Source organism: Ranitomeya imitator, chromosome 3, assembly GCF_032444005.1.
Source record: "Ranitomeya imitator isolate aRanImi1 chromosome 3, aRanImi1.pri, whole genome shotgun sequence".
Lineage (NCBI taxonomy): Eukaryota > Metazoa > Chordata > Amphibia > Anura > Dendrobatidae > Ranitomeya > Ranitomeya imitator.
In genome coordinates this window covers 234,174,726-234,246,814 of record NC_091284.1, presented here as the reverse complement: position 1 = coordinate 234,246,814, position 72,089 = coordinate 234,174,726, and the positions used below count along the sequence as shown (strand labels likewise).

General features: G+C 43.5%; 1 protein-coding gene across 2 annotated transcripts; it reads left to right on the top strand.

Annotated features, from left to right (window-relative positions):
* The first annotated feature begins 13,312 nt into the window (after nucleotides 1–13,312).
* Nucleotides 13,313–69,638, top strand: C3H1orf116 (chromosome 3 C1orf116 homolog). 2 transcript variants are annotated; one of them, XM_069756278.1, is made up of 4 exons: nucleotides 13,313–13,479; nucleotides 56,056–56,218; nucleotides 64,287–64,467; nucleotides 66,459–69,638. In XM_069756278.1, the coding sequence occupies exons 2-4, from the start codon at nucleotides 56,105–56,107 to the stop codon at nucleotides 68,474–68,476; spliced, it is 2,313 nt and encodes a 770-aa protein (XP_069612379.1). In that variant the 5' UTR covers nucleotides 13,313–13,479; nucleotides 56,056–56,104; the 3' UTR covers nucleotides 68,477–69,638. The 2 variants fall into 2 exon arrangements, with proteins under 2 accessions (XP_069612379.1, XP_069612380.1); XM_069756279.1 differs by lacking the exon at nucleotides 13,313–13,479 and adding an exon at nucleotides 13,623–13,745.
* Nucleotides 69,639–72,089: the final 2,451 nt, after the last annotated feature.

The window sequence follows — 72,089 nt, the reverse complement described above, 5'->3', positions numbered from 1 at the left end:
TCAAGGTGTGAGCCAGGCAAGGAATGTGTTTCAGTTGTGAAAGGGCTATGGCAGCCATAAAATTCCTTCCGTTATCACTGGCTACCTTGCCTGCCTCAAGATGTACACTGTCCAGCCATGACTGAGTGTCTTGCTGCAAGAACTGGGACAGAACTTCCGCGGTGTGTCTGTTGTCGCCCAAACACTTCATTTCCAACACAGCCTGCTGACGCTTGCCATTAGCTGTTCCATAATGGGACACCTCGTGTGCAACAGTGGCAGCTGCGGATGGAGTGGTCGTGCGACTGCGGTCTGTGGACGAGCTCTCGCTTCTGCTGGAGGATGATGAGGAGGGGGGGCGAAAGCCTACAGCCAACTGTTTCCTAGACCGTGGGCTAGGCAGAACTGTCCCAATATGACTGTCCCGTGGACCCTGCATCCACCACATTAACCCAGTGTGCCGTGATGGACACGTAATGTCCCTGGCCATGCCTACTGGTCCATGCATCTGTTGTGAGGTGCACCTTTCTACTGACAGATTGCCTGAGTGCATGGACAATGTGGTCTTTTACATGCTGGTGGAGGGCTGGGATGGCTTTTCTCGCAAAGAAGTGTTGACTGGGTAGGTCGTAGCGTGGTACTGCGTAGTCCATGAGGGCTTTGAAAGCTTTGCCTTCAACTAACCGGTAGGGCATCATCTCTAACGAGATTAGCCTAGTAATGTGGGCGTTCAAACCCTGTGTACGCGGATGAGAGGATGAGTACTTCCTTTTCCTAACGAGAGTCTCTTGTAGGGTGAGCGGACTGGAGAGCTGCATATGGTGGAAATAGGGGGGTGATGGTGGACATGGCAGAGTGAGAGAGGGTTGGTGATGGTATTCTTGCAGTTGGCCTATATACAGTGTTTCCTACCACAAACCTGGTGATTCCCTGACTGCTTTGGCCTTGCGACGAAACCTCCACATTTGCTGCAGGTGTTGTCGTAAACGGTGGGCTTACAGTGAGGGAAGGAATGTAGCGTTGCTGACTAGCTTCATTGTGAGAGGGTGCAACAATGTTACGGGACGTTTGGTAGTTAGTCCAGGCTTGCAAGTGCATGGTGGTTAAATGTCTACGCATGCAACTTGTATTTAGATTTTTCACATTCTGACCTTTGCTGAAGGTCCTTGAGCGTTTCTTACAGATGACTTTGCACTGATCATTTGGATCTTGGTTAAAAAATTGCCACACTGCACTCTTCCTACTATCGGATATCTTTTCAGGCATTGCACACTGAGCTACTTTAACCGGATGGCCACGCTGTCCTACAACTGTTTTTGGTTATGACACACGTTTTTGGCCAGATAAAAGCAGTTGCGATGTTGATGCCTGCTGCGACTCCTCCTCCTCCGCTTCAGAGTTACTGCCGGCGTCACCTTGTTCCCCCAATGGCTGCCAATCGGGGTCAACAACTGGGTCATCTATCACCTCCTCTTCTTTGTCCTGTGCACCTTCCTCTGTGTCACCGTGTAAGCCGGTGCTATAGCGTTCGGGACGGGGCACCATAGTCTCATCAGGGTCAGATTCTGGCTCAGTACACTGTGAGGGCAATGTTGTGATCTGAGTCAATGGAACAGCATAATAATCTAGCTGTGGCTGTGCATCTGTGCACTCCATGTCCGATTCATCTTGTAATGGGCATGGCCTGTTAACAATTTCCCTTTCTAACCCAGGCACAGTATGTGTAAAGAACTCCATGGAGTAACCTGTTGTGTCGCCTGACGCATCCTTCTCTGTTGTTCTGGGTGAAGGACACAAGGAAGCGACTTGTTCCTGACTGGGAGCATCCACTGACGACGCGCTGCTTTTAAATATTGCACTTTCCTAAGAGGAGGCGAAAGAGCTAGAGGCAGAGTCAGCAAGGAAAGCCAAAACTTGTTACTGCTGCTCCGGCTATAAAAGCAGTTTTCCTACTCCCAGAAAAGGGAGCGTTCGAGGCCTTGTGTAGCCAGACGATGACGCTGGCTCAGCAACTCGAGACTTAGGTGCTATATTGCTTTTCCCACGACCTCCTGATGCTTCACCACCACTGCCATCATTACCAGCTGGCAATGACCGCCCACAGCCACGACCTCTTCCACCAGACTTCCTCATTCTTGGAAAAATGTAACCAAACTAACAAACGTTATATGTTACTGTAAAACCAGTTAGAAAGTTTACGTAAACTTGTTGTGAGTTTAAATCTCCCTTTATAGCTGTGTGACACTGCTGGGAAAATCAGGCCCACTGTATTACACTACAGTTTGAGTGACAGAAAGTGGATGACAGATGCCACAAACAGGACTGACGCAGATGCACTCAGTGGCAATATAAATCTCCCTTTTTTATGTGTGGGAGACAGCAGGAAAAAAATCAGGCCCACTGTATTACACTACACAGTATGAGTGGCAGAAAGTGGATGACAGATGCCACAAACAGGACTGACGCAGATGCACTCAGTGGCAATACAAATCTCCCTTCTTTACGTGTGGGAGAATGCAGGAAAAAATCAGGCCCACTGTATTACACTACACAGTTTGAGTGGCAGAAAGTGGATGACAGATGCCACAAACAGGACTGACGCAGATGCACTCAGTGGCAATATAAATCTCCCTTTTTTATGTGTGGGAGACAGAAGGAAAAAATCAGGCCCACTGTATTACACTACAGTTTGAGTGGCAGAATGTGGATGACAGATGCCACAAACAGGACTGACGCAGGTGCACTCAGTGGCAATATAAATCTCCCTTTTTTATGTGTGCGAGAATGCAGGAAAAAATCAGGCCCACTGTATTACACTACACAGTTTAAGTGGCAGAAAGTGGATGACAGATGCCACAAACAGGACTGACGCAGATGCACTCAGTGGCAATATAAATCTCCCTTTTTTATGTGTGGGAGACAGCAGGAAAAAATCAGGCCCACTGTATTACACTACAGTTTGAGTGGCAGAATGTGGATGACAGATGCCACAAACAGGACTGACGCAGATGCACTCAGTGGCAATATAAATCTCCCTTTTTTATGTGTGGGAGAATGCAGGAAAAAATCAGGCCCACTGTATTACACTACACAGTTTGAGTGGCAGAAAGTGGATGACAGATGCCACAAACAGGACTGACGCAGATGCACTCAGTGGCAATACAAATCTCCCTTTTTTATGTGTGGGAGAATGCAGGAATAAATCAGGCCAACTGTATTGCACCACACAGTTTGAGTGGCAGAAAGTGGATGACAGATGCCACAAACAGGACTGACGCAGATGCACTCAGTGGCAATATAAATCTCCCTTTTTTATGTGTGGGAGACAGCAGGAAAAAATCAGGCCCACTGTATTGCAGTACACAGTTTGAGTGGCAGAAAGTGGATGACAGATGCCACAAACAGGACTGACACAGATGCACTTAGAAAAAATAATTGTTTTTTTGCGTTGCTATATTCTGAGACCCACAGGTGCTTCTCACAAAATTATAATAGCATCAAAAAATTAATTTATTTCAGTTATTCAATACAAAAAGTGAAACTCGTGCGTTATGTAATTACAAAGAGATTCATCTATTGTGCCAGTCATTACACTGGTTACCCATCCACTCCAGAATCCAGTACAAAACTACTACCCTCATCCACAAAGCACTCCATGGCTCAGCACCACCCTACATCTCCTCCCTGGTATCAGTCTACCACCCTACCCGTGCCCTCCGCTCCGCTAATGACCTCAGGTTAGCATCCTCAATAATCAGAACCTCCCACTCCCGTCTCCAAGACTTTACACGTGCTGCGCCGATTCTTTGGAATGCACTACCTAGGATAATACGATTAATCCCCAATCCCCACAGTTTTAAGCGTGCCCTAAAAACTCATTTGTTCAGACTGGCCTACCGCCTCAATGCATTAACCTAACGATCCCTGTGTGGCCTATATTAAAAAAAAAAAAAAAAAAAAAAATTAATTAACTGGTTCATGCAGCTTTACATGAACACCCAAGCCTTACACTATGGCTGGTCCGAATAACTATAGCAATTGTTACCATCCACCTCTCGTGTCTCCCCTTTTCCTCATAGTTTGTAAGCTTACGAGCAGGGCCCTCACTCCTCCTGGTATCTGTTTTGAACTGTATTTCTGTTATGCTGTAATGTCTATTGTATGTACAAGTCCCCTCTATAATTTGTAAAGCGCTGCGGAATATGTTGGCGCTATATAAATAAAAATTATTATTATTATTATTATTATATCTATTTCAACTGTTAATTTCTGTTAGTGTTGATGATTATGACTTGCAGCCAATGAAAACCCAAAAGTCTTTATCTAAGTAAATCAGAATACCGGTACTTTATTACACCAGCTTGAAAAATGATTTTAAAATCCGAAATGTTGGCCTACTGAAATGTTTGTTCAGTAAATACATTCAATACTTGGTCGGGGCTCCTTTTGCATCAATTACTGCATCAGTGCGGCATGGCACGAAGGCGATCAGCCTGTGGCACTGCTGAGGTGGTATGGAAGCCCAGGTTACTTTGATAGCAGCCTTCAGCTCGTCTGCATTGTTGGGTCTGATGTCTATCATCTTCCTCTTGACAATACCCCATAGATTCTCTATGGGGTTAAGGTCAGGCGAGTTTGCTGGCCAATCAAGCACAGTGATACTATTATTTTTAAACCAGGTATTGGCACTTTTGGCAGTGTGGACAGGTACCAAGTCCTACTGGAGAATTAAATTTCCATCTCCAAAAAGCTTGTCAGCATTGGGAAGCATGAAGTGCTTTAACATTTCCTGGTAGGGTAGATGGCTGTGCTGACTTTGGTCTTGGTAAAACACAGTGAATCTACAACAGCAGGTGACATGGCTCCCCAAACAATCACTGAATGTGGAAACTTCACACTAGACCTCAACCAGCTTGGATTGTGGCCTCCCCACTCTTCCTCTAGACTCTGGGACCTTAATTTCCAAATGAAATGCAAAATTTACTTTCATCTGAAAACAACACCTTGGACCACTGAGCAACAGTCCAGTTCTTTTTCTCCTTGGCCCAGGTAAGACGCTTCTGGTGTTGTCTATTGGTCATGAGTGGCTTGACACAAGGAATGCAACACTTGTAGGCCATGTCCTGGATATGTCTGTGTGTGGTGGCTCTTGAAGCAATGACTCCAGCAGCAGTCCAATCCTTGTGAATCTCCTCAAATTTTGGAATGGCCTTTTAACAATCCTTTCAAGGCTGCGGTTATCCCAGTTGATTGTGCACCTTTTTCTACCACATTTTTTTCTTACACTCAACTTTCCATTAATATGCTTGGATACAGCACTCTGTGAACAGCCAGCTTCTTTAGCAATGCCCTTTGTGGCTTACCCTCCTTGTGGAGTGTGTCAATGACATCTGTCAAGTCAGCAGTCTTCCCCATGATTGTGGAGCCTACTGAAACAGACTATGGATCCTTTGTAAACCCTTTATGATTGAATAATTTTTAAAGCTCGTGCTATAAAGTATTCTAATTTACTGAGATAATGACTTTTGGGTTTTCATTGGCTGTAAGCCATAATCATCAACATTAAAGGGAATCTGTCACCTCAATTTGCCGCTATAAACTGCAGCCACTGCCATTAGGGGCTTATCTACAGCATTATGTAATGCTGTAGATAAACCCCCAATGTAACCTGACAGATAAGAAAAACAAGTTAGATTATACTCACCCAGGGGCGGTCCGATGCGGTCGGGGTCCGATGGGCATCGCAGGTCCGGGTCCGGCGCCTCCCATCTTCATGCGATGATGTTCTGTGTTATGATCAGGTTGCCTTCGAGCAGCATGAAATGACCTTCGCTGGAGCAGTGGTAACTATACTGACCGCAAACCCTGATCCTATCACCGCAACTAGAAGTAGCCGTGGGGTGTGCCTAGCCAGACCTAGACACCTCAACACAGCCGGAGAACTAAATATCCCTAAAGATGGAAATAGGAAAACTCTCTTGCCTCAGAGTAGACCCCCAAAGGATAGACAGCCCCCCACAAATAATGACTGTGAGTAGGAGAGGAAAAGACACATGCAGACTGAAAACAGGGATAAGCAAAGGAGGCCACTTCTACCTAGAAAGGAAAGGAAAGTACAGGATACTATGCGGTCAGCATAAAACACTACAAAATATCCACAGCAGAAAAATACAAAAACTCCACACCTAACTAAAGATGTGGAGAGTATATCTGCGATTCCAGCGAATCCAAGTAGACTGAGAAAAACATCAGGCACAGTCTAGCAGGAACAAAATAGAAACAAGATAGCACAGAAAATAAACACACAGCAGTGTGACTAAAACAAAATGAAGCAAACACTTAACTTTGCTGAATTGGCAGCAAGCAGGAGAGGCCAGGCAGGACCAACACTTCCAAAGGAACAATGGACAACTGGCAGGGACTAAAGAGTCCTGCAAAGCTATATACCACAGTCAGCTTTGCAATTAGCAGATACACCTGTCCAATCCTGCAGTCCAAGCACAACTGCATTACCCTCTACAACCACCGGAAGGAGCCCAAAAGCAGAATTCACAACAGTTCTCTTCCTTGCTTCTGTCACAGTTCCTGTGCAGGCATACTGATTTGCCCTGTTGAAGGCAGCTTAAAGTACTGCAGTGTGCAGGCACTGGGCCTCTCTGACCTTTCCTGGCACCTGCGCACTGCAGTACTTTGCTCTGCCCTCAATGGGGCACAGAATTATGCCTGCGCAGGAGCCGGGACAGAAGCAAAGAAGAGGTCGTCACCGCATGAAGATGGGATGTGCCAGACCCTGACCTGCGACACCCATCGGAACCAGACCGCAGCGGGACCGCCCCTGGGTGAGTATAATCTAACTTGTTTTTCTTATCTTTCAGGATACATTAGGGGCTTATCTACAGCAATACAGAATGCTGTAGATAAGCACCTAATGGCGGTGGCTGCAGTTTATAGCTGCAAAATGAGGTGACAGATTCCCTTTAACAGAAATAATCGCTTGAAATCGATCACTCTGTTTGTAATGACTCTACATAATATATGAGTTTCACTCTTTGCATTGAAGGACAAAATAAATTAACTTTTTGACGATATTCTAATTTTGTGAGAAGCACCTGTATAACTTTTTTTTATTTCCCAGCTGATGGGACTCTATGGTGGCTTGTTTTTGCTGGAAAAGATGACGTTTTCAGCAAAACCATTTTTATCTACATAATTATTATTATTATTTATTATTATAGCGCCATTTATTCCATGGCGCTTTACATGTGAGGAGGGGTATACATAATAAAAACAGGTACAATAATCTTGAACAATACAAGTCACAACTGGTACAGGAGGAGAGAGGACCCTGCCCGCGAGGGCTCACAATCTACAAGGGATGGGTGAGGATACAGTAGGTAAGGATAGAGCTGGTCGTGCAGTGGTTTGGTCGATCGGTGATTACTGCAGGTTGTAGGCTTGCCGGAAGAGGTAGGTCTTCACGTTCTTTTTGAAGGTTTCGATGGTAGGTGAGAGTCTGATATGTGGTGGGAGAGAGTTCCAGAGTAGGGGTGATGCGCGAGAGAAATATTGTATGCGATTGTGGGAAGAGGAGATAAGAGGGGAGTAGAGAAGGAGGTCTTGTAAGGATCGGAGGTTGCATGCAGGAAAGTGCCGGGAGACAAGGTCACAGATGTATGGAGGAGACAGGTTGTGGATAGCTTTGTATGTCATGGTTAGGCTTTTGTACTGGAGTCTCTGGGTAATGGGGAGCCAGTGAAGGGATTGACAGAGGGGAGAGGCCGGGGAATAGCGGGGGGACAGGTGGATTAGTCGGGCAGCTGAGTTTAGAATAGATTGGAGGGGTGCGAGAGTGTTTGAGGGGAGGCCACAGAGCAGGAGGTTACAGTAGTCGAGGCGGGAGATGATGAGGGCATGGACTAGGGTTTTGCAGATTCTTGGTTTAGGAATGTACGGATCCGTGAAATATTTTTGAGTTGAAGGCGGCAGGAAGTGGAAAGGGCTTGGATATGCGGTTTGAAGGAGAGATCAGTGTCAAGGATTACCCCGAGACAGCGAGCTTGTGGGACTGGGGAGAGTGCGCAGCCGTTTACTGTAATGGATAGGTTCGTTGGGGGGGTCATGTGAGATGGGGGAATGACAATGAATTCTGTTTTGTCCATGTTAAGTTTTAGAACTCTAGCAGAGAAGAAGGATGAAATAGCGGATAGACATTGAGGGATTCTGGTTAGTAGGGTGGTGATATCTTGTCCAGAGATGTAGATCTGTGTGTCATCAGCATAGAGATGATACTGAAAACCATGAGATTCTATGAGCTGTCCCAGGCCAAAAGTGTAAATGGAGAAGAGCAGGGGCCCTAGAACTGAACCTTGTGGGACTCCGACAGATAGGGGGCAAGGTGAGGAGGTGGTGTGTGAATGGGAGACGCTGAATGTTCGGTCAATTAGGTATGACGAGATCCAGGATAGGGCCAAGTCTGTGATGCCAAGTAGTTTTGAGGCACAGGGGAGAAGTGATATAGGGCGATAGTTAGATACAGAGGATGGGTCAAGGGAGGGCTTTTTGAGGATAGGTGTGATTGAGGCATGTTTAAAGCTTGAAGGGAAAACACCAGTTGTTAGTGATAGGTTGAAGAGATGGGTTAGAGTTGGGATGAAGACTGTGGCGAGGTTTGGGATGAAGTGGGAAGGGATTGGGCCAAGTGCACAGGTGGTGAGATGTGATCTTGAGAGTAGAGTGGAGAGTCGATCTTCTGTAATAGTGGAGAAGTTGGTTTTGGAGGTGGGGGACTGGGTAGTTGGGAGGAAGGGCTCTGGGGGTTGGCGGCTAAAACTGTCTCTGATGTTCTCAATCTTCTGCTTGAAAAATGAGGCAAAGTCTTCAGCTGAGATGAGTGGGAAGGGAGGAGGTGCTGGGGGACGGAGGAGAGAGTTGAAGGTGTTGAATAACTGTTTAGGGTTGTGAGACAGGGCAAGTGCCACAGTGATTGAACTTTAGGATCGCGTTTTATTCCACTTTTGGTTCGGTGGTATGATGAAAAAGCATTTTTTTGCCCCCCTCTTTTTTACGGTGTTCACAAGATTAACTATTGTGACAGTTTTAGGGTATGTGCACACGTTACGGATTTGCCTGTGGATCTGCAGTGGATTGGACGCTGTGGATTCCCAGCAGTTTTCCATCCGGTTTACAGTACCATGTAAACATATGGAAAACAAAACAGTGCCCATGGTGTGGAAAAAAACAAGCGGAAACGCTGCAGTTTATTTTCCGCAGCATGTCAATTCTTTGTGCGAAGTCCGCAGCGTTTTACACCTGTTCCTCAGTAGGAATCCCCAGGTGTTAAAATGCAGGTGAAATCCGCACCAAAAACGCAGGAAATCCACAGTAAATCCGTGGTGAATCCGCAGTGCGTTTTACCTGCGGATTTTTAAAAAAACTGTGGATTTTTCCGCTCACAGAAATCTGCAACGTGGGCACATAACCTTACAGGTTGGGTTGTTCTTGACGTGGCAATACCAAATATGTGTACTTTTTTGTTTATTTTTGTTTTTACATAAATATTTATTTACTGGTATCTAATATATAATTGCCTAGAATACTACTTCCTGCAATTTGTGCCAACTTCCGTGGCTTTGTCCGGAGCTAATGTCCGGAGCTAATGTCCGGAGCTAATGTCCGGAGCTAATGTCCGGAGATTAATTGCCTAGAATACTACTTCCTGCAATTTGTGCCAACTTCCGTGGCTTTGTCCGGAGCTAATGTCCGGAGCTAATGTGCGGAGATAATGTCCGGAGCTAATGTCCGGAGCTAATGTCCGGAGATAAGTGACGTCAACAGTGTCCAGTGTCTGATTGGTTGCCGCCTGCTGCGAGCGACCAATCAGAAACGTGCCGTACTGTGACACACTCCGCCCGCCATTTTGGTGTGATTTTTGAATTTTTACCTCACAGCAAGTTTCTACTGCGTGGAGGCGGGCCCAGTGACGTTGCTCTTCAAGCTCCTGCCGAATTTCGTCAAAAAAATGATAATACCATTTACCAAAACTATATATATTTAGTTGTGAAGTGGTTCAGTGACATTTTCACACCAATTTTGAACTTTTGTTTGGTGTTTTCTCCATATACTGCCTATTATTTTTGTTCTTTCTTACTATAATTTATTAATTGTATTATTCTTACATTTGAATAAATAAAGTATATATGGATTCTAGACTCCCGATTCTTTAGAATTGGGCTGCCATCTAGTAATATTATATTTTTATAATTTTTCATTTTGTGATTAAAAAAATATGTATACAATTTTTTAAAATGTTGTTTTTAATTTTTTTTACTTAGTTCCTCTATTCCTCTTTTAGTCTGATCACTGATATAATGCATTGCAATGCGTTATAGCTATCAGTGTTACACTTGCAAAACTTCTTTTAGACCATACTCCTTCATGGTCTAACAGGCCATCGTAGCTGGCAGACCTCCAGTTGCCATGCCTTCAATTGGCAGTCTACGATTTCATTGTGGGGGTGCTGATCGGGAGCCTCCCTCTCCTAGCCTTCTAAATGCTTTGGTCGCTATTGATCGCTTCATGAAGACCGGGGTCACACGTGCCAGGAATATGGACGAGTGCTCTGCGATAAAACATCGCATAGCACTCGGACCAGTATTCATCTATGGGGCAGCTCCCATCACTGTTTTTTTCTTCGGCCGTATTGCATGTGCTAGTGAAATTGCAGCATGCTGCGACTGTCACCAACACTTGGCCGAGACTTGGCGCACTCACACCCATATAAGCCTATGGGTGCGAGTGACACAGCGCACATCACTCAGATAGCATCCATGTGATGTGCGATAAACGCCAACGCCGGCAATGGAGGAGATAGAGAAATTAGTTTATCTGCCTCCTCTGCAGCTGTGCTCCGATCCTCTCTGTGCGAGAGGCTCGGAGCACAGACCCATAACACTCGGCTCTTGCTCTGCTGCGAGCAGGAGCCGAGGGTCATTAGCATATTGCATCTGATGCTCTCGCAACGGATGCCATACGCTAGTCTGACCCCGGCCTTAGAGAGTTAAACAGGGGTGCAAGGTCTCTCATGTAGCCCCTCAGGAAAATGAATCGCCACCCCTGATCTATAGGGACACTATATTATACCACATTATACCTATATAAACTTAGGTTATATTGTATTTACTATCTATTACCCCATGCCCTTGGTAGTCTTTTCATCTAGCGTTTGTATTTAACATCTATCATCATTTTTTGTTACATGTTTTTTCTCAGTTTTAATGGGATTACTATTAAAAGTTATTTTTATTAAAACAGTTGATTTATTATTTCAATTGGATTAGACAGTGAATTATTGCTCAAAGTTTGTTTAGATTTCATTTTCTGGTGCGCAGACAATATTTAACAAATTTATTAAAGCTAGGTACATACTTCATTCAGTAGTGGTTTGATGGCTTCCGTCTGTCCAGAAAAACAGGATTCAGACGTGACCCTGATGGAACCTTTCATTAAAATGAGACAAACGTCATTCAAGTAGACTCCATTTGTGCACCTTTTGCAGCCGTGTCCTTCTGTTCAGATGGGAACAGGAGCGTAGGTGACTACAAATAATATTTCGCATCACAACATATTTAAAAGTGCAACCTATGAAATTAGAAAATAAATTGACCAGTATGGTAAACACTGTAAGGCCGGGGTCACACTTGCGAGTGCAATGCGAGAAACTCGCGTGAGTCTCTCGCCTCATTACCTGGCACTGCCGCCGGCACTCGGGACCGGAGCGTTCAGCTGCATAGAAATACATGTACCCCTACACTCCGGTCCCGAGTGCCGGCGGCAGTGCCGGGTATTGATGCGAGAGACTCGCACGAGTTTCTCTCATTGCACTCACAATCACAAGTGTGACCCCGGACTAAGATTTAGTTCCCACAATGAATTTTGGTGAGTTTTTGATGCTGCACAAAACTGCACAAAAAATGTTGATGCTGCATATTTTCATTGCATCAGTGTATTAGGGTATGTGCACACGCTGCGGATTTTGCTGCACATCCGCAGCAGATCCACAGCTGCGGGACCGCAGCGGTTTCCCATGCGTTTACAGTATAATGTAAACCTATGGGAAACGAAATCCGCAGTGCACATGCTGCGGAAAAAAACGCAGCGGTTTACATTCCGCAGCATGTCAATTCTTTGTGCGGATTCCGCTGCGGGTTTACACCTGCTCCAATAGAAAACTGCTGGTGTAAACCCGCAGTGGAAACCGCAATAGAAACCGCGATCAATCCGCAGGAAAAAACGCAGCGATTTTGCACTGTGGATTTATCAAATCCGCTGCAGAAAAATCCGCAGCCCTCACAGATACGTGTGCACATACCCTTAAAGTTCCAGCAAATTGGATGACATTTATAGAAATATCATGCCCTATGTGCTTTTTATTCTCACCATAAACTGACCTGCGTGTTTCAAAACCGCAGCATGTCAATTTTTCTCTGTAGGTAAGATACACAGGCGTTTGTAGCACGTTTTTACTGTGTAAATGTATCCAAAATGCATGTAATCAGCACGTGACTATATCAATTAATTTTGGTCAGAGCCAAATACTAGGAAGAATCAAAAACAAAGCGGCTTTCTGTAAAACAATACATTACAATAACAGACAAAAAAAAAAAAAGGAATTATAAATGCAACGCACTACAAAAAAACAATAAAAAACCACAATAACCTAATTTACCTAATAGGTGCAGTAATGGTAGAGAAAATCTGCAACATCAAAAGCTCATCGTGGGAACGTAGCCCAAATAAAAGGTATGGCTCTCGGAGGAAGGGGAGATAGAAGCTACAGCGAAAAATAGAACAAAAAATTGCAAAAAAAGCTAATATAAAACACTACCAAAAAGGTGACATGAGACAATTAGCAGACCCTTAGAAATTGTCCAGCTCTCACTACAATATCTAATGTCTATGGTGACCATCACTCATGTACTTTGTGCGGGGTGGTGTACCGGACTATTATATTAGGGCACCTATGAACTTTAGCTAGATGGTAAAGTTCGCATTAGCTGCCCTATAACCTGACTTTGATGTACTGTGTGTACTGTACTTGTGGGTGTGGTGGGAGGAGATGTCTTCATTAGATTTGGGGGAGTCCACTCTATAGATGTTGTGTAATCACAACTTGTACTTATTTAAACAAGGCTCTTTAACAGCCTATTAAACCAGGTGCCGGGCTGCAATGGGTTAACTCCCTGCAGCATTCCTGATGTACCTGCACATGCAGCAGGCCCAGGCTGGAGGGGTGTGATTGGCTGCAGCAGTCTGACTGTCCGCCCCTTCCATGAGCAGGTTATGGAGGGAGGGACAGACAGGTGAGTTTTAACCTGTGTTCTTGATTTAGGAAGGACTCAGAAAGAAGCCTGAGAGTTCTAGGAAAGGATTTCTTCTCCTGAGGATCTTCTGGAGGGGGCACAAGCCCTTTTACTAAGCCTAAATCTCCTGATCCTGGCAGCGGTGAGTTAATAAGTAACACTTTCTGTGTCACCTATAGACATAATGGACTGCAGACCATGGAAGCTCCTTCCCAACATGTCCTTCACCAGATTGCTTCATTTCTTAGCAAAAGTCATTTCTGAGAAGTGAAACCACAGTGTCTCAGCATTGTAGTCCTGTGCTGGAAGGAAACAAACCCTATCCTTATGTCTGTGAGGCAGATTGTTAGCTGTGTGAGAGCAGGCGCTGTCTGGATTAACCCTCTGTGTGCTGGAGCAGCACTTTAGGTATGTTTTCTGACACTGTCAAAACTTGATTCCTTTCCTTCTCTGTTTCTGATCTTTTGCTCCTTCTAAGCAGCTGTTTTACCTGGAAAGGCTCCATACAGCGATCAATAATCAGTAAAGGGCTCGTTCAGACGTTGATGGTTTTTCTCACATGCAAAGAAAAAAAAAAAGCCTTCAGCTTTTACCCATTTAGTTTGCTTTTCCTGGATGAAAAAATAACTTCTGGAGGTTCTCAAGGCAAACAGTTGGAGTGCCATCCGTAAAATATATAATAATTTAATTTTATTTTCTTTGCGAGTTAAATCTGAGACTTGGATCAAAATCGGACAAGTCTCTGATGTTGCACAGACCATTCAGTCCCCAAAAATATACTGGCACATGAACAGACCCATAGACTGATACATACACTTCTATCCGTGAGAAAACCACTTGTTTAGATGAGCCCTTACTGATCAAGGCGTTCAGAAAAAAGCTAATATTTATCTCCAGACTTATGACATTTCTACAGGTAAACATTACAGTCTGGTTTATTTGTTTTTCTAGTTTGTGGTGTTATGTTGTATGCTCACTGTATCTTCCATGACACAGAGTGAACTCCAATCGCCACCAATCTTGAAGCGATAACACAAAAGTTGTTGTTTTGGGAGTGAATGGGAGCCTTATAAGTTATGGTGTCACTGTCGTGCACTGACGTAGGCTGGCAGGAATACACCCGTCCTATTAAATGATGGAATGTTGTATAAAGGAATGATTTAGAAACCCGCAGGCAGATCTTGTGTAACTATCTGGCAAAAAGACAAGTAAGGCGGGCCGCAGAGCCTTATCTTCCATTACTTACCCATAAACTGGTGACTTTATAATCCGAAACACGTTTTCTCGAAACTCGATCGTCCATTTTTATTTGCAAGCGCTTTGTATCTCCCATGTCAGACCCTGCTGTGTAATTATATGGGACGTCTCTGGGCCTAATATAGTATAAAATGCATATATTTCTGAATACACTATGGATACCATACAAAATGTCGTCTGCATTCCATAGAGTAAGTGAATTCTTGCTACCTGCTTGTGTAATCTGCACGAGATATTATCAGGCTGAGATGATCGCTCTTCTATTCTGCGGACATTATAACTTGCCTCGTACATGCTGAATGCCTTCACTTTTATTTGCCTCTGATATTGTTTTCTCAGCAGGTATGGGGAAACGCTTATCATAGTTGTCACAAGGATTAGGTTTGCTAAAGGTTTAGAGACTGTAGAAAAGTGCTGACTGTTTTCTGTTTGCCATATGCTTGTACACTGGCCACGTCACTTGTGGCACTCGCCTTCATCTTCAGTTCATCGCTGGGCTTGGCATTGAGCATATTTACACAAGAGCTGTAAAGCTATGGTTCTGTTCACATCTGCAGGAAAAGATCTTTTCAGAGATGTGCACAATTTTTATATATAATTTTTTTTTTTTTTTCTCGGATCAGACGCCATGGTGGAAACCTGGATCAAGTAACGCTGGTCTGAGAGTCTAAAGCTATGTTAACACATCCATGCAAGAAAACAATACCTATAAATTCCTCCCTTTTCCTAACCATCCCACCTTCTCCCCCATTAAAAGACTTGTTTCCTTTTCGGACAACACCCTTTTTGATCACTAGGTTCCCTTTATTATATAATAACCGCTATACTCCTCTCCTGTACAGGTGCCATTCCAGCTGTGTTGGTACTGGCTCATGGCTCTTCCGAGGTTCACATGACATTGTCACCCAGGGGCCCTGCAGCAAGTTAGTGACTGCATCGTTCTACCCTTCTTTGACCAAATTGCCCATCCTCAGGAATTGAGAGCTGCTGCTTCTTTGAGAGAGCCAGTGCAGACACTGCTGGAATGGCGCCTGTATCGGATGTGAGTGCATAGCTGGTATTTTATAAGGGAAAACTTAGTGATTGAGAAGGGGTTGTCCGAGTAGAGAAAAACCCCCTTCATGCTTTATCTCTCTGCAGCGCCCCAGGGTCCTGGCCGTTGCAGTAATATCATTCTCCTCTAGGGGGGGAGTGATGTTACGTTTGGAGGCAATAAAGGAGATCTCTTTACCAGGTAACACAAACATACAACACATTTCATACTCCAGTCCACCAGGGGGAGCTATGCTCCTATTTATTAGGGCACTCTTCACAATTAGGTAAAACTGGTGGTCTGGAGAGGAAGTAAGTCAGTTGCTGCCTGACCTTTGCTCAGGTAGTTGGTCCCTGACAGGGGTGGGATCCTGTCAGAGGCCTAGACAGAAGGCCACGGAGCTACGCCTGCCCCACGTGCGGCAGCTTCCAGAAAGAGACACGAACAGAGAACTGTATTGTAGAGAGTGAGAAGAAGTCATAGCAAAAGGAAACCAGAAGGAGTTCTACCCTGCACAGGCTGCCTCCTTCTGAGGTGCAGGATCCCGGTTGCCGGAACACCGAAGGAGCAACAGTCCTTTATGCCTTGCTCCAGAGACCTATAAAGGCACGGATGATTGACCTCGTGGAGACCAAAACATCCAACACCGCAGAGACACCATCACGTGTTTCTCAACGCGGTGATCCAGAACACTGCCCCCAAATATGCAAATGCTCCAGAGACCGGCAGGACAGCTAATTTCACGTTACCTGCCCACCCTATACCCAGGAGGCAAGGTGGCACCCACGAGAGGAAGGGGCATGGGACCCCCTTAAAGCACCATCGGTCACCGTGACCGAATACCACAAGTGACATCACGAACATATCCCTTTCCCTCTTTTTTTTTTTTTTTTTTTTTTTTTTTATTTCTTTACAGATCCCAACAGACTGTAATGACTGAGTCTGATTCCCAAAATGGATCAGAATAGGACAAAGCCCCGGATCACACACAGCGAGATATGGCGGAGTCTCGCAGGTTAAAACCAAGCTCTAGCACCGACACTCCGGAACGTAGCGTGCAGCCGCATAGCAATACATGGAGCTGCACGCTCCGCTCCGGAATGCCAGAGCAGGTTTTTAACCTGTTAAACTCGGCCGTATCTCGCTGTAGTGTGACTCTGGCCATACTCAGTCTCACGGTCCGAACACTCAGATCGGTTTTTAAAATGGATGTGTGTATAGGCTCATTCACATGGCCGTATGATCCGCCAAAACATCGGACCAATGTTCCTTAGACACTGTCCTGGGAAAAAAATGGCTGCATACTCCAGTTAACCAGCTAAGGCTAAACAGACAGTTGTAGGCTGATATTAATAGCCTCGGAAGGGGTTATGGATATTGGCCCCTTCCCAGACTAAGATCCTTTTCCTCTCCAGAAATGTTGCATCCAGTAGATGCACCAATTCTGGCTCTTAGACTCCCAATTGCAGTGGCAAGTATGATAATAGTTGTGGGGTTGATGATAGTTGTTTTTATGTTCATTAGCATGAAGCCCAGGAGTTAGTAATGGAGGCATTTATTAGACCCCTACATTATTAAATTTGACTACAGGATTAGTAAAGACAAAGTCAAGTCCTTTAATTGAAATAAACACTCTGACTCTGTTTTGCCCGTTTATTCTCCAAAAAATAAAAAAGCAAAGTTATACTCTCTCACCTTTCCACCGAAAATGTTTGTCCCATGACAATCTGGATTGTTTGGTGAGTGGTCATATCGGTAACATGACTGTTCACCACGCCAGTCAGAGCACACTGAGCAGAGCTTGAAAAAGCGGCTGTGTGTGATCTATGGTAACCTCATATATGTCACCGTCGGTCACAAGCAGACATTACATTTCTTCTTGCTATGTGAGTACGCAATGACTGTGCGCAGCATTTTACAGTTTAAACGAATTGGATGGGACTTGGAGATCTCATGCCCATTGTGATTTTTCTATAATTCAGGGTAAAATGACCTGCTGTACCCCAAAAAAAAAAAAGCAACATCAAATACTCACCGTGGGAACGTAGCCTTAGGCTCCGTAATATAATATCAAAAACATGAGCTATCTGCGTATGCACCGTGTAGGAAAATAAACCGATACATTTGGAAACCAGTGTGATAACCTGTGGTACATCAGTAGCATAGAAATGGATCATGATTTACCTTACACCATCTTGATAACTTCTCATAGGTTATCCAGCTTAAAAAGATTAAAATAACATAAAATTGCACAAGCTACAGACCTGATGTCAAGCGAAGGTTTGAATCACTTTATTTTATCTTTAATAAAAATGTTTCGACTTTTGAAATTTCATCCCCGTACTGGCCAGCGTTGTCAATATGGGTGTATTATGGACAAGGCCAGTTTCACACGTCAGTGGCTCCGGTACGTGAGGTGACAGTTTCCTCACGTACCGGAGACACTGACTCACGTAGACACATGTCAGCGTGTTTTCACGGACCGTGTGTCCGTTTGAAAAACACGGAGACATGTCAGTGTTCGTGGGAGCACACGGACCCATTAAAGTCAATGGGTCCGTGTAAAACACGTACCGCACACACATGCAGTAAGCTTGTGGTGCTGAAGCCCCATTCATTTCTTCTCTCCAGCAGGGGTGGATATGGGATAGGATAGGGGTGGAGCCGCATATTCATCACTGTAATAAGCGGCACCACGTGACTGCTCATACAGGAAGAGCTGCGACACTGAGAGGAAGCATCGAGGGAGCCGGGTAAGTATTTTAATGCCAGCGGGCGGGCGCACAGGGAGAGGGAGGGGGGAGCTTACCGGGAACTTTATTTTAACAAAAAAAAAAAAAAAAAAGTTTAATTCCTTCGCTCCAGTGAACGCTGCTGGAGAGAAGAAATGAATGGGGCTTCAGCACCACAAGCTGGGGGGACAGCGCTTACTGTAGTGCTGTCTCTCCTGCACAGTGCGTGTGGTACCCAGTCGGCACACGGCTGCCGCACGTGTGCCACACTGATGTACCACGTAAGCACACGGATAACTCCGGTACCCTTTTTTTTTTTTTTTTCCTGGTAAAGGAATTATCTGAACGTGTGGGACGGGCCCTAGGCAAAATTCAAAGTGGGGGGGGGTCCCCATGTCCATATAAAAACACGTACATGTTATACCGATATCGGTGTCACCACTGTTTTTCAATCCATGTGCCATCCATGTTTTTTCCTTTATGGTTAATGGAAATGAAATTACAAAGCTTCTCATATACTTTCCATGCTAAACACAGATGGCACACGGACAGCACATGCACTGCATGTTTACACAGACTCAGAGGCATAGTTAGGGTTTCGGTTTGGGGGGGCGTAGTTTCTGAGTGAGCCCCTAACCAGGTAACCTTGATTACAACTCAGTGACGCGCCCTAATACTGGAGGAGAACCTCAGCAGATGACCACACTTGTCACTGAAGATAATCTCTATATAAAGACCAATATGGATATTACCGCCATATGGTCAGTGGTAGATAGCAGCCCTACAGAACATATAACAGATCACTGCACAGTTACAGATGACTTACCGCTGACGTTCTTTCTGATGGAATTTTTCATTTTTCCTGTTTTTTTTTCCATCTGGCCCAGACCGACATGACGACTTTTTCCAGCTACAACTCGTCTGCAGAGAATACAACAAAGACATGGTTAACTTCTCATATTCCAGCCCCATCACCATCTATCCCCAACCTGCACAAACTCCTCATCCTGCTGATACGGCAGCAGCGGCTCAGTATTGGGGTATGTGTCCCTATTACTGCCCCTGATACCCCAATACTGAGCCCTTCTGCTGTATGTGTCCTTATTACTGCACCTGCTGTGTGGTTCTCTGTGCCCTCTAAATTCTAAAGCAAATCTCTACAATATAGTAATGCTGGGTGCAAGTGCCCTAGAAAACAGTGCCCATATTTTGCCCCTAGAAAGTAATAATGCCCTGTGTGCCCCTTTTGATAGTGACAATAAACTGAGTTCCCCTATAATAAGCGCCCACTTTACATTTATTAAAGTCTCGAGTCTCCCCCTGTACAGCTCCCCTTTACACAGTATGATGCTCTCTTATACACAGTATAATGCACCCACACAGTATACTGACTCTTTAGTAGCCCCCAAACTGTTTGATGGCTCCAACAATGTATAATGACCCCCACACTGTAATCTCCATACTGTATGATGGCCCCCTAGAAAGCCTCCATATACAGTATCATAATGCACCAAATAGTCCACAATATAGTATAATGCACTCCCCATAGGCAGACTCTATAGCATAAGGCAGCAGACCCTGTAATATAAGGCATCACCCCCATATTGTCAGACCCTGTAATGAGGCAGCGCCCCCATTGTCAGACCCTGTAATGAGGCAGCGCCCCCATAGGCAGACCCTGTAATGAGGCAGCAGCACCCATTAAAAAAAATGGACGCCGATACTGACAGGGATGATGGGAGAAGGAGCGCTGCGCTCCTTCTCCCATCAATTTGATCAGCTGCATCGGCTAAATGCCGGTACAGCTGATTTTCCGAGGATGGCGGGGGGCCCATTGCTAGCACCGCCTCAAGCCCCCCCCCGGCCTGCTCAGGGGCCCCATAGCAGCAGAGCAGAGAGATCGATTCTCCCTGCTCTGCCACAGAATGTAATTGTATCGGCGCGCATATCGCGCTGATACAGTTACAGTACCATAGCTCCGGGTGGCCCCCTCAGGGCACCGGGCTCGGAGCACCCGCACCCCCCCCCCCGGTAGCTACGCTACTGCATAGACTCATAGACTTACTCATAGACGTACACGGACTCATAGACTTGTATTTGCCCTTGTCATCTGTGCTGCTGGGAAAACATGGACATGAGTGCAGCACCATAGGTCAAATAGGGCACACGTGGCATCTGTGGAAAAACATGATACACGGTTGTGTGAAGAGGGCTGTGCAGTCACATAATAGAAAACAGCAGAATTGCCATATTTTCCTATCGCCACGACAGCACCCCTACGAGAGAGGGGATCTGCCCACCTTCCGGACAGGAACCTACAGAATTTAAAGGGGCGGTCCCCCTCACCACTCCAGTTTGGGTTCCTGTCCGGACGGCGGGAGCCTGCAGCAGCAGTCTTACCCGGGCCTCCATGCCTCCGCGCGGTGTCTGTTAGGAACGGCGGAATCGGGGGCTCGGAAGCAGCGTCGGGGGTGTCCTGCGTGCAGACCCCCCCTCGTCTGGCCATGAGGAGCGCGTCCCAGGAGTCGGGCAGTGCCGTCCTGGTCCGCGGTGAAGCGCGGTGTGCAGCGTCCACACCGGCGCTGGTGAACCCGGAAGTAGTTGATACGCTTCCGGGGTAAGCCGGGGGAGGAGCGCTGCAGCGCTGTAAAAGAGCGACGCTGATGGTAGGAGGCGCGCAACCATGTCCTCAGTAGGGGACGCCGAGCACCCTCATGGAGAGGGAACGGAACAGCGCAGTAAGAATGGTAGTCGCTCAGGGAGAAGCAGCAGCAGCGTGGTACGGGGGGCAGCAGCGTGCAAGCGCCTCAGCGTCACATTTGGATCCTACTCCTCCAGAACCGGTATTCACAGGATCAGCCTTATGGTGAGTGTTAAATCAGACACCTGGTGCTGATATGGTCTGTTATTTGTGCTTTGTTTTAGGGGAAAAAGACCACTAAATCTAAGCACAAGCAATGTGCTCTATGCATGACTCCAATGCCTGACAGTTACACCAAAAGGCTGTGTCAGGCTTGCATATCTCAGACCTTAGAAGAGGAAGCTCCCCTTCGGTCATCAGACCTTAGAGCGGTCATCAGGGAGGAAATAAGCTATTCCCTTAGAGGCAGCCGCCAGGAAAGGTCGGGCAGGGACATATCGCCAGGATCTAGTCTGTCCCTGCAAGAAGGGGAATGTTCCAGATCTTCATCCCCATCCTCCTCAGATGAAGAGGGAAGGCCTTGTTTCTCGGTAGACAACATGGACATGTTAGTTAAAGGAGTCCGAGCTACCATGGGTGTTGCAGAGGGCAAAGAACCAAGGTCCGCACAGGACATAATGTTTGCGGGCTTTGTGCCAGAGGAGTCGTAAGGCTTTTCCGGTGGTGGATACGGTCAAGACTCTTATAAAGAGAGAATGGGATAAGCAAGACAAAGGTTTCCTTCCGTCATCAGCCAAAAGAAGGTATCCCTTTGATGACAATGAGCTGGCGGAGTGGATGAAAGTCCCGAAAGTGGATGCAGCGGTGGCGTCAACATCTAAAGCCGGTACTTTGCCGCTGGAGGACGTGGGCCTTTTGAAAGACCCGTCAGATAGGAAGGCGGACATGTTTTTGAGAAAAACATGGGAGTCAACTGCCGGGGCGTTTAAACCTGCTATCTCTAGCACATGTACAGCTAGATCCGTCATGGTGTGGATATCCCAACTGGAAGAACAGCTGAAGTCCAAGGTGCCCAGAGACAAGATGCTGAATTCCCTTTCGCAAATACGTGAAGGGGTGGCGTATTTAGCGGACGCATCAGTGGATTCATTAAAATTGGCGGCAAGATCAGCAGGTCTCTCAAATGCTGCTCGCCGTGCCTTATGGCTTAAGACCAGGAAAGGGGATGCCCAGGCGAAAGCTAAACTGTGTACAATACCGTGTAGGGGTGAGTACCTGTTTGGCCCGGTATTGGATGATATCCTGGCTAAGGCTGAGGATAGGAAGAAAAGTTTTCCTAAAGCTTTCAATCCTACCTTTAGGAATACCTTCAGGAGACGCTTCCAATACAGAAGACCCTACCAAAACCGAGACTGGGAACCATCAGACCCGAAAAAGAAAGGTTCAGACTTTAATGCTTCAACATCTTCCTCAAGAAGAAGAAGAAGGAATTATCGTTAATAATGATCTTCCAGTAGGGGGCAGATTAAATTACTTCTATGCTCAGTGGGCCAAAATAACTTCGAGCAATTGGGTTCTGGGTATAATTAATTCAGGGTTAAAATTAGAGTTCCGGGAAAGACCTTCTGAATTTTATATCTTGACTGCCCCTGATTCCTTAGACCAACAAAAGGCCCTTGAAAAAGAGGTCCAAATGTTAAGACGGAAGAAAGTCATAGTGGAGGTTCCAAAACATCAGCAGGGGAAAGGGTTCTATTCCCCTTTATTTTTAATCTCCAAGCCAGATGGATCCTTTCGAACCATCATAAACTTACGGAGATTAAACAAACATCTAGAGTATCATGCCTTTAAGATGGAGTCTATTAAAACGGCAACTAAACTTCTCTTTCCCAGATGTTATATGACAGTCCTTGATTTAAAAGATGCGTATTACCATCTGCCCATTCACCAGGATCATCAACAATTCCTCAGAATGGCGGTGCGCTTAAACGACCAGGTCAGACACTTTCAGTTTGCTGCAATGCCCTTTGGTCTATCTATGGCACCGAGGGTGTTTACTAAAGTCATGGCAGAAGTAATGGCCTATGTCAGAGAACAGGATACGTTAATTATACCCTACTTGGATGACTTCCTGGTAGTGGGAAATTCTTTTTGCCAGTGTAGTACTCGCCTAAATCATGTAATATCTTCCTTACAGGACTTGGGTTGGATAGTCAATATGGAAAAGTCAAGACTCGAACCATCAACGACTCAGACTTTCCTAGGTATTCTGCTGGATTCGGAAGTACAACAGTGTTTCCTTCCGGAAGAGAAAAAGCAGAGGATTGTGCACAAAGTCAGTACGGTAACAAAGAAGCCAGATCTGACTTTAAGAGACGCTATGTCCCTTCTGGGATCCCTAACGTCCTGCATACCAGCCGTCCAGTGGGCTCAATTCCACACTCGAGTGTTGCAGGCCAAGTCTTGGATGCAGAGAGGAGTCTTCAAGGGCAATTAGGCGGAAGACTCAGGCTGTCCACCGCCACTCTACACAGTCTGAGATGGTGGTTGAACAGAAGACATTTAGGAAAAGGAGTACGCTGGAGTATAGTACCAGACAACACGGTCACAACCGATGCCAGTCCTATAGGTTGGGGAGCTCACATAGGAGATGTCTGGACTCAAGGGCAATGGTCTCTCTTAGAGGCTCAAGAGTCCTCAAACTGGAAGGAGCTCACGGCAGTAAAGAAAGCCTTACTCAGGTTGCTTCCATCTCTGCAGGATTCACATGTAAGAATCCAGACAGACAACACAACAGTAGTGGCGTATCTCAACCATCAAGGGGGTACAAGGTCAAGATCCCTAATGAACACCGCCACAGACATACTAGAAATAGCCGAAGCCCACTTTCGCTCTCTATCAGCTGTGCACATTCGGGGAGAGCTCAACACAGAGGCAGATTACCTCAGCCGTCATTCTCTACGTCAGGGAGAATGGGTTCTAGATCGACGGGTGTTCAGACAAATAGTGGACCTGTGGGGATTGCCAGTAATCGATCTATTCGCAACGAGAGAGAACAGGCAGACCAGGAAGTTCGCTTCTCTTCGGGTGGCGGACAAGCCCTGTATAATAGACTCCCTTCAAATACACTGGAATTTTCCTCTAGCTTACGCGTTCCCTCCAATGTGTCTGATCCCGTTAGTCCTCAGGAAGATCAGGGAGAACAGGGCGAGAGTGATCCTGATTGCCCCCTTTTGGCCCAGGAGGGCATGGTTCTCGTTACTCAGGGCAATGTCTGTGTCCGACCCCTGGGTACTGCCGACCAGCCCGGAGCTTCTTTCTCAGGGTCCATTCAGTTACCCCAATGTGGAATCCTTGCATCTGACGGCGTGGAATTTGAGAGGGAGTTATTGAGGAGAAGAGGGTTTTCAGAGGCTCTCATATCTACCCTTTTAAATAGTCGGAAAGAAGTCACCACTAAGATCTATGCTAAAACTTGGAAAAAGTTCCTTGCCTTCTACCAAAATCCCTTTTCTGGCAAGGTTCCAATTCCGGCTATTCTGGAGTTTTTACAGAAAGGCCGAGAATTGGGCTTGGCGGTAAATACCCTTAGAGTCCAAGTATCAGCTTTGGGAGCGTTATATAACAGTGATGTGGCGGGAAATAGATGGGTTTCCCGATTTATCAGGGCCACTGAACGTAGTAAACCAGTGTATATTCCTAGATTACCACCATGGAATCTAAATTTTGGTTTTAGACGCCTTAACAGAAGCCCCCTTTGAGCCAATAGATTCTGTCTCCATTAAAAATTTAACTTTAAAAACAGCCTTCCTAGTAGCCCTGACCTCTGCTAGGAGAGTGAGTGACTTACAAGCTTTGTCGATAGACCCTCCTTATTTAATGGTCTTTCAGGATAGGGTAGTGTTAAAACCTGATCCAGCATACCTACCAAAAGTAGCTTCCAAATTTCATAGAAGTCAGGAAATAATTTTACCATCTTTCTGTGACAGTCCGAATTCAGCTGACGAGTAGAAATATCACATGTTAGATGTCAGAAGAACTCTATTAGAGTACCTACACAAAACAACCATGGAGGCAGAGTAGGGCTCTGTTTGTTTCCTTTCAGAATCCAAGGAAAGGGGCGAGTGTAACTAAAGCGTCTATCGCCAGATGGATGAGATGCCATATATCTTGCTTATACTGCTAAAGACCAGACACCACCAGATGGCATCAGGGCCCACTCCACTCGAGCCATGGCCTCATCCTGGGCGGAAAGAGCGGACGTCTCCATAGACGTAATATGTAAGGTGGCAACTTGGTCATCTCCTTCCACCTTTTATAGACATTATCGCCTTGATTTATCTTCAGAGGCCAATTTAGTTTTTGGACGTACAGTACTTAGTGCTGTAGTCCCTCCCAGGTGATTGATCTTTGAAAATCTCTCGTAGGGATGCTGTCGTGGCGATAGGAAAACCGGTTTTTACGTACCGGTAATAGGATTTTACGGAGCCACGACAGCACCCGCACATTCCCCCCCGTAGTTATTCACTGGTTTCTGCACCCTTTGGGGAAAGTGTGCTTGTTAAAAATCACTCTTTAGAAGGTGATGGTATTTAGTAATGTTTAAGTATATATGTTTATGTACTAACTCAATGGCGGTGTCCCTTATACTCTGAAACACAAACTGGAGTGGTGAGGGGGACCGCCCCTTTAAATTCTGTAGGTTCCTGTCCGGAAGGTGGGCGGATTCCCTCTCTCGTAGGGGTGCTGTCGTGGCTCTGTAAAATCCTATTACCGGTACGTAAAAACCGGTTTTTCTACATCCTACCTCAAACAGCAGAATACAATGAGATTTTTTTTTTTTTCAAAAAAGCCTTGCATGTCCCCTAACGGTCTAACCTACTCTGCTAAATCACCTCTGGCTCCGAGGCCGATGGTTCGTGGTCCCTGATCGTTATTATTCACTTTGCAGCTATAATATAAGGTGAAGCCACAAAACCACTGCAGCCCAGTGCTGAGACTGGCAGAGACCCCCAGAGCCACAAAATGACTGCAGCTCAGTGCTGAGACTGGCAGAGACCCCTGGAGCATCAGTGCTGGAGCCGCGGGGAATTTATCATTTCATGCTAATTATTTTTACATTCTCAGAAAACCTCTGTAGTGTTGGTTGATCTACAGTGTTGGCAGGAAATATTCTGCTTTTTTGCAGCCTTTTCACTTGCATTTTTGTGTCCCATTCATTTTGAATAGTTAAAGAAATGCTGAAAGACAACAGCAACAGATTTATAAAAAAAAAAGAAAAAAAAGTCTTGTCTGTCCGCAGTATAGTAGACTGCACTATTCCATACAATAGTTTATTAAGCCCTGTTCACACTGCACTCCTGCGTGCATCCGGGGGCTCTGCCTGGATCCCCCTAACATAGGATTCACAAATCCCTGACGGGGCCACAGACTGCACCGACACAAGCAGAGGTCAAAGGAATTTATTTTTTTCTGAAATTGACTGATTTATTTTCTAAGGGTAGGTGCACACGATCAGCAATTGGCAGTGCTTTGAACGCAGCACACGTCCATATGTGACCACTGAACCATGCGGATTCATTGCGTCCAATACATTGTACGGGTGAAATTTATTGCGAAAGATGAGCCGTATGTCCGTCTCCGCTGCTGAGCCACGGCATCTATGGACGCATAGTGGGCATGGGGTATCTTGAGATCCCGTCCACTATGCTGTAACATCTGGATGCCGCACAAGTACACAGCATCCAACCCGCAGCGATTACTGATCATGAGCACATGCCCTCAGTCTGTGTATTTTCATCTAAGTGTCCACTTTTCTGTGGCTGATGGGACAGACACGTTCAGAAAAAAAAAATCACATGTGGAATTCATTTGAACTCCATACCTGTCATTGCAATCTATGGTTCTATGCAGGATTTAGGCAGAACGCATCGGGAGCAGTAAAGAAAGACGGTGTGAACAGGCCCTAATGTAAGACCCAGACATACTGTATTTTTTTGGATTATAAGATGCTCTTTTTTTCCCCCAAAAATGTTGGGGGAAAATGGGGGTGCTTTTATAATGCAGATATACCTTACGGCCGTGGTGGAGCAGGGTCCAGGGTCTCTGCAGGCTGGGATGACTGGGTGATCTCACGTGCGGTGTACCGTTTCGGGTGTCATTTTCCCAGGAGTACACCACATAGGAAACCATGCCTTGCAACTGGGGAGGCACGGTGGCTCAGTGGTTAGCACTGCAACCTTGCAGCGCTGGGGTCCTGGGTTCAAATTCCTCCAAGGACAATATCTGCAACGATTTTGTATGACCTCCCCGTGTTTGCATGGGTTTTCTCCGGGTACTCCAGTTTCCTCCTACATTCCAAAGATAGGAAATTTAGATTGTGAGCCCCATTGGGGACAGTGCCACTAATGTCTGTAGAGCGCTGTGGAATTAATAGCGCTATATAAAGGAGTAAAAATACATAAACTGCGGGGGTTCTGGCCTTTTTACCAAATATCAGCAGAGCCCCCACAGCACATACACCCGCAGAGGTGCGCAGCACATCCGAACACCCCCCTCATCCCAGCCTGCGGCCAGCAGCAACTCTCCAGCAGCGACCCTTTGACCCTGCTTCACCGCAGCCACCACACCCTGGTAAGCAATAAGAAGCGAGGATTATAAGAAGCACCACCATTTTATTAAGAAAATAATTTTTCTTAAAATTTGGGGTGCGTCTAATAATCCGGAGCGTTCTATATAATCCGCAAAATACGGTAAACTACTGATTCCTATTATAGCGACACTAAAATTACAGAACTATATATGCAGCACATGTACACAGATACACACTATACATGTACACGCATATATACTTTATAAATATAGAAACACGCACTATATAAAGTATATACATACAGAAACATTCAGCTTATATACAGTATGCTCACATACTTATACAGTTTATACATGACACCATATACTGCACACATATAGTATGTATGTGTGTAATAAATATATATATATATAAATTTTTTTTTTTTTTTTTTTTTAGTACTCGCATGCACCACAGGTGTACACAATCACTATATAACACACACACCCACACACCAGGTTCTGTGGCTTCACTTGTACAGATCCATTCCCAGGACAGTGCTAGGAGCGGCCATGATGAGGACTCACAGACACACAGGGCTGCAGGCATCTTCCTGGCCCGGCACTGACCTGTCTGCTGTGCTGTAATTGGGCCCCTCAACTTCTAACCTGACTGCAGGGAGAAAGAGAGAGGGGCTGGAGGGGGGGGTTGGGAGAGACCCTCTGGGACTACAGAGCTGACTGCAGGGAGAAAGAGAGAGGGGCTGGAGGGGGGTTTGGGAGAGACCCTCTGGGACTACAGAGGATGTACAGCATTATTGACTGCTGTACACCCTCTGGGAACTTGATAAAGGGGCTGCAGGGGGCCCCCATGTGTTTGCCTACCCCAAACGCTGGTCCTGATTATGGATAGGGCATGGCAACGCCCACCCTTCCAATTCAACATCGATCAGTTAAGAAATGCGCCTAATTTATTTGTTACGTGACATGCGTCTCTTAAAGGGAACCGGTCACCCCAAAATGGTAGTTGAGCTAAGCCCACCGGCATCAGGGGCTTATCTACAGCATTCTGGAATGCTGTAGTCAAGCCCCGATGTAACCTGAAAGATGAGGAAAAAGAGGTTGGGTTATACTCACTCAGGGGCGATAGGCATCGCTGTCCGGTCCGGGGTCTCCCATCTTCTTATGATGTCCTCTTATTGTCTTCACGCTGCAGCTCTGGTGCAGGCTTACTTTGTCTGCCCTGTTGAGGGCAGAGCAAAGTACTGCAGTGCGCAACAGGGCAGACAAAGTAAGCCTGCGCCAGAGCCGCAGCATGAAGACAAGAAGAGGACGTCATTGTAAGAAGATGGGAGGCCCCGGTCCGCAGCGGGGAACGCCCCTGGGTGAGTATAATATAACCTCTTTTTCTCATCTTTCAGGATACATTGGGGGCTTATCTACAGCATTACAGAATACTGTAAATAAGCCCCTGATGCCGGTGGGCTTAGCTCACCTTCCATTTTGGGGGTGACAGGTTCCCTTTAATGATTTTGGTGCATTGTACTCCAGCGACCAGTCATTAAGATTGGCATATGGAATGCTAGACCTAATGAATCTGCTCCTTTGTTTCCGATTCATGGACATTCTCTGTAAGGTCTAGTTCGCATACCCCACATGCCTGGTTGATGATTAAGCCACAATGTCCAGACCAGCCTTGGGTGTCCTGACCCGAACTCAACAGCCGTATTTGGACCTTGAATATTGGCCATGAGAAACTGATAATGTAGAATGGTAAAAGAAATAAAATATTCACACAATAGAAAAAAAAAAAAAAAAAAAAGAGAAATCTTATAAAAGTGTCCCAGTCTCAGTCTTTAACTAAAACAATGGTCGCTGACAGGATGACAATATATTCGTTTGACACAGGCAGTAGTAGTTCAGAGCACTCAGCAGTAGTTCCTACCTGTACCATAGGATAAGAAGTCTTGAGCGCTCCCGTTGACAAAAAGTCCTTCAGCGGACATAGAAAGTCTGATCCAGTGGCTGCCCCGGCCGGCGGCAAGCCACAAAGCAGCTGGTCTCCGGGAGGAGACGAAGATCCTGAAGAGCCGACGCCGCGTGTGTAAGCGGCAGTGCGTGCCGGCTGTGCGCAGGACCTGGGTGACGTAACGAGTCACGTGACCGTAACCCCCGGTGACCAGACAAGTGAGTACGGAGTGCAAATGGGGCCAAACAACCTTGTTTTTTTGTTTGGCCCCATTTGCACTCCGTACTCACTTGTCTGGTCACCGGGGGTTACGGTCACGTGACTCGTTACGTCACCCAGGTCCTGCGCACAGCCGGCACGCACTGCCGCTTACACACGCGGCGTCGGCTCTTCAGGATCTTCGTCTCCTCCCGGAGACCAGCTGCTTTGTGGCTTGCCGCCGGCCGGGGCAGCCACTGGATCAGACTTTCTATGTCCGCTGAAGGACTTTTTGTCAACGGGAGCGCTCAAGACTTCTTATCCTATGGTACAGGTAGGAACTACTGCTGAGTGCTCTGAACTACTACTGCCTGTGTCAAACGAATATATTGTCATCCTGTCAGCGACCATTGTTTTAGTTAGACTGAGACTGGGACACTTTTTTATAAGATTTCTCTTTTTTTTTTTTTTTTTTCTATTGTGTGAATATTTTATTTCTTTTACCATTCTCCGTTATTTTCCTAGCGCCTACCAGTATATATCACTATTGTATATATACATATCTATACGTTTTGCATTTTTTACAGACTTAGAAGTGGAAGTCTGTTGGTAGTGCTGCTGGATTACTTATAACGGTGACACTTTGCGCCACCTTTGTTTACACTTTTATAGAAACTGATAATGCTTTAGCGTAGGAGAGAAGATAAATATGATGTTGGTACAGTCTTTTGGAGACATTCATGCTCACTGTTCAGGACTTTAGAAAAGGAGTCAGTACATTCTAGGGCATATAAATCTGAGCCTACAGATTTACCAACCACACAACTGAAGAACCGATATCAAATCTTTGTAGAGGATGAAGATGGCACACCTAAGAATGAAGCAATACCAGCAAGCAAAAAAGAAAAGGGCACACAGCAACAAGTGACAGCAAAAAGTACAGCCAAGAAGCAACGAAGAGTGGTGGTGGTGGGAGACTCACTACTGAGAGGCACAGAAGCAGCCATCTGCAGACCAGACATAACTGCAAGAGAAGTATGCTGCCTTCCAGGTGCGATGATCAAGGATGTGACCGATAGGATACCAAAGCTCTTCAGCTCCAAGGACGTCCACCCATTTCTTCTGATACATGTTGGCACCAATGACACGGCAAGGAAGGACCTACCGACAATCTGCAAGGACTTTGAAGAGTTGGGGAAGAAAGTAAAGGAACTGGATGCACAGGTAGTTTTTTCTTCTATCCTTCCAGTAGACGGGCATGGCACCAGGAGATGGAACAGGATCCTTGATGCAAACAACTGGCTAAGACGATGGTGCAGACAACAAGGATTTGGATTCCTGGACCACGGTGTGAATTACTGGTATGATGGACTCCTCGCCAGAGACGGACTACACCTCAACAAACCTGGGAAACACACATTCGCCAGAAGACTCGCTACACTCATCAGGAGGGCGTTAAACTAGAAGAAGAGGGGACGGGAAGAAAAACATTAGACTCGAACAAAGACGACCCAGGAAAACATACTCAGAAGGGAGGTAAGAACATTTCTAAAACAATCCACAGTGAGGAGATTGGAACAAAACAAAATCCTCTGAACTGCATGCTCGCAAACGCCAGAAGCCTGACAAACAAGATGGAAGAACTAGAAGCAGAAATATCTACAGGTAACTTTGACATAGTGGGAATAACCGAGACATGGTTAGATGAAAGCTATGACTGGGCAGTTAACTTACAGGGTTACAGTCTGTTTAGAAAGGATCGTAAAAATCGGAGAGGAGGAGGGGTTTGTCTCTATGTAAAGTCTTGTCTAAAGTCCACTTTAAGGGAGGATATTAGCGAAGGGAATGAGGATGTCGAGTCCATATGGGTTGAAATTCATGGAGGGAAAAATGGTAACAAAATTCTCATTGGGGTCTGTTACAAACCCCCAAATATAACAGAAAGCATGGAAAGTCTACTTCTAAAGCAGATAGATGAAGCTGCAACCCATAATGAGGTCCTGGTTATGGGGGACTTTAACTACCCGGATATTAACTGGGAAACAGAAACCTGTGAAACCCATAAAGGCAACAGGTTTCTGCTAATAACCAAGAAAAATTATCTTTCACAATTGGTGCAGAATCCAACCAGAGGAGCAGCACTTTTAGACCTAATACTATCTAATAGACCTGACAGAATAACAAATCTGCAGGTGGTTGGGCATTTAGGAAATAGCGACCACAATATTGTGCAGTTTCACCTGTCTTTCACTAGGGGGACTTGTCAGGGAGTCACAAAAACATTGAACTTTAGGAAGGCAAAGTTTGAACAGCTTAGAGATGCCCTTAATCTGGTAGACTGGGACAATATCCTCAGAAATGAGAATACAGATAATAAATGGGAAATGTTTAAGAACATCCTAAATAGGCAGTGTAAGCGGTTTATACCTTGTGGGAATAAAAGGACTAGAAATAGGAAAAACCCAATGTGGCTAAACAAAGAAGTAAGACAGGCAATTAACAGTAAAAAGAAAGCATTTGCACTACTAAAGCAGGATGGCACCATTGAAGCTCTAAAAAACTATAGGGAGAAAAATACTTTATCTAAAAAACTAATTAAAGCTGCCAAAAAGGAAACAGAGAAGCACATTGCTAAGGAGAGTAAAACTAATCCCAAACTGTTCTTCAACTATATCAATAGTAAAAGAATAAAAACTGAAAATGTAGGCCCCTTAAAAAATAGTGAGGAAAGAATGGTTGTAGATGACGAGGAAAAAGCTAACATATTAAACACCTTCTTCTCCACGGTATTCACGGTGGAAAATGAAATGCTAGGTGAAATCCCAAGAAACAATGAAAACCCTATATTAAGGGTCACCAATCTAACCCAAGAAGAGGTGCGAAACCGGCTAAATAAGATTAAAATAGATAAATCTCCGGGTCCGGATGGCATACACCCACGAGTACTAAGAGAACTAAGTAATGTAATAGATAAACCATTATTTCTTATTTTTAGTGACTCTATAGCGACAGGGTCTGTTCCGCAGGACTGGCGCATAGCAAATGTGGTGCCAATATTCAAAAAGGGCTCTAAAAGTGAACCTGGAAATTATAGGCCAGTAAGTCTAACCTCTATTGTTGGTAAAATATTTGAAGGGTTTCTGAGGGATGTTATTCTGGATTATCTCAATGAGAATAACTGTTTAACTCCATATCAGCATGGGTTTATGAGAAATCGCTCCTGTCAAACCAATCTAATCAGTTTTTATGAAGAGGTAAGCTATAGGCTGGACCACGGTGAGTCATTGGACGTGGTATATCTCGATTTTTCCAAAGCGTTTGATACCGTGCCGCACAAGAGGTTGGTACACAAAATGAGAATGCTTGGTCTGGGGGAAAATGTGTGTAAATGGGTTAGTAACTGGCTTAGTGATAGAAAGCAGAGGGTGGTTATAAATGGTATAGTCTCTAACTGGGTCGCTGTGACCAGTGGGGTACCACAGGGGTCAGTATTGGGACCTGTTCTCTTCAACATATTCATTAATGATCTGGTAGAAGGTTTACACAGTAAAATATCGATATTTGCAGATGATACAAAACTATGTAAAGCAGTTAATACAAGAGAAGATAGTATTCTGCTACAGATGGATCTGGATAAGTTGGAAACTTGGGCTGAAAGGTGGCAGATGAGGTTTAACAATGATAAATGTAAGGTTATACACATGGGAAGAGGGAATCAATATCACCATTACACACTGAACGGGAAACCACTGGGTAAATCTGACAGGGAGAAGGACTTGGGGATCCTAGTTAATGATAAACTTACCTGGAGCAGCCAGTGCCAGGCAGCAGCTGCCAAGGCAAACAGGATCATGGGGTGCATTAAAAGAGGTCTGGATACACATGATGAGAGCATTATACTGCCTCTGTACAAATCCCTAGTTAGACCGCACATGGAGTACTGTGTCCAGTTTTGGGCACCGGTGCTCAGGAAGGATATAATGGAACTAGAGAGAGTACAAAGGAGGGCAACAAAATTAATAAAGGGGATGGGAGAACTACAATACCCAGATAGATTAGCGAAATTAGGATTATTTAGTCTAGAAAAAAGACGACTGAGGGGCGATCTAATAACCATGTATAAGTATATAAGGGGACAATACAAATATCTCGCTGAGGATCTGTTTATACCAAGGAAGGTGACGGGCACAAGGGGGCATTCTTTGCGTCTGGAGGAGAGAAGGTTTTTCCACCAACATAGAAGAGGATTCTTTACTGTTAGGGCAGTGAGAATCTGGAATTGCTTGCCTGAGGAGGTGGTGATGGCGAACTCAGTCGAGGGGTTCAAGAGAGGCCTGGATGTCTTCCTGGAGCAGAACAATATTGTATCATACAATTATTAGGTTCTGTAGAAGGAAGTAGATCTGGGTATTTATTATAATGGAATATAGGCTGAACTGGATGGACAAATGTCTTTTTTCGGCCTTACTAACTATGTTACTATGTTACTATGTTACAGCAAAGGATACGTTGTGAAGTCTGATTCCATTCTTTTTTCTATAGTCATGTACATGTCCTTAGCAGATTAATGCAACATACTCATTAAATGTCTCATAATGTATGAGGCATATGCTAGCTATTCATTGTTCTTTATTTCTGACACTTAAAGTATGTTCTGAAATGTGCTATGCCGATGTCAGGCAATGACTAAAGTCTTGTAAAACCTCTTGCTGGACAACCCCAGTTTAATCTCTTCAGGGCCCCATACTGTACAAATAATTCTATACTCTTCTTCTGCAGATACATCCTTTTATCTATGTTGGCGTTTCTCTTCCAGAGAAGTCACAAGCCTTTGTTGTGTCACGTGGCTTGCCAGGAATAGCTGCGCCGTGCTTTTGAGGGTAAAATACACTAGTTTAACGTTTGGTGGGCCCCTGAAATGATTAAGCAGGGTTTGTCCAGTGTTGGACAACCCCTTTAAGAGCGTTGTCCAATCTTATCGCAGTTTTCACATCACGCACATTACGGACGGTGAGTGATATTTGGTGCCGATGCCAGGAACGGCAGTCATGTAACCACAAATATGTAATAGACTTACCCCTGGCCACATTCTGAATAGATGTGAGGCCTCCCTCAATGCAAGTGTTTTGAGCGAGGTTGGAAACGGTCTACTTGGAATGTGGCAGGGAGAATGTACATCAAATATTGAGGTCACACAACTGTCCGTTCCCAGCACCGGAAAATCCTCACAGCACACAGTTCTCGTGGAGTGAGGATTCAGAAGTTTGCAGTCACATAGCGAGTTTAGACGTGTAGTTTAAGACTGGACAACTCTTTTGTCTTCCCTGGTAATTTATGGAGATGACAAGAGGAGCTCCCGTGTCATCTTAGGACAGTGGCAAAGCCTGAAGCTTGTGAGCTCCATTGCAAACTATCAAACTGGGCTCCCAATCACAAGTCTTTAATGGTAATAGTATCTTCATATGGGACAAAGGGACTTTTTGGCCCCTTTGTTCTCTAGGGTCTGGGTGGACCCTGTAAGAGTTGCACCCATGTTAGTGGAATATTGACTGTAAGGTCATGTTCAAACACTTAATATTTTAGTATGTTACCTCAGTATTTGTAACACCAGGAGTGGGTGATGAATACAGAAGTGGTGACATGTTTCTATTATACTTTCTCTCTGACTGTCCCTCTCCTGATTTTGGCTTACAAATACGGAGATAAAAAAAAAACACCTCACTATTGACCATGTGAACGTGGCAGGGAGGTGCTATTATGCTTTAGGGTAGCTGTCGGCCAAACAAACTTATTAATTCTATTCTTGTATATAGGGCCATCAGAAATTTAAGGTTTTCAGGTATGTTGTTGACCTATTCTTAAAGTGGCTATCCCTGTTCCTTCACAGTAAAATAATGTATCCTCTCCTCTGGTGCTGGCAGTGGCTCTACTGGGATATCTTAACATTGTTATGCGATCCTTATGGCCAATCGGCATCAGCGTTGCTTCACTCTCCCCTCCTTCGGACAAATCAAGACATCCATAGGAAGCGAAAGAGGCTGCTGCTCACTTTACTTCTTCCGGATGTCAATGATGTCCTTAGGCCAGGGGTGTCAAACTGCATTCCTCGAGGGCTGCAAACAGGTCATGTTTTCAGGATTTCCTTGCATTGCACAGGTGATAATTTAATCACCTGCAGAGAATGATTGCAGCACCTTGTGCAAAGCTAAGGAAATCTTGAAAACACGCATGGTTTGAGGCCCTCGAGGAATGCAGTTTGACACCCCTGCCTTAGGCTACTTTCACACATCAGGTTTTTTGTTTCAGACAGAATCCGGCTAATGTTTAAAAAAAAAAAAAAAACGGATCTGTGCAAATAGTGTAAAAACTGATGCAACGGATCCATTTTTCTGCCGGATCCGGTTTCTATTTTTAATATGGAGTTTACTTTGACTTCCTGGGAAAAAAAAAGCGAGAGAGACCGACCTCGGAACGGAAAATGCTTGGAAAACCGGATTCATCTTTTCACTTGTCCGTTCCACAAGTTTTTGGCTGGGTCCGTCACTGTGCTCTTTTTTTTTTTTTTTTTTTTTTTTTTTCTAAACTTGCCGGATTGTTCCTGAAACAAAAAACCTGATGTGTGAAAGTAGCCTTAGGGGAGAAGAGAAGATTGAAGTCAGCACTGATTAGACACAGGGATTGACATTATGTCACGCGATCTGTAGTGGACAACCACTTTTAGGCTACGTTCACATTAGCGTTCCACTAATGTGCGTCGCTGTTGCGTCGGCGACGCAGCGGCGACGCGCCCCTATGTTTAACATGGGGGGACGCGTGCGTTTTTTTGTTGCGTTTTCCGACACGTGCGTCGTTTCCGACGCTAGCGTCGGACGCAAGAAAATGCAACAAGTTGCATTTTTCATGCGTCCGATTTTCGTCAAAAAACGACGCATGCGTCGCAAAACGCAGTGTTTTTGCGCGCGTTTTTTTTGTGCGTCGTGCGTTGCGTCGCCGACGCAGCGGCGCGCAACGCTAATGTGAACGTAGCCTTAGAAAAGCAAATGTTTCACACCAAGAGGTGTTCGGTTTTTGTTTTTTTTGTTTTGGTTTTTTTATTTATTTTTTTTACACTTTTAGGCTGCCGTCACACTAGCAGTATTTGGCCAGTATTTTACATCAGTATTTGTAAGCCAAAACCAGGAGTGGAACAATCAGAGGAAAAGTATAATAGAAACATATGCACCACTTCTGTATTTATCACCCACTCCTGGTTTTGGCTTACAAATACTGATGTAAAATACTGACCAAATACTACTAGTGTGACCGCAGCCTTAAAGTGTACCTGTCACCAGGTTAATTGACCAGTTTTGCTCCTATTTTATTTCTACTGCTGCCTTGTGGTTGAAGACAGCTGGACACTTTATTTTTATTTATTTTTTAATTCATTGCAAATTTTTGTGGCGTTTGGAAAGGGAATGGTGCTCACAGAGTAATAATGGAAAGAAACCGAAACGCATGCCCCAAGGAAATTCTGTAACACGCACCCTCTTAATAAAGACCATGACCATATAGATTAGCATATCTCTGGGTCCATATGGCAGATTTGGGAGGGGGAAAAAATTGAATTCGATATGCCAGATTGATATTTCCTCATTAGTCGGCCGATCCTATCTGCGGTGTTGGCCAATGTTAGTCTAATGTGATTTACAGTGTTGCATATTTGCTCTTCTTAAGACCGGTTATAAGGTTTCTGCAGGCAAATGATTCAGGTCTTCCTAGTGTACTGTACATTCTATGTTTAGACAAGCAGGGAAAGTTTTTAAGGAGCTTGTCATGTGGTTCTGTAGGGTGAGTAATAGGCACTAGATACATGTGACCGTCATTTTTACAATTTAGCTCTCGGGAATAACTTGATATTCTGAGTCAGTTGAACTCCCTGTTGGCAAATCTGTCAAATTAGTTATAAATACAAGACACTGGATATTTTCTAAAACCATTGTGAGTTGTAAGGTTGAATTTTGAGGGTTCACTTTACAAACCAAAACCGAGAATGAGGCTGTGCAGAGCTCCATCTGAAAGTATTGTTGGCTGAATATGCCCACCACCGCTCCATTCACTCCCTAAAGGACTGCTGGAAAAAGAGTACTGCACTCTATCTCTGGCAGACCCCAGGAGAATTAAAGGAGCAGTGGTGGGCATGTCCAGTCAACTCTTCTTCCAAATACCTGGCACCCTTCTTGAGATCGATGAGGGTAAGATAGACCCACAAGTTATGTAGGGAAAAAAACGTAAAATAATCTGCAGATATTACTTTTTTATTAAGGGATATTCCCAATTATTATACAATGGTGTAAATACGCTCAGTTATGCGGTCAATTCTCCATTTTTACTGTAAAAGTGGCACTGCTGTACAGGGAGCTGCTCCGTTCACATACATAGGGTTGTGTTGCGCTTCCCTACACTGCAGATAGATGGCAGTGCTGCTGTGGAGGGGAAAAAAATGCTGCTGCCCCTGTTCTTTTGCAAGGTCCTTACAATCAGACCCCTTCTGATCAGTAAGTAAAATACCATTATGTTTAATGTTGGGGGATGTCCTTTAGGCTGGAATCACACACGTATTAAAAAATCGGTCCGTTTTACACGGCTGAGAATCGCAGAAATTTTCGAGGATGCGATTTTCTCGCATGTAAGCATCCGTATGGTGAGACTTCATCGCCGGCTTGCAAAATGGACGTATAATGGATCCATGGGCTCAAATATTTATGAAAACACACCTAAATTTATCTGTGAAACACATACCTCTGTGTTCGACATTTACATTTGACAAGCTTAATTTTCCTGAAACTGGTTCCCCGACAATGAATGTTCAAAAATTTCGCACGGGCCAACTAGTACTTAAAATAGTCATATCAGTAGCCCTCATTTCTGCGGTCTTGTGCAGGAATCCTCTTTTATTACGTTAATACATTCTTCCAGGCTCTGGGGAATGCAGTGCTTGGAAGAAAACTCTGCCTCCAGTCTTCATTATTGTACCTGTCACCTCCCATCAGGGTCACAGTGCCCTGTGACGTCTAGTTGCTATCTCGCACCTGTGCCCTGCAATTGCGATATTCCATGCTACTTTTCCACCTTTCTATGGGTATTGAGTTCTTGTTTCTTCTGTGCCGGCACCTGAATGATCGTGCTCTGGACATCTGGACTAATTATTGACTTGAGCCAAGGATGTGAAAGTCGCTTCTGAGAACGACCTTTTCATAGTATGATCATTTGATCTTTGAGTCCAAGAAGTTTTCATTTATTTATACTTGCATAGCTATTTTACATAGTTTACATACCCGATATGTACAAAATGAATACATGCTGTTCATGGATGTTATTTACATGCAAGGGTTGAAAGGCTGTTTATTGGGTTTGCTGCTTTTCACCTATATTTAAATGTCCCAGCTACTTAGTCCCACCCCAAGGGAGTTGACTGACTACTGCTATTTTTATAACTTGTAAATCCAGTTTTATCAGCAGTAAGTCTCATAAGTAATTCTTGTTCATGACTTTTCCATGCTAGAAGCCTCAGTCTACACTGTATTTGGTGGGTAGAAGCTGAAGGGGTCTACATGACTCATCACCTATCCACTTGATAGTTGATTTCCAAAGGTTCATTTACACAAATCGAGTGGTGGTGCAAAATGGCTGCTGATCAGGAACTTGTTTGCCGATCGGCAATTTTTTTAATAGCCTGTTTACACTGGCAGACCGCTCTCCAGATGTGGTCTAAACGATCTTTAAAAGATTCCATTATTTTCGTGAGCACGAGTCTTGTTTGCACAGGATGATGTGCTGTTGAGAACATTGATCTTTTGTGCAGGATAGAAGATAATTTCACCTAACAAACTACTGTTTTGCTTGTTCATGGGGTGGTCAGCAGCCGGTTAGCAATGCAAGATTATTCTGAACCAAGCTGTCCTATGCAAACTCGTTCATGATAATTTTGCAGTGTAAATGGACTTTAAGACCATTGTGGGTTTTTCTGTATAGTTGTTAGATATACAAAATTTTAATATCATCAAAAAGTTAATTTATTTCAGAACTTGAATACAAAAAGTAAAACTTATATAATATAGTCATTACAAAGAGAGTGACCTATTTCAAGTGTTTAGGTCTGTTAATGACTTTTGGGTTTTCATTGGCTGCAAGCCATAATCATTATCTCAGTAAATTAGAATAATTGTCAAAGCCACCTGCAAATGCTTCCCAAGCATTTAAATAGGTCCCAATGTCTGCTTCAGTAGGCTCCACAATCATGGGGAAGACTGCTGACTTGACAGTTGTCCAGAAGGCAGTCATTGACACACTCCACAAGGAGGGTAAGCCACAAAAGGGCACTGCTAAAGAAGCTGGCTGTTCACGGAGTGCTGTATCCAATCATATTAATGGAAAGATGAGTGGAAGGAAAACGTGTAGTAGAAAAAGGTGCACAAGCAACCGGGATAACCACAGCCTTGAAAGGATTAAGAAAAGGCCATTCAAAAATTTGAGGGAGATTCACAAGGAGTGGACTGCTGCTTGAGTCATTGCTTTAAGAGCCACCACACACAGTCGTATCCAGGACAAGGGCTACAAGTGTCACATTCCTTGTGTCAAGCCAATCATGACCAATAGACCACACTAGAAGCTTCTTACCTGGGCCAAGGAGAAAAAGATCTGGACTGTTGCTCAGTTGTCCAAGGTGTTTTCAGATGAAAGTAAATTTTGCTTACCATTTAAAAATCAAGGTCCATAGTCTGGAGGAAGAGTGGAGAAACACACAATCCAAGCTGCTTGAGGTCTTGTGTGAAGTTTCCACAATCTGTGATTATTTGGGGAGCCATGTCATTTGCTGGTGTAGGTCCACTATGTTTTATCAAGACCAAAGTCAGCGCAGCCGTCTACCAGGAAAATTTAGATAATTTCATGCTTCCCTCTGCCGACAATCTTTTTGGAGATGGAAATTTCATTCTCCAGCAGGACTTGGCACCAGTTCACATTGCCAAAAGTACCAATACCTGGTTTAAAAACAACAGTATCTCTGTGCTTGATTGGCCAGCAAACTCACCTGACCATAACCCCATAGAGAATCTATGGGATATTGTCAAGAGGAAGATGAGACGCCAGACGCCACAATGTAGATGAGGTGAAGGCTGCTATCAAAGCAAACTGGGCTTCCATAACACCTCAGGAGTGCCACAGGCTGATTGCCTCCATGCCATGCCGCATTGATGCATTAATTGATGCAAAAGGAGCCCTGACCAAGTATTGAGTGCATTTACTGAACATACATTTCAGTAGGCCACCATTTTGGATCTCAAAATCACTTTTCAAGCTGGTGTTATAAAGTATTCTACTTTACTGAGATAATGACTTTTTAGTTTTTCATTGGCTATAAGCCTTAATCATCAACCTTAACAGAAATAAACACTTTAAATAGATCACTCTGTCTGTAATGGCTCTGTATAATTATGAGTTTCACTTTTTGTATTCAAGAACCGAAATAAGGCAAGTTAACTTTTTGATATTCTAATTTAGTGAGACGCACCTGTATGTGGTACTGCTGCTTAAATCATTCACTTCAATAGGCCTAGCTTGGGAAGGCTTACTTTTTAGAACTGCAAACTATTCATTTGTGTTAGCTTTTTGGCTATGAAAAGGAATATCTGCTCTATCCATGATTTTTGGCACTCGGGATATCGGCTAATTGCCTCACATAAATTGATTTCCAGCGCTGGGTGTTTAGAAGTTTCTGTTGTGTGGAATCATGCTCAGTATTTGGGTAAAGTTATTCCATTGCTGTCTTATAACACAGAGCATCAGTGTGAAGACTGCAATGCCTTTGTGCCATCTCCGTAAACATGACAAAGGTGACAGTCCAAAATAGAAAGAAATAAGGCTATGTTCACATCACATACTTGCCACATGTCAGTGGCTCTGTTGGGACTTCCATCTAAAGTTCTAAAAAAACAAACTTTAATGAAGATGAGTCACTTTATGCTCTTCTGACCTAATATTCCGCAGTGTCTTACTTTTTCAGGTGGACACTAAAATGTGGTCGAGTTTTTGTGAGCCCTTGAGAAATACTACTGTCAATTTAAGTCACACGGGGGGGAAAAAAGGAACTCCATCTACTTCATAAAATTCAAAATCCTCGGCTGCACATGAGCTTGCATCCGATTTTTCTAGAACTAAAGACAGAACCCCATATGGAACCACTGTGTCAAGAAGGTGATGTGATCATAGTCTAAAATGCTTAAAAGTATTCAATGACAAAAGCTTTTTCTTATTGGCCCTATCCAAACTGCTGTCAGACATGTAGAGGGTTAACCGTTAAACTGGGCCATAAATAAAGCTGCCATTCTCAGCTGGAAACCCTATTGGGCTAGTTGAATTGCTTTAAAATCCCACAAATGTATGTTTACTTTAAAGTCCCAGAACTTCTCACTTTTTTACATGACTCACAAATGGCAGCAGGAAACTAGAGGAAGTATTATTTTAACTGTTCAATATGAAGCTGGCATTTGGGTTAAATATTAACAGAGGACCATGATCCCTAGCACAGAATAGACCTGATTGCTTAATGTTCTACTTGTTGCGGAGCACATAGGGCTTGTTATATTTACTTTATTGCAAATTCTCTTCTTATGATCTCCTTGTCATGTTCTACAATATTTTGCTAGTAGATACTGTAGGATAGATATATGGATGTGATCTCGTTTTATATTTAGTATATACAGTTCTTTTGTCGCTGGCATTTGGAGAAACTGGTTCGAGAAACGATACCAGACAGATCCCATTGGCTGTAATGGAGTCTGACAGCCACTTGAAGGTATTTGTACTAAACATTATAAGAATCCGCTTATCTGAAACAATTCAACTTGTGCACATGCCTGCATTTGGGGTCCTTGTCACAATGTTTCAGAATCTGCATATAGACCCAAATCTTGAGATTTAAAGTGACATGTCTTCACTGGTTATTCAAACCTAGAAGAAATTCTCTACATGGTACTATACTATGTTAAATTGAGTGGGTAGTCTACACCTTTATGCACATCAGATCTTCTTTTTAAAGTGAAGAATAATAATAATAATAATAATAATAATCTTTATTATATAGCGCTAACATTCCGCAGCGCTCTAGTTTTGCACACATTATCATCACTGTCCCCGATGGGGCTCACAATCTAAATTCCCTATTAGTATGTCTTTGGAATGTGGGAGGAAACCGGAGTACCCAGAGGAAACCCACGCAAACGCTGAGGAAACATACAAACTCGCTGCAGTGCTAACCACTGCGCCACTGTACTTCCCCAATCTGTCATGTTTGAAAACAGTATCTGATCTGCAGACAAGGAGGAACTTATCAGATTTGATAAATATTTTGTGGGAAAAGATTTAGTAAAACTTGCCTTTATATTTATTGAAATTCTTGGTGTTTGTAGACATGTGAGTCCAGTGGGCTGTCCTACTTAGTGATTGACACACTTCCCTATATGCATTCAGAGATGGCTGTAAATCCCTAGTGGGACCACCCACTGGACTTGTCTGCATACAAACACCAGGATTTCCGTGACTAAAGTAAAAGTTAATCATTCAAAAAAGATTAACGCACACTCAAGACTGGTAAGATGCAAAAGGTGTATGCCAATTTTATTGAAGAAAACAAAACGGGTCTCCCCCCAGGACATCGCAGCAAGGCGCGGGAAGCGCCGCTAATCCTCCCAGGGACCCTTTTCAGACCCACTAGGTGTCGAACGGCCCTCACCACCCAGATTCTGTGCTCCTGGGACACTTCTGCCCGGACTGGCTTTATTATAAGGTTGTGCCTTTAACAAGGGATCGGTCGTACATCCCCTACCACTGCCACTATTATGCATCTATGTCAAAGGACTTGAGTAACCCCATGAGTAAGACCCGGGAGGGTCGAAACGTCGGGTTTTTTGTCTATTTCAAATGAATATCAATGTGGCAACCACTTCTTTTTTGTTTTGTTTTCTTCAATAAAATTGGCATACACCTTTTGCATCTTACCAGTCTTGAGTGTGCGGTAATCTTTTTTGAATGATTGACTTGACCTCACAGTCAGTTTACCAGCACCTCCTTGTCCCTGACCTGAGTGCACACCATTTTCCTTGTCTCTGTCTAAAGTAAAAGTTAGTCAAATAAGGCCGCAAACTGTAGCGCCAATACCTGCAAACATGAAAATTGAATTGCATTACTGCACTGCATTGGCCAACTTATTTGTACCTTGTAGCCACGATAAGGTATTTCTCGTATACAAGGGCCTAGCAATGCCCTTCCTCACTGAGAATACAGTCTTCATCTGAATGGGAACCTAATGTGAATCCTCTTCTTTGACTAAAATCTCTCTCTGTGGAGGGGTAGTGGTCCTGCTGTGATTAAAAACACCTGTGGCTAAAAGGAGTGCTCAGTCAGAAGGCTAGTGAATACAAATTTCAAAAAACTGACCGTCACATCCATAGACTAAGTGTGAACAGGTGCTGAACCTAGTCACCAACTCGAGGTGGTGACTCTAGGTTCATCATCTGTTCACACTTAGTCTATGTTTGGATGTGACGGTCAGTTTTTTTTTTTAAATAAAGTAAAAATTTAGGACGCGTTCAGTATTTGGTCAGTGTTTGTTCCACTCCTGATTTTGGCTTATAATCAGAGGAAAAGTTTAATAGAAACACGTCACCACTTCTGTTTTTATCACCCACTCCTGGTTTTTAGCTTATAAATACTGAAGTAAAATACTGAGCGTGGTGAATGTGGCCTTCTACTGATTCTTTTCCAATAAACCAGTTTGTCACTGTTCTGCTTCTTCTTCTCTGTATGTTGTCCACAGCTCGGACTGCAGGTACAATGTGACAGGTTCACTTTAAATATGTAATTTGAAGCAGTCTACAAGATATATACCTACACAGTTGCATGTGTGCCAAGGACTCTTAATTATAAAAGAAATACAAGCAGTATGCGTACACTTTTTTTTTAAATCCTCATTCAGACATCCATGTATCAGTCTGAGGTACGGACCGTGATGCACCAACTGGATGTGGGTCTCCTGACCTGTATTTGTAAGCCTTCTAAATGCCTATGAAGCTGTTCAGTTTGAGTCAGGAATCCTGGGGCCGGTCATTCAATTTGTCATTACTGTCACCGTGATACATGGACGTCTGAATTGACCTTTAATAAAAAAAAAAAAGCACTATGAAAACCAACTGGTATGTGCTCTTTAAGGCCGAGTTCACATTAGCGTTTCTGTGCGCAGCGTATGATCTTCATCCGTACACATCTTAAACATTGTGTACGCAGAGGCATGCTTTTGGATGCGTAAGCATGAGTCATTTCGTGGTGTCTGGTGAACGCAACATGTTGCATTTTTCTCTGTCTCCCATGACGGCACCACGGAGAGAGGGGATCCGCCCATTAAGGACAGGAAACCTACAGATAAAAAGGCGGTACCTTTCTCCCACATCAGTTTGGTTTCCTGTCCTTGATGGGGAACCTGCAGCAAGTCTCAAAGTGGTAACCACAGACTCAAGTCCCATCTAAACAATTTGGTGGCTCAGAGGACTTGGTCAGATGACTTAAAACTAGTATCTTCCAATATGAAAGAACTATCAGCAGTGAAATTTGGACTTATAGAATTCCTGAAACCCCTTCACTTGCATCATGTAAGAATATTTTCAGACAGTGGTAGTGGCATACTTGAATCACCAAGTGGGTACCCACTCTCAACCATTGATGGAAGTAATCAGTCTGCCAGATAGCCGAAAGCAACCTAGCATCCTTGTCAGCCCTCCACATAAAAAGTCGGTCTCGTCTGAGATAAGGGGAATAGGAGTTGAGCCAATCCAAATTCAACCAGATCACGGAGAAATGGGGGACACCCGATATAGACCTATTCACGAACAATCTGAATCAGAAGGTTGCCTATTTTTGTTCCATAACTTCAGCAGGGAACCCTGTTGCATTAGACGCTTTTCTAATTCCATGGAATTACAGGCTAGCATATGCGTTTTCCCCAATCGCATTAATACCTGCAGTTCTGAGGAAGATAAGGGAAGACAGAGCCCGGGTAGTGTTACTAGCCCCTTTTTGGCCGAAAAGAATTTTGGTTTTCTGGGGTCAAGAGGTTGTCCATCTCTGACCCTTGGGTACTCCCAGACCTGCCCAATCTTCTATCCCAGGGACCAGTTGCACATCCGCAGGTGGCAAGGCTACACATGACAGCTTTGAATTTGAGAGGGTTGCTAAAGGATAAGGGGTTTTCACAAGGTTTAGTGTCGACCCTACTGAAGAGTAGGAAACTAACAATTACCAAGCAATATGGTAAAATCTGGAAGAAATTCCTTTATTCCTCAGGCTCTAAAGTGTCTGAGGGAGTCCTGCTTAGAGCTATATTGGAATTCCTACAAAATGGATTAGAAAAAGGTCTAACTACAAACACCGTTAAAGTTCATGTCGCAGCACTAGGGGCATTGTTTAATCACAACTTGGCAAGGAATCGCTGGGTTTACAGGTTTATTAAGGCAGCAAAAATATCTAGACACCTACCCTTACGAAAGGCCCCACATTGGTACCTAAATTTAGTTCTCACAGCCTTAACTAAACCCCCCCTTTTGAACCCTTAGAGGAGGCTCCCTTAAAGATACTGTCCTTCAAAACCTCCCTTTTGGTAGCCCTTACTACAGCCCGAAGGGTTAGTGACATACAAGCCTTATCAGCTAGCCCACCTTTTACGCAAATTTTAGAAGACAGGGTGGTCCTAAAAACAGACCCTGCCTATCTACCAAAAGTAGCCTCCCGGTTCCACAGATCTCAAGAGATTTCCCTTCCCTCCTTCTGCCCAAACCCTAAAAATGAGGGCGAAAGGACCTTACACACATTAGATGTTAGAAGGTGTCTAATCCATTACCTAGAAGCCACTAGGGACTGTAGGGAGGATAGATCTTTCTGTGTGTTTTCAGGGCCCTCGGAAAGGTAAAGCCTCCAAGGGTACATTAGCAAGATGGATTAAAGATGCCATTAACCTCTCATACACCTCAAGCGGAATGTCCGCACCAGGGAAAGTTAAGTCTCAATCGACGAGTAGTGGTGGCTAGGGTTGAGCGGATCGGACAAATTCAAAAATCGCCGACTTTCGGCAAAGTAGGGTTTCATAAAACTCGACCCAATCCTAGTGTGGGATCTGCCATGAGGTTGGCGATCTTCGCGCCAAAGTCACGTTTCGTATGACTCTTTCAGCTCCATTTTTCAGCCAATGAAGGAGGACACAGAGTGTGGGCAGCGTGATGACATAGGTCTTGGTCCCCTCCATCTTAGAGAAGGGCATGACAGTGATTGGCTTGCTTTCTGCGGCGTCACAGGGGCTATAAAGGGGCGTGCACGCCGACCGCCATCTTACTTCTCCCGATTTTGGCATAGGCAGAGGTTGCTGCAGCTTCATCAAAAGAAGGGATTTAGTTAGGGAGGGAAGATTAAGCCCCGAAGCTGCTTGTGCTGTAGCGATTTCCACTGTCCAACACCACCATTTGTTTGCAGGGATAGTGGAGGCTATATCTTTGTGCATCAGCTCTGTAGCTTATTAGGCTGCCTTATAAGGCTCCCTGATAGCTGCATTGCTGTTTGCACGCCGCTGTGCAAACCAACTGCTTTTTAAAAAGCAAAAATCCTGTTGCTCCTTTCTGCACCGTTATCTTGTTTATTTGTCCACACTTTTGTGTGCAGCAGTCCTTTTTATTGCTGCCATACTTGTCCTGAGATCATTGTAAGAAGATTGAAATTGTACTTACAGTATTTTTTTCATATATCTTCCAGCCACTTTCTGCCACTGCATAGATTCAAAGTGACAGGAGACAGCATTTGTCCAGTATGATTAGGAACTATTTTTCCTCCCTTATCGATGTTCTCCCTCACAGGTCATTCCCCTTTGATTACTGGGCATCTAAAATAGACACCTGGCCTGAATTGGCAGAATATGCATTACAGGAGCTCGCTTGCCCTGCTTCTAGTGTGCTATCAGAAAGTCTTCAGTGCTGCTGGTTCAATACAGACCGAAAAAAGGACACGCCTGGCTACCCTGAATGTTGATGATCTAACCTTCATTAAAATGAGCAAATCATGGATTTCCAATTATTTTGCCCCACCTTCTCCTGCTGACACGTAGCTTGCCAGAAAAATGTCTTGCTTTTGGCCTCCCCTTACTGACTTCTCCAATTCTGCCATTTGCAGCTGCTGAGTGTCCACCATAGGCCATTTTTATACCTCCTTAAATGGGCTGACTCCCCCCACAGGGCCATGGTCACCACCTGGAGCAAGCACCCGTGCGAGTGCCGTTTGCCTGGACAGGTGGGTGCGCCCACTCTTGGGCGACGGCACTGGCACAGGGTCCCTTATAGTACAATGAAGTGTCTCTGATGGTGGTGGTGCACAACAACGTCAGACACACCGTTGTAATGAGGGGCCCTGTGCCACTACCACCGCCCACGAGAGTGTTCCCCCCCCCCCCCAGCTCGAACAGTGCTCTACCTGTTATGACCTGGTGGTCAGGACAATAATGGACCTGGTGGTTAAGAGCACACGGAATGACCTGATGGTTACTGATAATATAGGACGAGCTCTGGGACGTGGGAACTCTGCTGACCGCAATCCCTAATCCTATCACACACACTAGAAATAGCCGTGGATTGCTCCTAACGCTCCCTATGCAACTCGGCACAGCCTAAGGAACTAGCTAGCCCTAAAGATAGAAAAATAAAGCCTACCTTGCCTCAGAGAAATTCCCCAAAGGAAAAGGCAGCCCCCCACATATAATGACTGTGAGTAAAGATGAAAATACAAACACAGAGATGAAATAGATTAAGCAAAGTGAGGCCCGACTTACTGAACAGACTGAGGATAGGAAAGGTTACTTTGCGGTCAGCACAAAAACCTACAAAACGACCACGCAGAGGGCGCAAAAAGACCCTCCGCGCCGACTCACGGTGCGAAGGCGCTCCCTCTGCGTCCCAGAGCTTCCAGCAAGCAAGACAACAATCAAAATGGCAAGCTGGACAGAAAAATAGCAAACCAGAGAAAAACAAGCAGTCACTTAGCTTCTGCTGGGAAGACAGGTCACAAGAACGATCCAGGAGTGAACTAGACCAATACTGGAACATTGACAGGTGGCATGGTGCAAAGATCTAAGTGGAGTTAAATAGAGCAGCCAGCTAACGAATTAACCTCGTCACCTGTGGAAGGAAACTCAGAAACACCCACAGCCACCAGAGAAAGTCCATGGACAGAACCAGCCGAAGTACCATTCATGACCACAGGAGGGAGCCCGACAACAGAATTCACAACATCTACCACTTGCAATACTTGCCTCTCCCTGCTCAACCACTGTGTAGTCTGTGCTGTTAAATCCTTCAATGGCACTGCCAATACAAATTTGTTGAAATGATAGTTGATAGTTAAAATATACAGGGGCCCTGGCCTCCATTTAGACCAGTTAATACTTTGCGCCTACTACCACTGTCTGCTACTCAGCAGAGGGGCCCACCCCAGTACCTAGCTATGCCGCCTGTTAGTCCTGTTGCCAATTTTTAACTGCTTTTAGCCTACTTTTTTATTGTGGGCCTATATCTGTGTTTCCTCCTTATCCTGCCTACTGGTCAGCCACTGATAGATGAGTCTGCTGGTACATTGACTCAGACCACTACATTCCCCTTGCACTCTACACAGACAGAATCTGACCCTGCTGAAAATCAGGTTCCCCTTCCCGCATACTATACCACCTTACACGGGGACAAAGAGGAAGGGGCAGGTTCCTTCATCAGGTGAGGGGGCATACTCGTTGGCGATGTCACTGGCACAGGGCCCCTCATAGTACGCAAAAGTGTCTCTGGCAGTGGGAGGCACCACCCGCCGTCAAACACACCGCCGTACTATGAGGGGCCCTGTGCCAGTGCCAAGTGCCAATGAGTGGCCCCCCCCCCCTGCTTGCTCAGGATCACAGCACTTGCAAAGTTGAAATACTTGCCTCTCCCTGCTCCACTGCGTGATGTATTCCACGTTTCCTGGGCCCATGAAAATCTTGAGCCAATCCTACCCCCCCCCCACAACTTTAGCCAAATGACCCACTGTTTTCAATGCCTAACTATTAATATAAAGTAAATTAAGATTGACAAGCTTAATAAATAAGAATTGATGTTTTTGGCATTAAAATGGGCAATGTAGGTGTTTTCCTGTCCTCCACTCACTGCCGACTTTGATTCCCCATTGACTTGCATTGGGTTTCGTGTTTCGGTCGGCCCCCGACTTTTCGAAATAATCGGCCGATTTCACCCGACCTGATTTTTGACAGTCGGGTTTCGCGAAACCCGACTCGATCCTAAAAAAGTAAGTCGCTCAACTCTAGTGGCGGCCTCCTGGGCGGAAAGAGCCGATGCTTCAATTGACCAGATATGTAGAGCTGCTACTTGGTCTTCACCCTCAACATTCTTTAAGCTCTACCGGTTGGACCTAACTTCTTTAGAGCTTACCTTTTGGTAAACGGGTTGTGGAAGCGGTGGTCCCTCCCTAAATGTACAGTCTCTGTAATTCTCTCCGTGGTGCCGTCATGGGGGACAGAGAAAAATGTAGTTACTTACCGATTACGGTGTTTCTCTGAGCCCATGACTGCACCTGTACATTCCCTCCCTTCACGTGTGGGTGTGCACACTAGTATAGTATTTAGCTAGTAATTAAGTAATAATCACGCGGTATCTCTACTAAGACTTGGTAATGTTGAATACTTTAATTATTAACCTGATATTCCCTTCATGCTCTGTAAACAAACTGATGCGGGAGAGAGGTACCGCCTTTTTATCTGTAGGTTTCCTGTCCTTGATGGGCGGATCCCCTCTCTCCGTGGTTCCGTCATGGGCTCAGAAAAACACCGTTATCGGTAAGTAACTACATTTTTTTGAGGCGTCAAATATTGTGCATGCGGACGATTGCATAAAAAAAACGCATTACTGTCTATGGGAGCACATTGGTACACAAGGATATGCGTACGCATGCGTTTGATATGCATGCGTACTTTAGACTGCGCATGTACAGAAAATGATGTCAACGCCTCCACCATGCACATAGAAAACGCAAACGCATGCTCATGCAGCATTTTTGTTTGCATCATGCGCAAAATGACTCACAGGCGTAAGCATGCTTTTGCATGTTTTGGCATGCATTTGCGCATGCAAATGATACGCTACCCAGAGAAACGCTAATGTGAACCTAGCTTAACAATCTCTAAATTGCCACCACTGTGGTATCCCTGGGGCACGCACAGTGATGCAAGGTGTGCATGGTGGGTTTTGTGCCCTTTGCCCAAATTTGTTGACCATTCCCTCCACAATGCTTCTGTCTTGGGTCTAGTAGCAGCCATATAAGGCCCCCTTCACATGCCCTTATAAAACGGGAGCTGGTGTTGTCGGTGACATCCGTCAGGGTGACATCCGTCAGTGTGACATCCATCAGTGTGACATCCGTCAGTGTGACATCCATGTGTCCATGTCGATCAGTGTTTTTCTGGTATTAAGACTTAAATTACAGAACTTCTCCTATGCTTTGCAATCTTAAGCTCATACAGCAAATGGATACCAGTGTTCTCTACATGGTTTTTCACTGTTCATGGACCCATAGACTTGTATTGTCCCTTGTCATCCATGCTGCTGGGAAAAAATCAGACATGTCTCTGTGTGGTTTATACAGATACACAGTCCATGTAAAAACACAGACCTGTGCATAGCACCATAGGTTATAATGGGTATGACACAATCGTATGCGCTGTTATCGCTTTTAAACCAACTGATGGGTTACATTTTAAGTGGACATGCAACGGGCACATGTATATTTAAAGCGTCACAACACACAGAGCGTGAATTGAGCTTAAACTAGTTTAATGACAAAATGGAAAACCTATGGGAAGGCAGTTCAAAGTTGTGCCCGGAGCAATCTTGGCTAGTTCCATTTGACCTACGCATGAATTTCTACAATTCTTTTGTTAATTCAAACTTTTTCAACCAATGTAACAATTTTTGTTTTCCATAGAAATATGGAGTTTTAAGAATACAACACGCAGGCTTACATTAGTTAAGTCATTTTAAGGTCTGCATCAGAATTGATGCTACTTTGTAGGTCCAAGTACCTGATGTGTATTTATATATTGCATGGATAATCATTTTGAAGTTGATTTGCTGCTGTGCTACAAGAAAACTTGGGAGAAACCAGTTTGGCCGTTGTCTTACTATCTACAACGGTCATTATTTTACAAGGGATACAATACCAAATTGTGTTGGGAACAAGGAAAACTTCCAACAGTTGCCACGTAAGTTACCTTGACTTATATTGCACCCAAGATAACGTGCCTTGTACACCTAGACGCATGGCACTAACAACTTAAACTGTATATTTAAATATATATTGGTGGATTTGGCTGTCAATTTAAGTTGTTGTATTACATCTTATAACTCTTTTTTTTTTTTTTTTTTTTTTTTTTTTTTTTTTTGCTTGATACTTTATCCCTGTCAGATTTGCATAAGCGACAGTATTATGCCGTTGACTCTCAGTACTTTGTACCTTTTTAATAACTGGAAGTCATTTATATACAGGTCACTTGTATCATACACACCCATATAAATAGGTCCGAGTATCGTCTTTTTTTTTTCCCCTTATGCTAACATGGGTAATTGCCGATGCAGTCATCAAGTAGTGTGATCTGCACTGATGATGTAAGTAGGTATTATATAGTCCTCCGGTGACTCAGAACTCCACCTCACTCAGTTTGTTGCCTTGAAATAACATTCTATTTGGCAATGTTTTTACGCTTGGCATGATCTGTTTTTAAGAAGATTGTTCACAAAATTTATTTTTTTCAGTCAGAGATGAAAACAGTAGCACTTTAAGCATACGGTTAGTTTGTCCTTGATGGGATTTTGTCCAAACTTGAACCAGTTTTTTTTTTTTTGTTTAAAGCGAAATAAATCTATGCATATGTTTTTAATTTTGGTTGTGTCTCGTTGATTACTACTTCACCCTATGGGCACGGACAAACTTTGTTATCCAGGTAGAAACTGCCTAAAAAGGACAACCAACCCATGTGAAAATGGGAAAGAAACAGAAGAGATCCACCAATGAGGTTAAAAATACATGAATTTTATTGCAATTAAATATACTGTAAAAAAAAATTAAAAAGCACCAGATGTAATAAGTGTACCGTAGGGGATGCCGGGCATATACAGAAAGGGCCAACAAATTCCAAATTGTAAATCTGATTATCAGTTGTGAGAGTAGACTATGGGAGGTTATAATTTATCAAAGATCAATTGCAAATTGTTAGTTTCCTACCCCAAAGACTAACCTCACAGACTAGATAGTGGCACAACGATGGTAAAATGGCAGTCTGAGTAAAAACATATTCTCGTAAAGAGGATGTATCCGAAGTACATATATCTACAGGTAAATGCAGCAATAGCCACTAAAAAACCTTGTTGATCAAGTAAAGCATGAGAGAATGTGGATGATAATTACCAGACAGTAGTAGCCACAGAACCAGAGCCCAGGCATCCCCTCACCCCGACGCGCGTTTCACCGCCAGCTTCTTCTGGGGTTGTGGAGGGGGTGGGAAGGAAACAAACTATTTGCAATTGGTCTTTGGTCATTTATAACCTCCCATAGTCTATTTTCACGACTGATAATCATAGACTTGCAATTTGGAATTTGTTGGCCCTTTATGTATATGCCCGGCATCCCTTACGGTACTCTTATTTAATCAGGTGCGTTTTTTTTTTTACATTTTTGTTCTAGATTTAATTGCAATAAAATTAATGTGTGTTTTTTACCTTATTGGTGGATCTCTTCCGTTTCTTTTCCATTTTCACACTTAAATGGGTTGGTTGTTATTATGGACTTGAAGTGCCCCTCTTCCAGTTAGAACTTTGCTGAATTATTACTTGAGTTTACCTAGGGTGCTCAGGTATGTCCAGAGTATCACGGGTGCTCCAGTGACGTGTTTTGCAGCTGTTAGACAGCTACAAAACATGTAGGGATTGCCTGACAAACCACTGCGAAACAAGCGTAGGGATTGCCTGACAAACCACTGCGAAACAAGCAGCTGTGGGGACGCAAACATCTCACTCGAGCACCCGCAATACTGTTCACACCCCAGCCCTGTAGACAAACTCGAGTAACAAGCAATTGTGCTTATTACTACTGCTCAATAAGTATATTGCTGTGCATATGCTCTTTTTTTGTTTGTTTTGTTTTTGTTTGTTTTTTTACATCAAAACTACACAAAGCAGCCCAGTAAGTGATTTAAATTGCTGAAATCTGGGACTCTGTCTCTACTTTATGATGCTCAGAGACTGGGTGGCAAAAAATGGGTGAGACTTCCTTTAAAAATGAATGTGCGTATACCGGTGTCTAATAGATGTTTTGTGCATATACAGCATACATTTCCCATAATGGAGAGGAGATGCAGCTTTACATTCATCTTGTCCTCTGCTTGTAAAAGCTGATGGGAAAATACCTGTCACATGCAGGAGGCAGGGGAAATGGCCTGAAACAACATTAGAGAATGCAACAAGATGCTGCAGAGTGAGCAAAAAGATGGCAATTCTATGTTGTATTTATCCTTTGCTGCCATTAGATTGGTGTCTGCATAGCAAATTGTTATACAACAGAAATGGCACATAAATTGAAACGGATATGCACCACGTCCACAGAAGAGCCTTTTCGTTATTATGTAATACAAATGGCTGCTGCTGCACCATTCAGGTCAAGTAAGAAAATTGCTTCAGTATTTTAGCAGTTTCAATCTTACAAGTCTGCTGACAGTGCTGTGTGGAGGAGGCGTATAAATGCTTACCGTAAATATTTGGGGTAAGTTCACATTAGGTTTTTATTTATTTATTTTTTCCTGCAGCAAAACCTGATTTCTTGGCAGGAAAGAAGCTGCGGCAAAAAAAACGCAGGTTTAGGTGAGATTTTTGGGCTAACTTGTGTGTTTATCCATGCTAATGTCCATGTCTTTTCTGCATGTCTTTTCTGCAGAAAAAAAGCTGCAAATGATACCGGCGTTTTTGCAGCGTTTTTTTTTTCAACACCCAGTCAAGCCAATGGGTGAAAAAACGCTAAAAGTGACATGCTCTATGTTCAAAAAAGCAGCAAAGCACAAAATCCTAATGACAAAAAAACCAATGTGTGTGAGATTTCTGAAATCTCATAGGCTTTGCTGGTACTGTAAAAAGCTGCTGAAAATTAGCATGAAAAAGCAGCAAAAAAAAACGCCGGTACCCTTACAGTATGTACTATTTTAGCAGCAGCATGTATATGAAATTTTATTTATCCCAGAGTATAGCGTTCCACAAGTGCTCCCTAGGCGGTCACTAAAGTTAGTGTTCTCAGCGCTCTGCCGTAAAGCGACTCTATCACCAACTTCATACGTTATTATAGATTTTAAACATGGTGGGACTAGTGTACATTGAAACTCCATATCAGTTCGGCAGCCTGATATTAAAGTGAGCTGTACCCAAGCTATTACTGACAGCTGTAGCATCTAATCAGGAGCCACTCTGTGACTACAGATTATTGGATCCTGACTGTGCATTATGCACACAGTCAGGATTCCCCACAATTGCAAGATCTAACAGTTGGAGCTGTGACTGCCAGTATATTGAGTGCTCATGTTCTGCTACTTAAACTGAATGAAAAGGTATGCTTCTACATCGGTCGTCTTATTAGTAGTAGTGGGCAACATGTGTTTTTCAGTGGTTAGAACTGTTGCTTTGCTGCACTGGGGTCCTGGGTTCAAATCCCAACAAAATCAACATCCGCAAGTAGTTTTTGTGTTCTACCCATATTTGCTTGGGTTTCCTCCTGGTTCATGATCACACTCCAAAGATCAACTAATAAAGAAACTAGAAGTGATCCCCAATGAGGACCGTGGTGGTGATGTCTGTAAATCGCTGCAGAATGTGATGGTGCCAATAAAGCATAATAAAGACTGGATATGATTTTTATCAATGTCTCAGTTGTTGCACACGTTAGGATTTATTGCAGTAACTGAGATTTTTAAAAAATGTTTTGATATGAATTCTCAATTAACCTCTCATTAAAGTGTATATGTAATAAAATTTTATATATATATATATATATATATATATATATATATATATATATATATATATATATATATATATATATATATATATATATATATATATATATATATATATATAATATATTTTTTTTTATTTTGCAATATTCAAGTTTTCAATTTTTCCTTACAGCTTTCAAACTTAAAATTGCTCCAACCTTTCCTGTGACCTGTTCTGGGTGATGCCTGAAAAAGCCCCCTGGACTCGGCATGTAGGAATGGCAGGTTTGAACAGCGTGGGCAGCACAGGCAGCTGTGACAGCATGGAGAGCATTTCTTCCAACCATTCTGCATTTGTAAGTATTATTCAAAGACCCTTCGTCTTCCCCCTTTTTTTTTTTTTTTTTTTTTTTTTCCTAGCTTAGAATTTCAGTACAAAATTATCATGGACTTCAGTGGGTCAGGCACACTACTTGTATTGGTGATGACTGAACCTATAACATTGGGCAATTGTGATGCACTATGGTCTTTGCAAGCAAAGCCAGACCCAGTGGTGCAGATAAGGTTGTTGGAGTGAATTCCGCCATACTTCCTATAAGATGTTTGGTGCATTTTATGCTGTATTTAAAGTATAAAAATGAATCATCCCATCTTTTACAAATCTGGGAGCAATGAGTATTTTTTTTCCAAAGTGTTGTGAGAACTGTTAAGTGTGGGCCAGTATGTTCTAGCATCTTGTTTAGATGTTTGTGGTATGTTCTTTGAAGACTGGATGTTGGTCAATTGAATTTTTTTTTTTTTTTTTTATTTAGTTCTCCTACATTTTAGAATCCTCATTCTTGCGTGAAGGGCTAACAACGTTGCTACATGGGCTGTTCATTATTAGCGGTCTGAGCCCCCATTAACACGCTGGTCATCGGAATAAAGGCCCTTTTGCTGATTAGCTGCATATTGCAATACCAGACAAAGCCTCACACATGGAGAACAATGGAAAAAAATTTATTTATTTGGCTAGATTGTTCCACCAGCCCCTTTGTTTTGGTCAATAATTCACTGCCTCCTACTACAGATCCTCTCTTCCTTTGGTGTCAAAGACCTCGCCCTATCTTGGATCTCCTCATACCTTACCAACAGCACATTTAGCGTTTTCCCACTCCCATACTACCTCTTCATCTCGCCCCCTCTGTTGGTGTCCCCCAAGGTTCTGTCCTAGGACCTCTTCTCTTTTCAATCTATACCCTTGGCCTGGGACAACTCCATAAAGTCCTATGGCTTCCAGTACTATCTATATGCCGATGACACTCAGATCTATCTCTCTGGTCCAAATGTCACCTCTTTGCTCTCCAGAATCCCAGAGTGTCTATTAGCCATATCCTCCTCCTTCTCCTATCGCTTCCTCAAACTCAATGTGGACAAATCTGAACTCATCATCTTTCCTCCATCTCGCACACCTTCCATACCTGATCTATCTATCACAGTAAATTAATTCACACTTTCCCCCGTTCCGGTAATCCGCTGCCTCGGAGTAACCCTTGACTCTGCCCTGTCCTTTTTAAACCGCACATCCAAGCTCTCACCACCTCCTGTCGCCTCCAGCTCAAAAATATTTCCAGAATCCATTCCTTCCTCAACCCTCACTCTACAAAAATTCTTGTGCATGCCCTGACCATCTCGCGCCTCGGCTACTGCAACATCCTCCTTTTGTGGCCTACCCTCTTAATACTCTTGCACCTCTCCAGTCCATCCTTAATTCTGCTGCCTGACTAATTAATCTCTCTCTTCGCTACTTTTGCTTCCGCTCTTTGCAAATCCCTTCACTGGCTCCCAATTTCCCAGCGTGTCCAGTTTAAACTACTAACACACTGTCCTACAAAGCCATCCATAACCTTTCTCCTCCGTATATTTCCATATTAATATCTCAATATCTTCCCTCATGTAATCTCCGGTCCTCCCAATACCTCTTTCTCTCCTCCACGCTTATTCGCTCCTCACCCAACCGCCTCCAAGACTTCTCCTGAATATCCCCCATCATCTGGAATTCTGTGCCCAACACGTCTGGTTATCCACTACATTTGGATCCTTTAAATGGAACCTGAAAACCCATCTCTTCCAAGAAGCTTACAGCCTGTAAAGACCACACGGCCACCTCAACACCATCTGAGCTACTGCTGCCCCCGACCTACTGTCTCCTTCCCCACAATCCTGTAGAATGCAAGCCGGCAAGGGCAGGGTCCTCTTCCCTCTCTACCAGTCTGGCATTGTTAGTTTTGTTTACTGTAAGTGATATTTGTATTTTGATATAACCCCTTCTCATATACAGCACCATGGAATTAATGGTGCTATATTAATGTGAGAATTGATCCCTAATGTCTGGGTTCTCCATTCTTTAATTCTTAGTCATGTCTGTTAGGTCTTTTTCTAGAAAACTGGTGATAATCGACAGCTTTGACATTGCCACTCCTATCGTTGCCTAGTTTTTCTTGAGTGCTGGATGGCAAAGCTAGGTTTACATCTTAAAATATATCTGTATATAATATTTAAAGATGTAAACTGTTGCTCTCTGTCTCACTGAAAGTCATTGGAAAAATCACAGCATATCTTTTGACTCCATATTTTTTTTTTTTTTTGCATACTTCAGATTTTTACCTAAACCAATCTGAGCAGAGCGTTATCTGTTACATTTCCTCCTTGTTGTAAATGGCACAGATGTGTCCTCAGGCTGAAGGCAGCAAGTTCAAGCTTTGTGGCTCAATGATTAACCTGCTCTGCAGAACAAATGATTATGGAATAAAAAAATAAAATGGGCTACTAAAAGTGTTTCACCTTTGTCCCTGTTACACCATATCTACAGGAAAATTTTAGGATTTCTAAAACTTTATTGCACTCTTTCTGGTGGTATATTAGATGACTTGATGATTCAAGGCCACTTTACAGAAAATGATAAAGCACCATGCCAGCGTGTTTTTTTTTTTTGTTTTTTTTAATTGCAGCACCTAGTTTTACACTTACCAGCTGCCATCTTCATCTGTTCGCGACGCTACTCTTAAAGCTCATCAAGAGAATGCCAAGAGTGTGCAAAGCAGTCATCAAAGCAAAAGGTGGCTACTTTGAAGAACCTAGAATATAAGACTTAATTTCACATTTCAGTTGTTTCACACTTTTTTGCAAAGTATATAATTCATTATTTTTTAACCCCTTAGTGACAGAGCCAATTTGGTACTTAATGACCAGGCCAATTTTTGCAATTCTGACCACTGTCACTTTATGAGGTTATAACTCTGGAACGCTTCAACAGATCCCGCTGATTCTGAGATTGTTTTTTCGTGACATATTGTACTTCATGTTAGTGGTAACATTTCTTCGATATTACTTGCGATTATTTATGAAAAAAACGGAAATATGGTGAAAATTTTTAAAATTTTGCAATTTTCAAACTTTGTATTTTTATGCTCTTAAATCAGAGAGATATGTCACGAAAAATAGTTAATAAATAAAATTTCCCACATGTCTACTTTACATCAGCACAATTTTGGAAACAAAATTTTTTTTTGTTAGGGAGTTATAAGGGTTAAAAGTTGACCAGCAATTTCTCATTTTTACAACACCATTTTTTTTTTAGGGACCACATCACATTTGAAGTCATTTTGAGCGGTCTATATGATAGAAAATAATGAAGTGTGACACCATTCTAAAAACTACACCCCTCAAGGTTCTCAAAACCACATTCAAGAAGTTTATTAACCCTTTACGTGCTTCACAGGAACTGAAACAATGTGGAAGGAAAAAATGAACATTTAACTTTTTTTTGCAAACATCTTAATTCAGAACCATTTTTTTTATTTTCACAAGTGTAAAAACAGAAATGTAACCATAAATTTTGTTATGCAATTTCTCCTGAATACGCCAATACCCCGTATGTGGGGGTAAACCACTGTTAGGGCGCACCGCAGAGCTTGGAAGAGAAAGAGTGCCGTTGTACATTTTCAATGTAGAATTGGCTGGAATTTAGATCGGACGCCATGTCGCGTTTGGAGAGCCTCTGATGTGCCTAAACAGTGGAAACCCCCCACAAGTGACACCATTTTGGAAACTAGACCCCTTAAGGAACTTATCTAGATGTGTGGTGAGAACCTTGAATGCCCAAGTGCTTCACAGAAGTTTATAATGCAGAGCCGTGAAAGTAAAAAATATTTTTTTTTCCACAAAAAAGATTTTTTTAGCCCCCAAGTTTTTATTTTCACAAGGGTAACAAGAGAAATTGGACTGCAATAGTTGTTATCCAATTTATCCCGAGTACGCTGATGCGCCATATGTGGGGGTAAACCACTGTTTGGGCGCACGGCAGAGCTCGGAAGGGAAGGAGCGCCTTTTTGGAATGCAGACTTTGATAGAATGGTCTGTGGGCATTATGTTGCGATTGCAGAGCCCCTGATGTACCTAAACTGTAGTAACCCCCCCACAAGTGACCCCATTTTGGAAACTAGACCCCCCAAGGAACTTATCTAGATGTGTGGTGAGAACTTTGAATGCCCAAGTGCTTCACAGAAGTTTAGAATGCAGAGTCGTGAAAATAAAAAATATTTTTTTTTCCACAAAAAAGATATTGTAGCCCCCAAGTTTTTATTTTCACAAGGGCAACAGGAGAAATTGGACTGCAAAAGTTGTTGTCCAATTTATCCCGAGAACGCTGATGCCCCATATGTGGGGGTAACCCACTGTTTGGGCGCACGGCAGAGCTCAGAAGGGAGGGAGCACCATTTGACTTTTTGAGCGCAAAATTGGCTGTCGTGTTTGGAGACCCCCTGATGTACCTAAACAGTGGAAACCCCCCAATTCTAGCTCCAACCCTAACCCCAACACACCCCTAACCCTAATTCCAACCTGATCCATAATCCTAATCACTAACCCTAACGATAATCGCAACCCTTACCCCAAAACAACCCTAATGTCAACCCTAACCATAACCCTAATCAAAACCCTAAATCCAACACACCCCTAATCCTAATCTCAAACCTAACCCTAATCCCAATACACCCCTAATCACAACCCTAACCTTAACCCTAATCCCAAACCTAACCCTAATGCCAACCCTAACCCTAATACCAACCCTAATCCAAACCCTAACCCTAATCCCAACTCTAACCCTAACTTTAGCCCCAACCCTAGCCCTAACTTTAGCCCCAACCCTAACCCTAGCCCTAAGGCTACTTTCACACTTGCGTCGTTTGGCATTCCGTCGCAGTCCGTCGTTTTGGACAAGAAACGGACCCTGCAAATGTGCCCGCAGGATGCGTTTTTTGCCCATAGACTTGTATTGCCGACGGATCGTGACGGATGGCCACACGTCGCATCCGTCGTGCACTGGATCAGTTGTGTTTTGGCGGACCGTCGGCACAAAAAAACGTTCAATGAAATGTTTTTTTTTGTACGTCGCATCCGCCATTTCTGACCGCATGCGTGGCCTTAACTCCGCCCCCTCCTCCCCAGGACATAGATTGGGCAGTGGATGCGTTGAAAAACTACAGCTGCTGCCCACGTTGTGCACAATTTTCACAACGTGCGTCGGTATGTTGGGCCGACGCATTGCGACGGCCCCGTACCGACGTAAGTGTGAAAGAAGCCTAACCCTAAATTTAGCCCCAACCCTAACCCTAAATTTAGCCCTAACCCTAAATTTAGCCCCAACCCTAGCCCTAACCCTACCCCTAATTTTAGCCCCAACTGCTGTTCTCCTGCTGGCCGGCAGATGGAGACAGATGGCGGGCGCACTGCGCATGCGCCCGCCATGTTCTTCTGCCGGCGGCCAGGAGGAGCAGCAAGAGGATCCAGGGACGCAGGTGAGTATTGTAGGGTCCCCGAATCCCCCTATTTCTCTGTCCTCTGATGTGCGATCACATCAGAGGACAGAGAATTACACTTTACTTTTTTCTTTTTTTTTTTGTGGTCGCCGGTAAACAGTTAATTTCCGGCGATCGCAAAACAGGGGTCGGTAAAACCGACCCCGATCATGCTCTTTGGGGTCTCGGCTACCCCCGGCAGCCGAGACCCCCAAAGATTCTCCCGGTGCCGGCCGGCGGGCGCACTGCGTATGCGCCCGCCATTTTGAAGATGGCGGCGCCCACCGGGAGACACGAGGAGCATCGGGGGAGCTAGGTGAGTATTGGGGGGCCACCTGGGACCCCTTTTCTCTGTCCTCCGATGTGCGATCACATCGGAGGACAGAGAAATTAAAAAGAGATCGCGTTTTTTTTTTTTTTTTTTTTTTTTTGCGATCGCCGGTAAACTGTTAATTACCGGCGATCGCAAATGTGGGGTGGGTTAAAAACCCCCCGAATCACACACACACACACACACACACACACACACACACACACACACACACACACACACACACACACACACACACACACACACACACACACACACACATACACACATATATACATACACACATATATACATACACACACACAGGGTGGAGCGCGGTAATTTGCTTTTTTGCACTGCATGCTGTGGCGGCACTGTCGGTCGAAGAGAGGGGAGAGTGGGTGTGGCTTACAGTGGCTGATGGGAGATTTGTATTCCTCTGCCTTTCAGTTGCCATCATGCAGTGGACACGTGAGGAGAGGTCATTTTGTGTTGAAGCGTATTTTTCAAATGCCCACTCGATCATTGCAGTGCAGCGTGCTTTTCGTTTACAATTCGCTGTTCCTCCACGCGGACGTGTTCCTGGACGGCAATCAATTGTAAATTGGGTGAATGCATTCAGAACAGCAGGGAATGTGTCATGTGTACGAAGGGGACCTGAGAGAAGGATTACAACACCACAAAACATCGAGAGAGTTAGAGCAGCAGTACTGCAATCTCCGAAACGCTCTGCTCAGAAGCAATCATTTGCTCTTGGCATTTCAAGACGTTCTCTCCACCGGATTCTTCATGATGAACTGAATTTTCACCCGTATAAAATGTGTGTGGTCCAACATTTGTCAGCATGGGACTATTTGACACGGCGGACCTCTTGTGAAGACATGTTAGCAACGATACCCCGTGACGCAATTGTGTTTTTTTTCTGATGAGGCACATTTTCACCTCATTTTCACTGTGTGGTGCGCCATATCACGAGTAGGCATCATTGGTCCTTACTTTTTTCAGGATAATGGTCGTGCCATAACTGTGAACTCCGAACGGTACTTGTCTATGATACAGGATTATTTTCAGCCGGCTCTTGAGGCAATGGAACTAGAGGATACATGGTTCCAACAGGATGGTGCCACTGCACACACAGCGAGGGTTACCATGAATTGTTTGAGGCAAATGTTTCCTGGACGGCTTATCTCTTTGAGGGGAGATGTGAACTGGCCAGCACGCTCACCAGATTTAGCCCCATGCGATTTTTTTCCCTTTGGGGTTACCTGAAGTCTAAGGTGTATATCAACCGTCCCAACACCTTGGAAGACCTAAGGAACAATATTGAAGCTGAAATTGGCAGAATACCAGTGGACATGCTTGTTAGAGTTCATGAAAACTTCAGAAAACGTATGCAGCAGTGTGTGGATAGCGAAGGTCGACATTTGCCAGATACACTATTTAAAACCATGTAATTTAAAAATTCCATTACTGTTCAGTATAATTAAAATATAAAATAAATTTTTCTAATGATCATAATTTTTTTATTTCATTCCCAAATCAGCAAATTACCGCGCTCCACTATATATATATATATATATATATATATATATATATATATATATATATATATATATATATATATATATATATTATAAAATTTTCACTCAAGGAGACAGATTTTTTTTTTTTTTTTTCTTTCTGCTGTGACAAGCTTCACAAAGCCATAGAAGTAAAAGATCCATTTCTGGCTGCTTGCAGTTGTGATGGCTTGCCACCCTTGTCTCTTATCTGCATATTCGAATATTGCTACCATTTAAGTAAAAAGGGGCCATATAAATGCCTAAAATGGAAATTAGGAGAGCCATCGAACAATTTGGAAGGATAGTATAATGGACAGCACAGTCTTCGGCTAAGGCCGGTTTACACATCAGTGTTTTGCAGCCAGAGTTCGGTCCGTGTATATGCCCATGAGGCTGCCAACAAGTTCTGGACAGGAGACCCGTGGCTTGTTCTTGCATCTTGGTCTGTACTTGTACATTCAAGTTTTAGTTCTCGTTTCCCAGAGGTCCATAGGAAATTAAAACAGAAATCTAATTGCTACACTAAACTTCTTGACTTTCCTTTCACCAGTTTCTAGCTCCCGAATGCACATTACCAACCGGTCTATAACAACTATTATATTTTTTTACAGACTTTCCTGGTGTTAAATGATCTTTTATATAAGTTAGTATATATCTTGTATTGGAGATATATATATATATATATATAAAAAATTTTTTTTTTTTTCTTTTATAGAGCGGAGATGGATATGATCATCTTTCAGCTGAAGAACGGGAATGCTTGATGTTTCTAGAGGAAACAATAGACTCTCTGGATAATGAAGATGATAGTGGGGTATCCAACGATGAACTGGAGACAACTGAAAAATCTGCCAGCCATTCGGGGACTGAACCAACAAAAGCTCCAAGTTCTAGTGGTAATACATTGCATTTCTTCTGGAAGAGCTCTGTCTCCTATCTTCAGTGTCTAATGGAATTAACCAGTACTAACCACTGGTTTTAGAAGTGTTAAGGCCCCGTCACACTTAGCGACGCTACAGCGATCCCGACAACGATACGACCTGTCAGGGATCGTTGCTGCGTCGCTATGTGGTCGCTGGTGAGATGTCAAACTGTGAGATCTCCCCAACGACGCAGCAGCGATGCAGCGACCTGTACAACGATGTCACATGGCAGCTATTTCATGACGATTAACAGACCTCAATGAGGGAAGTCCTGTCATGAGGTCGTTGGTAAGGTGTCAAACACAGCGATGTGTGCTACCCAGCGGGACCTCAACAACCAAAAAAAGGTCCAGGCCATTCCGACACGACCAGCGATCTCACAGCAGGGGCCTGTTCGCTGCTACGTGTCACACATAGCGAGATCGCTACTGAGGTCGCTGTTGCGTCACAAACTTGTGACTCAGCAGCGATCTCGCTAGCGATCTCGCTATGTGTGACGGGGGCTTTACAGGAATAGGTGGCTTCTTTTGATTTGTAGCAATCTGCTTAAAAGGATTGTGCCAATACTGACTATCTTTGTCAGGCCTTTATGGAAACGCACCATGCGTCTACAACCACTGTCCCATTCAGCCAGGGAAAATGGGAGGCTTATTTTTGTGATCCTATAAATAGATGATTAGTGTTGAATTTGAGACAATACATTTAAATGTACATTAATAAAGCACTGTGCTTGTGTATTTCCGTAGATGGCGATGCTATAACTTGTCTTTTGGATTTTCCATGTGATTAGTAATAAAATAAAAAGTGTGTGTGTGTGGGGGGGGGGGGGGGGGGGGGGGGGGGGTTCTGCTAATAATGAAGAAAAATTATTATTAACCCACTGGATTCAAATAATAAATGAATTGAAGTGGAGTAACACCTGAGTTTAAGTCAAGGGCTGCACCTCTGTCACTGTTTCAGTCATTGACAGGCTGCAGAGGTAATGTCACGTGAGGCTGCAGTGGTCACTTGTGCAATGGCAGAGGCGCTAATGCCAGTTAATGGGTGCAGTGGTCACGTGCGCTGTAGTTGTGATGTCCATGCTGAAGCAGAAAGGAAACGCTGAACCTAGGGAGAGTGAGCAACATTTTAGAGTGAGCTTATTTTAATAAAGCAGTAGCCATTAACTGATTTAAAAAAAAAAAAAAAAAAAACACCTTCTTGGAAAACCCCTTTAATGAATAATATAGTGTTGTTTTCATGATGATCTGATCAATTCCATGTGTTACTGTGGTGGAGCGACCGTTGGGCTGGATTTGGATGACCGTAATGCATAAACATGTTGTAAGGTTTTTTTTAGTTTAATGATCCAAACGATTAGTGTTTATAGACTCTTATGAAACTGTTGGTTTGGGTCAAAGTTTAATGTCAATTTTCTTTGAAATCTCCCTTCAATCACCCTGAATATTTAGCACAGACTGCGATCGTCTGTTCCATTCAGCTACTGCCGTGATCAATGTTGAATGTTCAGGTGCTTCATAAGAGGTGTGGCAGCTGTATAAAGGTTATGACTTCTTAATCCATGTGAGCATTCACTGTAAATGTTAAACCCTTTAACATTGCTGTTTAGCTGGGTTACATAAAGTACACATTATGCAATGATCCACATGTCTAGATGACAAGTTGAAGAGGTATGGAACTTCTAAATATATCTGCAAAGGGTGTGATTAAACACCTAAAAATTTCATATCCCATCATCTCCTATATAAGGATCCTCCCTTCCTCTTACAATATGTTCCATTCTGATTTGGACATTAGGTCCTCCAAAACAAATTTATAGTACATTTTATTTTTGAATATCCGATATTAATGAAGCTAGTTATTTTTATTCATAAGATGGTTGAAGTGGTAATGTGGGTTTATGTATAACTGTGTAATTAAAATGGAACAAATATAGTAATTTAAGCTGTCATTTATGTTTTCAGGTAATGATAAACCTAGACCACTGAGTACAGTATTTCCACAAGTGGAAGAATGGGCCTCTGTTGCTAAAATTCCCCAGGGATACCACAGTTTTCCAAGGATAATACAGGTTTCTCGTGAGGAAAACCCAGTACATAAAGCAGAATCTAAGCTTCCGGAGTCTGAATCAGACCAGGCTAAGTCCTGGCATGGGAAACCAAAAAGCATGTCTTCCATTAACCGACCACAAACAGGGGAACCTCAAATGGACTTCCTGATTATACCACCTCCTGAACCATTCAGAGATCCTCAAGTTCATATAGATAAGAGACGCTCTGTTACTGATCCTACAGATGCACGTGAAGTAAGATATGAGAAACCACAATTTAGACCAGCTACAATCTCCGAATATAAAGAAATGCCAGCTGTAGTAAAGCCATTTAGTATACCAACACCACTGTTTCCAAGAGTCTCCTCCCCAAAGAGTACCACAAGTTCACAAGAAACGGTTACCCAGGTTGAAGAAAAATTGGTGGATGTCAAACAAGGCCCACCAACGGCACCAAAGCCACGTGCTCTGCCACCCCATATAATCATTAAGTCAAGCTCTGGTGTGGTATCTAATCTAGATCCACAGAGTAGACCAAGAACATTTTCAGCACATGAGAGATATAGTGACAAATCTCAAGAACCTACAATCCCAAAGGTTCCTCACTCCAAGGAACATGAGCGTGCTAGGCTTGAAGCATTACAAAAATTAGGCTTTATTGCAAAATCAAGTTCACAAGAGAATATTTCATTGCCGTCTTCAAAGACCGATCTGTCTCTACCACAAGGTGTTGGTGACCAAGGTGACAAAGATCTTAACAGGAAAAGTGATGTTAATCAGCAAAGTAAAGTGGATTTAATGAGCACAAATTCTACACAACCTTCAATTACGCATAAGGCCGATGATGGCCAAGTAAGAAATGAAAGCCCAAGCAAGAACGGAAAAAGCATGAAATTCGGCTCTCCAGAAAAAGTGGAGCTTGTGAGTGGAGCTACTTTAATTCACAAAGACCCTAATACAGTGGAAATCCCTCCACAACATATTAAAAGTAGTGTTTTTGGAAGAAACAGACCCAGTGTTAAGGTAGATATGCAAGAAAAAGGTGATGATGTAATTCAAATGTCTAAGTCTTTAAATGAGGTCCCCACTGACACTGCTGGTTCTTCTAAGAACATTGAAGCAGACACTACAAAACACAAATCGCCATCACATTCTCGTGCTTCGTCAACAGTAGACATCAAATCTGGTTATAGCACTAATTTATTAAATACTGGATCAGATGCTTCTTTAAAAAGTGTAAAACAAGACCTTGATGGTAAACCTTCGACTTTAAAAGCAGCACCTGTGGAGAAACAAACTGCCTTTCCTGAAATTCATCCCGTTCCATTGAACACATCTGGCCATCTATCTATAGGCGAGAAATCTCAAGAAAAATTGGGTTCCTCTGAGAATATTAGTACCAGTCCTGGAAAACCCTTTAGTTTTCCTCGACCAAAGGAGATTGTGGTCACTCACCATAGTCCAGAAGTGCAAGGGAAGGATAAAGTCCTTGATAAGAGCAACCGGCACAGTGCTCATTTTGAACCTTCCAATGAACCATACCTTCACTTTCCTCAAGGCTCAGTTCCTGGTCTCAGACAAATAAACTTTAAGGCAAACACTTTAGAACGGTCTGGCGTTGGCCTTAGTGGTTCTATGTCAAGCATTGAAAAAGAGTCTCAAAAGGCAAACAGCTCTTTCTTCAAGAAACCACTGTTTTCTGGAAATTTCTTGCGAAGCAGTCGACCTAGGCCAGCATCGCTCGGCACTGGAAAAGACTTTGCCAACTTGGAATCGTCTACAGCGGGAGGGGAAACTACTGAGAAGCGTTCTTTCTTTTCAAGGCCTTCTCGCTCTTCTGCTCCTGTTACTAGTGTTAAAATTACTCCAAAGGGAACTTCAGAAGAGCATCGGAAAGAAGCCTTGAAAAAGCTTGGCATTCTAAAGGAATAAAAAGTTGCATAATATGTATGCTGTGTGAAGTGACCTGAAAAGTTAATGTGCAGTTATAGTGCTCTTTATAACTTATCTCTTTATAATTTTAGTCATGGAACTCTTGAATTTGAGACTTTTTCCTCCCTTACTGGCAATTTATCATCAGGTTTTACCGCACGATGTAAAGACAGAGACCCTGATTCCAGTGATAATTACTGGGCTGCTTGATTTAGTTTTGATAAAATCGCTGATGGCAGTGGGAAAGAAGACTAGTAAACCTGCTGCCATCTAGTGAGCCATATTCCTGACTTCTGAAGAACAATGCCCCCACTACTGATCAACAGCTTTCTGTCGATCAGTGGTGTGGGCAGGGCTACACAGAGGATTAATGGTGGTTTTATCAAAACTGCAGCAAGGAATCCAGTAAAGTAATACATTGCTGTAATCAGGGCCTTTGCTCCTACATCATGCTGCTTTAAGATGGGGTAGCAAATCCTGACAGTTTCCTTTTAAGACTACAATTCATAATCTCTATCTGGATATTTTTTTTAAATTCCTTTGCAACGTAATTAATAGAACTAATAAGCGTTAATGCAGATATAGGCAACGTTAACTCGAATTCCTTGATGTCTAGGTTGCTGTTCCATGCAGATGAATCATTGTACATGACTTTAAACTTCGTGGCACATACCAAATTAATAGGGATTCCACGTTGAGCACTACTTAATTTTTTTACTTGGTTGTGCTGTAATGCTAATGTATTGTAATAAAATAAAAAAAAAAATTTGTAATGTCTTCTCATTGCTCATGATGATTTTTTTTTATTTAACCTTTGGTTTAACCATTTTGCTTTTCGGTGCCAGGGTAATGTACAATCCTTTTACCACATCAGTGTAAATACATTAAGTATTAACCCTCTGTTCTTAAAAAAATACTTTAAAATTAAATTAACAAACCAAGTCACATCATTAAAGAAAACTGTGAGTCATGTAAACACCTAATTGTCGACTTTCATCTGCCAATTCACTGAAAGTCTTTTTTTTTTTCCTTATGTATAGATAAATCTGGTCTGTCTGTTATACATTGTATAATCATGAGATGCTCTAGGTTTATGTACATTTTGTTTTATTGCACACTTTCCTGTACATTGCTTCATTAATAAAGTTTTAATCTTTTTGAACTTGTGTTGATTCTTTTTTATATTCTTGTAATTTTTAGAATGTTTTCTAAAATAACAGGAAGATATTGAGATGGCTTCTGAATGCCACATGGGCAGCAGAGGGAAGACTTTTTCATGTGACTGGGGATATCAAGGTGTGTGGGTTGACCAGGTGAAGCCCCTTGTTGTGCCCTAGACTTGTACCTATTAACCCCTTTACGCCCAAGGGTGGTTTGCACGTTAATGACCGAGCCAATTTTTACAATTCTGACCACTGTCCCTTTATGAGGTTATAACTCTGGAACGCTTCAACGGATCCCGGTAATTCTGACAATTGTTTTCTTGTGACTTATTGTACTTCATGATAGTGGTAAAATTTCTTTGATATTACCTGCGTTTATTTGTGAAAAAAACGGAAATTTGGCGAAAATTTAGAAAATTTTGCAATTTTCCAACTTTGATTTTTTTTTATTCAATTAAATCCCAGAGATATGTCACACAATACTTAATAAGTAACATTTCCCACATCTCTACTTTACATCAGCACAATTTTGGAACCAATTACTTTTTTGTTAGGGAGTTATAAGGGTTAAAATTTGACCAGCAATTTCTCATTTTTACAACACCATTTTGTTTTTTTTTTTAGGGACCACATCTCATTTGAAGTCATTTTGAGGGGTCTATATGATAAAAAAATAACCGTATGACACCATTCTAAAAACTGCACCCCTCAAGGTGCTCAAAACCACATTCAAGAAGTTTATTAACCCTTCAGGTGTTTCACAGGAATTTTTGGAATGTTTAAATAAATATGAACATTTAACTTTTTTTCACAAAAAATTTACTTCAGCTCCAATTTGTTTTATTTTACCAAGGGTAACAGGAGAAAATGGACCCCAAAAGTTGTTGTACGATTTGTCCTGAGTACGCCGATAGCCCATATGTGGGGGTAAACCACTGTTTGGGCGCATGGCAGAGCTCGGAAGGGAAGGAGCGCCATTTGACTTTTCAATGCAAAAGACTGGAATTGAGATGGGATGCCATGTTGCGTTTGGAGAGCCCCTGATGTGCCTAAACATTGAAACCCCCCACAAATGACACAATTTTGGAAAGTAGACCCCCTAAGGAACTTATCTAGATGTGTGGTGAGCACTTTGAGCCACCAAGTGCTTCACAGAAGTTTATAATGCAGAGCCGTAAAAATAAAAAATCATATTCACAAAATGATCTTTTCACCCCCAGTTTTTTATTTTACCAAGGGTAAGAGAAGAAATTGGACCCCAAAAGTTGTTGTCCAATTTGTCCCGAGTACGCTGATACCCCATATGTGGGGGAAACCACCGTTTGGGTGCATGGGAGAGCTCGGAAGTGAAGGAGTGCCATTTGGAATGCAGACTTAGATGGAATGGTCTGCAGGCGTCACATTGCGTTTGCAGAGCCCCTAATGTACCTAAACAGTAGAAACCCCCAACAAGTGACCCCATATTGGAAACTAGACCCCCCCCCCAAGGAACTTATCTAGATGTGTTGTGAGAACTTTTAACCAACAAGTGTTTCACTACAGTTTATAATGCAGAGCCGTGAAAATAAAAAAAATCTTTTTCTTCCACAAAAATTATTTTTAGCCCCCAGTTTTGTATTTTTCCAAGGGTAACAGTTGAAATTGGTCCCCAAAAGTTGTTGTCCGATTGGTCCTGAGTACGCTGATACCCAATATGTTGGGGTAAACCCCTGTTTGGGCGCACGAGAGCGCTCGGAAGGGAAGGAGCACTGTTTCGCTTTTTCAACGCAGAATTGACTGGAATTGAGATCGGACTCAATGTCGTGTTTGGAGAGCCCTGATATGCCTAAACAGTGGAAACCCTAATCCCAACCCTATTCCCAACCCTAACTTTAGCCCCAACCCTAACTTTAGCCCCAACCCTAACTGTAGCCCTAACTCTAGCTCCAACCCTAACCCTAATGGGATAATGGAAATACATTTTTTTTTTTAAATTTTCCTAACTAAGGGGGTGATGAAGGGGGGGTTTGATTTACTGTTCTAGTGGATTTTTATGATTGGCAGCCGTCGCACACTAAGACGCTTTTTTTTGCAAAAAAATATTTCGGGCATGTGACATTTTTTGATTGCTTTTTATTCCGATTTTTGTGAGGCAGAATGACCAAAAACTATATATATTTTTTACACGTGAATTTCTTACTTTGCCCCGGGGGGGACATCACTGTAAAGTGACAGATCGCTGATCTGACACTCTCTGTGCACTGTCAGATCAGCGATCTGACATGTACAGCAGGGAGGCTTCCCTGCACCTGCTCTAAGCCACCTCTCTGCAGGACCCGGATGCAGCCCCATCGCCATCTTGGATCCGGGCCTGCTGCAGGGAGGAGGTGGTAAGGACCCTCAGAGCAACGCGATCACTTCGCGTTGCTCCGAGGGTCTCAAGAGAAGCATGCAAAGAGCCCCCTCCCTGC

Bases quoted from the DNA above. Each gene is read 5' to 3' on its own strand.
- C3H1orf116 (XM_069756278.1), top strand. From the start codon at position 56,105: ATGCCTGAAAAAGCCCCCTGGACTCGGCATGTAGGAATGGCAGGTTTG. The intron at 56,219-64,286 runs GTAAGTATTATT...TTTCTTTTATAG, and splicing joins CTTCCAACCATTCTGCATTT to AGCGGAGATGGATATGATCA. The intron at 64,468-66,458 runs GTAATACATTGC...TTATGTTTTCAG, and splicing joins AAAAGCTCCAAGTTCTAGTG to GTAATGATAAACCTAGACCA.